Genomic DNA, 72089 nt, shown 5'->3' on the forward strand with positions numbered 1-72089 from the left:
TTATTCAACAAAGTCACTCGCGACTTCGCAAATAACTAACTGCAGCTTATCGGAGCCCATACATTCGAATACTGTATGGAGGTGGATCTGAGTACAGTATTAATCCGAAGTTTTGAATGAAGCAAAATCAGATGTAACATCTAAAGCTCGCTTTGCTCATCACTAGACCCCAATTTTTCACTTTCACAAGGGGTTGAAAGAAAAAATGCACCCCAGTATTTGTTCACCATTTTCTCCCCATTTTGCGAACACCCCATATGTGCTCGTAGCCTGCTGTATTGGCGCATAGCAGGCCTCTAGAGGCAAACAGGAGTCTCACAGAGGCAGAATTACTTGAGAGAAGCATTTCAAAGCACACATTTGTAAAAAGGAAAAATTACTAGCAGACCCTAATTTTTCACTTTCACAATGGGTTGAAGGAGAAAATGCACCCCAGTATATGTTCCCCATTTTGCGAACACCCCATATGTGCTCGTAGCCTGCTGTATTGGCGCACAGCAGGCCTCTAGAGGCAAAGGGCAAAATATGGTTTTTGCAGGCCTGAATTGGCAGACATGGATTTTAGTTGCCATATCTCAATAAAAAAAAATCCTGAGGTCCCCAGAAATGAAAAACCCCAAGAAGTGACCCCATTTCGGAAAGAGCACCCCCGTACGAACATTTTAAGTGGTGGAAAGGGTACATTTTTAGAAAACAGGAGTCTCACAGAAGGCAGAATTACTTGAGAGAAGTATTTCAAAGCACACATTTGTAAAAATGAAAAATTACTAGCAGACCCCAATTTTTCACTTTCACAAGGGGTTGAAAGAAAAAATGCACCCCAGTATATGTTCACCATTTTCTCCCAATTTTGCGAACACCCCAAATGTAAAAATGACTAGCAGACCCCAATTTTTCACTTTCACATAGGGGTTGAAGGAGAAAATGCACCCCAGTATATGTTCCCAATTTTCTCCCCATTTTGCAAACACCCCATATGTGCTCGTAGCCTGCTGTATTGGCGCACAGCAGGCCTCTAGAGGCAAAGTGCAAAATATGGTTTTTGCAGGCCTGAATTGGCAGACATGGATTTTAGTTGCCATATCTCATTAAAAAAAATTCCTGAGGTCCCCAGAAATGAAAAACCCCAAGAAGTGACCCCATTTCAGAAAGAGCACCCCCGTACGAACATTGTAAGTGGTGGAAAGGGTACTTTTTAGCAAACAGGTGTCTCACAGAAGGCAGAATTACTTGAGAGAAGCATTTCAAAGCACACATTTGTAAAAATGAAAAATGACTAGCAGACCCCAATTTTTCACTTTCACAAAGGGGTTGAAGGAGAAAATGCACCCCAGTATATGTTCCCAATTTTCTCCCCATTTTGCAAACACCCCATATGTGCTCATAGCCTGCTGTATTGGCGCACAGCAGGCCTCTAGATGCAAAGTGCAAAATATGGTTTTTGCAGGCCTGAATTGGCAGACATGGATTTTAGTTGCCATGTCGCATTTAAAAAATTTCCTGAGGTCCCCAGAAATGAAAAACCCCAAGAAGTGACCCCATTTCAGAAAGAGCACCCCCGTACGAACATTTTAAGTGGTGGAAAGGGTACTTTTTAGCAAACAGGAGTCTCACAGAAGGCAGAATTACTTGAGAGAAGCATTTCAAAGCACACATTTGTAAAAATGACTAGCAGACCCCAATTTTTCACTTTCACAAAGGGGTTGAAGGAGAAAATGCACCCCAGTATATGTTCCCAATTTTCTCCCCATTTTGCAAACACCCCATATGTGCTCATAGCCTGCTGTATTGGCGCGCAGCAGGCCTCTAGATGCAAAGTGCAAAATATGGTTTTTGCAGGCCTGAATTGGCAGACATGGATTTTAGTTGCCATATCTCATTAAAAAAATTTCCTGAGGTCCCCAGAAATGAAAAACCCCAAGAAGTGACCCCATTTCTGAAAGAGCACCCCCATACGAACATTTTAAGTGGTGGAAAGGGTACTTTTTAGCAAACAGGAGTCTCACAGAAGGCAGAATTACTTGAGAGAAGCATTTCAAAGCACACATTTGTAAAAATTAAAAATTACTAGCAGACCCCAATTTTTCACTTTCACAAGGGGTTGAAAGAAAAAATGCACCCCAGTATATGTTCACCATTTTCTCCCAATTTTGCGAACACCCCAAATGGGCTTGTAGCCTGCTGTACTGGCGCATAGCAGGCCTCTAGAGGCAAAGTGCAAAATATGTTTTTTGCAGGCCTGAATTGGCAGACATGGATTTTAGTTGCCATGTCGCATTTAAAAAATTTCCTGAGGTCCCCAGAAATGAAAAACCCCAAGAAGTGACCCCATTTCAGAAAGAGCACCCCCGTACGAACATTTTAAGTGGTGGAAAGGGTACTTTTTAGCAAACAGGAGTCTCACAGAAGGCAGAATTACTTGAGAGAAGCATTTCAAAGCACACATTTGTAAAAATTAAAAATTACTAGCAGACCCCAATTTTTCACTTTCACAAGGGGTTGAAGGAGAAAATGCACCCCAGTATATGTTCCCCATTTTGCGAACACCCCATATGTGCTCGTAGCCTGCTGTATTGGCGCACAGCAGGCCTCTAGAGGCAAAGTGCAAAATATGGTTTTTGCAGGCCTGAATTGGCAGACATGGATTTTAGTTGCCATATCTCATTAAAAAAATTTCCTGAGGTCCCCAGAAATGAAAAACCCCAAGAAGTGACCCCATTTCAGAAAGAGCACCCCCGTACGAACATTTTAAGTGGTGGAAAGGGTACTTTTTAGCAAACAGGTGTCTCACAGAAGGCAGAATTACTTGAGAGAAGCATTTCAAAGCACACATTTGTAAAAATGAAAAATGACTAGCAGACCCCAATTTTTTACTTTCACAAAGGGGTTGAAGGAGAAAATGCACCCCAGTATATGTTCCCAATTTTCTCCCCATTTTGCAAACACCCCATATGTGCTCAAAGCCTGCTGTATTGGCCCACAGCAGGCCTCTAGAGGCAAAGTGCAAAATATGGTTTTTGAAGGCCTAAATTGGCAGACATGGATTTTAGCTGCCATGTCGCATTTAAAAAATTTCCTCAGGTCCCCAGAAATGAAAAACCCCAAGAAGTGAACCCATTTCAGAAAGATCACCCCCGTACGAACATTTTAAGTGGTGAAAAGGATACTTTTTAGCAAACAGGTGTCTCACAGAAAAGAATATGTAGTGGTTGTTAGAAAGTGGATATGCAAGCGAGGTGGAGTAAATCAGATATAAAGTCCATATATTTCAGGGAGCATAAAGGATGAAATTAAATTAATATTCCATGGAAGAACGGTAGATTCTGAAGCAGTCCTGTATGCACAGGCCAGGTTTCGCATTGGTAAATGGTGTTTTTCCTTATACCTCTTTTGTGACACACCCTGAATCTTTTTTGGGTCCTTCCCTTCCTTGCTGTCTGGGGAACTAGACTTGGAAAATGTTTCTCTGGTACGACAAGTGCACCATGACTTCCAGAAGTACTGGGACCCTCCCCGACCTGGGTTTGATAAATTAGGGCCTTGATAACCACCTCTTGGAACTGAAGGAACGTTCCTCTGTGGCCTGAAGATTGAAATAGGATGTACGCATTGCACATTGCCATCTGTACAGTGTGTACGGCCAGCTTTTTGTACCACACTTTTGTTTTTCGTGTGGCACTCTAGGGCTTCATAAGTTGATCTGCAAGATCTATCTCTCCTATGTGCCTGTTGTAATCAAAAATGCAGTCTGGCTGTTGACAGTGGTAGTGGTGCCTCGTACAGCGGCAGGGGAGCTGGCGCTAGTGTGAATGGTGGTCAGTACAAGGACGTCCCTCTTGTCCTTGTACTTAACGACCAGCATATTCTCATTGCGGAGAGCCCTACTTTCGTCCATTCTCAGTGGTTCCTATCAGGGATCTAGGGAGGCCTCTCTGACCCTAACTGCCAGTGGTTCCTGGCAGTTAGGGACCCGAATAGGGAGATACTGGTATAATAGTTATCCACATAGAGGTGGTAACCCTTATCCAGCAGTGGGTGCAGAAATTCCCACACAATCTTCCCACTAACTCCTAGGACGGGGGGCATTCTGGGGGTTCTATCCTGGAATCTTTCTCTTCGTAAAAATGCGGAACTTGTGGGTGTACCCAGAGCAACTCTCACAGAGTTTGTATATTTTTATGCCATACCTTGCCTGTTTGCTAGGCAGGTATTGGCTGAATCTAACCCTCCCTTTGAACAATAATAGGGACTCATCTACACTGACATTTTTCTCTGGGTTGTACACCTCAGCAAACTTGTTACTGAAGTGGTCAATCACAGGCCTAACCTTGAACAGTCGGTCAAATGTTGGGTCATTTTGGGGTGGGCACTGTGAATTCTCATTGTACTGTAGGAATTTTCAGATTTATTCAAATCGCTTCCAGGTCATGGTTTGACTGTAAATTGGGAGTCTGGTAGAAAATGTCAGAACTCCAATATTGCCTAATGTTTTTTTTTTATTACGCCCATATGCAGCACGAGTCCCCAAAACTTCATCATCTCTGCTGCATCTACTGGGGTCCAACCTAGGGGTCTAGTGTATGGCCAACTAGGGTTCTGAGCAATGAATTGTTGGGCGTACAAATTGGTTTGGGCCACCATTAAATTTACAAAATCTTCAGAGAAGAAGATTTTGAAAAAATCTAGCTCAGTGAAGCCCGCACAATCTATCAGAATTCCTGAGTTGCCCACAAACTCAGGAATTTGGGGCTGATAATCGTCAGGGGGTGTGGTCCATATGGGCTCACTCTGGGGGCTGCCTCCTCTGCTACCCTGGGGCGCCTTCTAGAGGGTCCCTCATCAGCAGATGATGATGAGGGGGGGTAGAGGAGTAGAGGAAAGTGGCATCTTCTCCCTCACTGGCAGACTCAGTATCGGAGGCAAGCATGGCGTATGCCTCTTCAGCTGAGTATAGTCATTGGGATGGACGGGCCATTTTTATTTTATTGGGGTGTGACGTGTGAAATGTGGAAACCTTTATTTAGTGTGAGGGGTGGGTATGTAGTGTTTTCACACGTGAAGGGGCTTGTAGAAAATTTTAAATAAAATTTAGAAGAAAAGTTGTAATAAAAAGAAAGTCTTTTCTGAAAAAAAAATGTCTTTTCTGCACAAAAACAAACTTTCAGTGCAAATTGAGCAGACGCGATCAGTAATGGACACTACTGATCGGTGCTCACCGGTATGCTCCCTGAGATACTAATTGAATTTGATATATATATATATATATATATAAAACTAATTACCACTAACTGCAGTTATTTGTTCACACAAAAAATGTGAAATATATATTTTTTTTAAATGTGCAGATGCTACTGAGCACGCACGCACACAGATCGTGTGTGCAAAAACTGTAGTATAAAACTTTACTACAGTGAACACTGGCTAAAAATTTTACTTACCCGTATTTTTCGCCCTATAAGACACATCGGCCCATAAGACGCACCTAGGTTTTTGGGGAGGAAAATAAGAAAAAACATTTTTTAACAAAAGGTGTGCTTTTGGTGGGTTTGGAAGTAATGGTGGTCTGTGGATGGCACTATTACTGGGGATCTGTGGATGGCACTATTATGGGGGATCTGTGGATGTCACTGTTATGGGGGATCTGGGGATGGCACTGTTATGGGGGATCTGTGGATGACGCACTGTTATGGGGGGATCTGTGACGGACACTGTTATTGGGGGGGGTTCTGTGATGGACACTGTTATGGGGGGGGTTTCTGTGATGGACACTGTTATGGGCGGGATCTGTGAAGGACACTGTTACAGGGGGATCTGTGGCTGACACTGTTATGGGGGATCTGTGGATGGTACTGTTATGGGGGATCTGTGGATGGTACTGTTATGGGGGATCTGTGGATGGCACTGTTATATATGTGTCATCCACAGACCCCCCCACCCCATAACAGTGCCATCCACAGATCCCCCACCCCATAACAATGCCATCCACAGACCCCCCACCCCTTAACTATGCCATCCACAGATGTCCCCCCATAAAACTCATCCACTGATTACCCCCCCCCACTATACAAATATAAAAGGTCTCATTCAATTAAAAGTGATTAAACATGCCCCCTCACTTCTAATATTACTGTACACCCTAACAGCTTCTGTACAACGCAGGCCGGGCGGGCGGCAGCATGACTCACTGACGTCACAAGTGCCTGCGCCGCCTGCTTCATTCATAAAGTAGGCTGCGCAGGCACGTGACATCAGGGAGTTACGCTGCCGTCCGCCCAGCCTGCCTGCCTGCATTCTACAGAAGCTGTTAGGGTGTACGGTAATATTAGAAGTGAGGGGGCATGTTTAATGATTTTTAATTTAATGAGACATTTTATATTTGTATACTGCAGCACTGGAGCGGCGGGGCCGGAGTACAGTGACTGCACCGGCCCCGCCGCAATTGCCGGCCCCCAACTCCTCCTCCCAGTCCCTCCCCGCTCATACATCGCAGCCTGGGGAAAAAAGTGCGTCTTATGGGGCGAAAAATACGGTATATCTATATATATAGAAATATAGAACTCTCTATATATTTATATAAAGCCCTAGCTACCAGTTCTTTTTTAACAAAAAGATATGAAAAATTGGCAAAGAAATCAGCACAAATAATCCCAGTTGCTGATCAGGCAGATACGCACTGAAAAGCACTTGGCGGTCACAGCTCACACGCAGAAAAAGTGATACAGAGCTGGAAAATGGTAAAAAAAAAAAAAAAAAAAGACCTAAAAAAGTGCACAGACCAAATGGCGTCCGTAAGAAAAGGATGGGGGGGGGGGATGGGAAGGGACAGGGACGGAGGGATCTGGAACAGGTGCAAATTAAAAGAAAAATCGGTGCAGCTATTCCAGATGTTCTTTTTTCCAGCAGCAAAAGGGTTACATTCCCAGCAAACCACAGCTGCACAGAACCTCTCTGCATGCTGTCACGAGCTAGAATGGCTGCATGCAGGGAAGTTCTGCCTCTTCCTGTGCAGCTATAGCGCTGCCATTGGCTGGAGCGTTGTTCCAGCCAATCGTAGTGCTGGCAGGGGACCCAAAACACTGGTGTTCCCTGCCTCACCTCGGAGGTGACCGGTGCTGACCAGTTCAGCACCGGCCCCTGACCTTCTTCCGCCCCGCAGCTTCTGACAACTCTCTGCGCTGTGCCGGTCTCATCTATTGGCCAATCGCAGCGCTTGGAGCTGCAGGGGGCGGATCGGCACCATGCTGCCCTTACCTGGCATGGCTGCCTGCCGGTAAGAGCAGCCATGGTGCCGCGATTCCATCCCGATCTTCCCCCAGAGCTCCGCAGACCTCATGAAGTACATGTACGTCATGGGTCCTTAAGGGGTTAAACTTTTTATATAACTACTGAATTATTCAATAAAATGGATCTGCATAGTACCACCTACTCTTTGTTCTTTCTGTTATTTCTTTGACCTGCTCACTGAGAAGGCCGCACATGCTCAGTTTCATCCTTCCACTGCCTCCTGAGCTGTGATAGGGAGACCATGGACACGCCCCCCCTAGCTGCAGCAGGAAAGACACTCCCCTTGAGCTGTGATAGGAAGATCATAAACACGCCCCTTGAGCTGTGATAGGGAGAGCTGAGACACGCCCCCTGAGCTGCAGCAGAAAGGACACTCCCCTGAGCTGTCAGCTTGATATAAATCTAGCAGAGCAATGAATGGGGAGATCTCTGGATCCATGTGAAGTACAGGGCTGGATCTAACTTTGTTAGAAAGATGTTTTCATGTACTATATTTTGTCTGATTTTCATTTTTTACAATATGCTGAGATAACCCCCTAATATTATTGGGAGCCACAGTATGACAGCGACTTAACACCATGTATTAAGCTACGCCTCCTTTGGAATGTGGCTTAACTTGGCTGGTATTTTTTGGGGGAAAGGTGGCGACCCTAGGTGTTGTAGATATGCCACCTGAAACAAATTTTGTTGCAAGTGGCATTTAAAAGTCACAAACATGGTGGATATATAAATATACATACAGTGGGGGAGATGTATCAAAACTGCTGTAAAGGAGAACTGGCCCATAACCAATCAGATTCCTCCTTTCGTTTTCTAAAGGAGCTCTGAAAAATGAAAGGTAGAATCTGATTGGTTGCTATGGGCCAGTTTTCCCTCATCTCCCCCAATGTGCCTACTACAAGTGGATTTTATACCATCAGATTTAAAGGCATTTGTTAGCGCTGGAAATCCATTTTAAAATATAACTGGAGCCTGAAAGGTGACAGAGCCGGGTGCAACACGTGAAAACCCTTCTTTTGGTATCCAGGGCTACTGCACTACATGCCGTTTGCTCTCTGGACTGATAAGGTTGTAATACGAATATGCATATGTCAGCATATACTGAGAGTTGTGGAGTAAAACAGCAGGCGGAGAGCCAGGCCACCGACCGCTCCGCAGTCCGCACTACGCTATAACCTAGGCTTCCCTCAGTTTCCCGCTTTCATCCCGCTTCGCTGACAGCCGCACAGCCAATCACAGCTCCGCATGTTATCACGTGTCTCTGCGGCCTTGAGGCAGGCGAGGCTGTGTAACCTCTACTACATGTAGTCACCTGACAGGGTCACCCTGCCCTAGCGGTCACATGACAGATTGTAATTCCCTAAGAGGCGGCGCTCGACACACCGCGTGACACAGTAGTAACACTCCGACATTTAAAGCGTTACTAATAACCAAGGAACACGTCAGGTCAGCCGTGACCTGGAGCTCATAAGATGGAGCCGATATCCGCCTACTCCCAGCCTCTGCGCATGTGTCATTTCGCTAGTGGGAAGGGACGAGGAAAGGTCAGAATGCTGCCTCTCGTAAGATGGCGGCCATACGTTTGCGTGCCGACGGTCGTGACGTCATTAGACAGGAGGCGTGGCTTGAATCCTCCTTTTCAACCTTGTCCCGGCTACGGCCTTCCAGGCGCCTTCAGCTTTGCCGGTTTAAGTAAGACGCTGCAAAGTTCTCCGGGCCCCGTCACGGCCTCCGCCTCCTTGTGGTCAGACACCGAACTCCAGCCGCCCTCACAATGTCTCTCATCACCGCCGGACGCCTGTGCGCTCGTATTCTCGGGGCTAAGGTGAGTTTTCGGATTGGACTATGAGCGGCCATAGGCGGACGCTTCCTTCTCATTACCAAGGTGCTGAGTAACCCCTGCCCGGTGTGAGGGGAGCCCCGTAGCTGCGGCTTTTTCTGGGTTCTGCACATGGGGTACGAGCCGCTCCTTCAGCCGTGGCTCCAGCGGCCATACTGCTGCCCGTCTTCTGCATAGTGTCACAGCAGGGAGCTGCCATTGGGATGGGTGACAGCCATTGATTGACTGTAAGGTCAGTGGACTCCTATTGGAGGACTGTCACCCATCTCTTGTATTTGGGGTGAAGCACCCTTGATGTGCCAAACAACCCCCTGACCTTCCAGGCTGGGGGAGGGGGGGCAGGTAAGGTTACTCTATAGAATAAAGTAAATGCACCCACTTTCCATGTTGGGGTACCTTATTATGTCTTACCCCCAGTGAAAGGTAACACCTCTGCATGCTGCGGAGCGGATGGCAGGGCACACGCTGGCGTTTCAGGGGCAGCTCCATGTGATTCCGGCCGCTCAGTAGGTCAGAGGTCAGCGGATAAACTTGGGAGGTCATTTATCAAACTGGTGTAAATTAGAACTGGCTTAGCTGCCCGTAGCAAATGGAAAATGAAAGGTGGAGTCTGGTTGCTATGGGCAACTAAGCCAGTTCTAATTTACCCCAGTTTGATAAATGATCCCATTGGTCTATAGATTGCAGTTTGGTGGTGCACTGCCCACCCTTGTCATTGTGAAAACCCTATATACTTTTGTGATGCACGTCATGGAAGGTTAAAAAGAACGCGCTAGCGTGCCCATGTTCTGGAAGGAGTACTTTAAAAAAAAAAAATTTTTGTCAATTGTCTCACATCTCCTTGTTTGCAACATTTTAACCGCCGGTGTGACAGTATCTGTTGCGTGGGTGCTTTTGCGCCACATTCGACACCTAGGAGTATCAAGGGCGTGGTATCCCAGTCCTGACGACTTTACTAATTTGTTGCCAGGAAAAAGCTGTAAAAGTTGCGCTGATTTTCTGGCAGAAGCGAGGACAACAAAAGATGCACATCGTTTACGAGGATCGCGCCCCATCGTAAATTAGGCGCTTCTTCTGACCGGTGTAAAAGGAACACACACAAAAAAAAAGTTGCTTAAAATAACGGTGTTGATAAATGACCCCCGTTGTGTTCCAGGACAGGGGCTGCGGCTCCATCACTCTGTGGCACGGCTCTGGATGACGACATGTCACGCGACACCTAGGGCGCGATTGCACAGCGACACTTTTTATAACGATCGTCGCGCTGCGACTGTGACACGACAGCAGATTTCTGCGACACTATAGACTATCATTATAAAAATTGTCGTGTGACAAAATGTCGCAGTGTAGTTGTGCCCTATGTGTCGTGTAGCCCTAGCCTAAGAGTCTTCAATGACTGGCACCAGGCATTCATACAGAGGCGTGCCCCCCCCCCCCCCCCCCCGCTACGTCTGTCAGACCCCCCCTACTAATGCAGAGCTCTGGGGGGGAGGGGGCTGGGACATATCTTTCTTATTTCCCTCCCCTTTGTGCCTGTCTTCACCCATTCTGTGGAGCCCGGAGAGGTCACTTGACACTTTTCTGCTGCCATGACAGGAAGAGTCCATTTAATTTAGGTTTGGTGGTGGGGGATGGGCAGTGCCAGGTTCAAGGCCTAATCCAGGGGTCTTCAACCTTTTTGTCAGATGCATTCATTGGAAAAAAAAAAAAAGTGAGAAATCCTAAACGTGGAGAAATAAATTCCAAAAGATAAATTTATAAAGGAATCTGCAGATTATTTTAGTGTAAGATTTGACTTTCTTGAGATTTTAGGATTTGATATTCTTCCATCCACGTCGACGCCATTTAGGGCTAGGATACGTGTACCGTATTGTCCTTGTGGATGTTCTGTAGTCGCCAGTGCTTGTGGGCGTCCGAGCCACTGACCCAGTCTGTGGAATATGTAGCTGACGAGAGGCGTACTTGTTACGTTGTGACCTATAGAAAGGGACGCCATAAGGCTCGGAGACCTACAGGCTGCGAGGACCCTTAGAACAGGCGCCTGATGATCTTTTTGGCATGTCAGGTATGGGGGGGGGGGGGGGGTGAGCTAGGACCTTTGCCAATGAAAGCAACAAAGTAAACCCTTTGGCACTAGCCAAACACAATGGATCGAGAACCGCTATGGGAACTCGTGACAGCCCCTGAGAATTTTACAGACCTCTTCATTTGGGGAGGCCACGAGCTGTGTGATACGTTTACAAATCCTAGATTATTTGGCTTCTGGAACGGAATTCTCCCAAATCTTCGTATTACTGTTTCCCTATTTGATATTTGCAGTATATATGAGTTAGAATTGTCTCCGTTCAGAAAATGGCGTTTATCATGTAGAGAAAGTTAAATGTATTGTGATTGTCCATATTGCCTCCTTTGCCGGCTGGATTCGTTTTTCCAATACAATATATGCTTCTTGTTTCCAGGGGTTACGACCAACCTGCAATCCAGCAGTGGTGGTTGTGCGGAGTCTATAGGAAAAATGCTGGCCTCTAGTGTCCAGGACCATGGCATCGCACATAGGCACGCATGCGCAGCAGCTCCCATCTTGGCCACCTTGTATCTGCGCTGCAGCGGTGGTGATAACCCCTGGATACAAGCGGTGTATAATGTAGGGTTGTTGCGGGTATCGAAATTTCGATACCCAATCAATACTTTTGTCCCGGTATCGATACGATATCGGGATTTCCATTTTTTCCGATACTGGGCGGCGCTACTGCGCAGCCTAGCATAACAGAACATGAGTGCGCTTCCCTCAGCAGCACAGGGGAGAAGGAGTTACTCTCTCCCTCTTCCCTGTGCCGTGCTGCCAATTAAGATAGAGGGGCGGAGGAGGGCGGGTGCACTGCGCCACCAATGATAGAAGGACCTTTCATGGGTCCGGACTTTAAGTAGCAGGCTACACAGAGCGGTGCCCAGGGATCTCCCTGCACTTACTATTATTCCTGGGCGTCGCTCCGTTCGCCCGCTGTGGCCCCCGTTACCGTCTCCTGCTCCGTATGATAATTACTACTATCGGAGCAATGGGAGACATCAGCTTCTCTCCTGGGCGATCCTTCTCCCTGGCTGTGATGTTCTGCGTTGGGATTGGACAGCGCTACAGTAGGGAGAAGGATCGCCCAGTAGAGAAGCTGATGTCTCCCATTGCTCCGATAGTAGTAATTGGCATACGGAGCGGGAGATGGTAACGGGGGCCACAGCGGGCGAACGGAGCGACGCCCAGGATTAATAGTAGGTGCAGGTAGATCCCTGGGCGCCGCTCTGTGTAGTCTGCTACTTAACAAAGTCCGGACCCATGAAAGGTCATCTTTAACTTTTAATACAGGAGGCACCCTGCCTCTGACAGGGAGCTGCGATCAGCGGCAGTTAACCCCTCAGGTGCGGCACCTGAGGGGTTGACTTCCGCTGATCTGCTGCCGGCGCCCGCCTCCTGTATTAAAGGTTAATTAATTTCTCCCCCCCCCCCCCCCCCCCGTATTAAAATCATTGGTGGCGCAGTGTGCCCAACCCCCTCAACCCCCCCAGTATTGAAATCATTGGTGGCAGTGGCCAGAGTCCCCTTACCTCCTCTCATTGGTGGTTGTGATCGGTTACCACGGCAGCCAGGACGCTACTGAAGCCCTGACTGCCATGGTAACATCCCTGATGCTGTGTGCACAGGGCAGCAGGGACAGTGTGAAGTCCTATTCACCCTGATCGAGCTCTATTAGGGTGAATAGGACAAGGGATTAAAAGATCCCAGGTTCTAGCCCCTAAGGGGGGAAATAGTTATTAAATAAAAAGTATAAATCACCTCCTTTCCCAATTTTACATATAAAATATATAAACAATAAATAAACATATCGCCACGTCCGAAAAGTCCAAACTATTAAAATATTTTTAAAAAATGTGGTGAACAGAAAAAATGAATCTAAACTGCGTGATTCACAATTTTTTAAAAATGCGGAATGCACGTGGCTTTTTTGGTGTTATCGTGGTATCGAGTATAGCAATACTTTTTTATGGTATCGAAATCGACAAAAAAAAAATTGGTATTGCAACAACTCTAGTATAATGTGATAGAAAGATGAATCGTAACATCAAAGGATGCGGTATGGACAATCGCAATAAATTAGTAAGTGCCTGGTATGAGAAATGCCATTTGCTGAAGTGAGATGACCCCTTTAAGTATTGCTCATGAGGCAGGAGTTCCCCCACATTTGTAGAACCTCCAGTCACAGTTACTGGCAGAACGTAGCCTTAGGCTAGTTTCACACTTGCGGCAGGACGGATCCGACAGGCTGTTCACCATGTCGGATCCGTCCTGCGGCTATTTCGCCGGGCCGCCGCTCCGTCCCCATTGACTATAATGGGGGCGGAGCTCCGGCGGTGTACGGAGAAAGCCGCCGGACTAAAAAACCTGACATGCAGTAATTTTAGTCCAGCGGCTTTCGCCGTGCTGCGCCGAAGCTCCGCCCCCGTCCTCATTATAGTCAATGGGGACGGAGCGGGGGCACGGCGAAATAGCTGCAGGACGGATCCGACATGGTGAACAGCATGTCGGATCCGTCCTGCCGCAAGTGTGAAACTAGCCTAAGACACAGAGATGTCTTGTGTTATAATGTTCTAGTTTTTTTTTATATAAAGTATCTGCTACAGAATATACAGAGGTGGGGGGTTGTCCAGTGGTGTAACTAGAACTGACTGAGCCCCACAGCCAATTTCTGAACACCCCCCGGCCCCTTAGGGCCTCATTCAGGCAACACACGGGCTCCAGCCGTGTGAACTCCATGTTGCAGTGGGAACCCATTGACTTGAATGAGTCCGCGATCCACAAGGTACAGCAAAAGATAGGACATGTCCTATCTTTTGGGGTGCGGGGGCATGGATCAGAAGCTCACAGAATTGTAAGCCAGAGTATTTCTGTGGTCTTCTATTTTTTGCGGTGCGGAAGCATGGATCAGATGTCCTATATTGTGCCGTATGGTTTCAGTCTGAATGGGGCCTAAATCAGACCACAGATTGGACCCAATAAACCTCTTCTATAGGCGATTCCGCTCTTCATGCAGCACTGTGACCTGAAGTCGATCAGCATCAGGTCATAGCACGCTCCTATGCACACTTCGCTGTGTCTTGAGGCTGTGCGCTGCCAGGACTTAGTACAGCGCAGGCGCCTGGAAAGACCAGGTAGCAGTGAGTAATACCAGTGCTAGGACTAGGAGCCCCGTACTCATAGCTCTATGGGCCCTAAAAATACATCTATCATGTTGAGAAACTAAGTTAATACAAGGCACTTACTAATGTATTGTTACTATCCATATTGCCTTCTTTGCTGGCTGGATTCATTTTCCCTCACGTTATACACTGCTCGTTTCCATGGTTACGGCCACTGCTGCAGCACATATGAGGTCACCTGGGCGGAAGCTTCTGCGCATGCATGTCTGTGTGTTCTCTTGGTCCTGGCCACCAGAGAGGCTGGCGCTTTTTCCTGTAGTGTGCGAGCACGGCCACCGCTGCTGGATTGCATGGTGGTCGTAACCATGGAAACAAGCAGTCTATAATGTGACGGAATCTCCATCTTAAAAAGCTAAAGCTGGCCTTATAATTCACATGCATCCAAAGATATCCCCATTCATTGCTCTCCTGGATTTATTTCAAGTTGGCAAACAGCAGGTGGCGCTATACAGATTTCATTAAATAACTGAAATCTTGCCCATTTTAGAGGACAAGAATAGGCAGTTCTAAAGTAAAATTGTGGCATGCGGACCGCAAAATACATGCTGACCTAAACATGTCATGAGACCTAAACGTATTAAGAGTTCCACCAGAAGGGTGTGACTGTGCTCCATACTGTCCTCCACCTGGAGCAGATCAGCTGCACTAAGCAGTCCATGCCCGCAGCGTCCTTGGCCCTCAAGGTCAGTTTTTAGCTCAATCGATGAGGTCGTAGATAAGGTAGTCATGTGTCAGTCATATGTTATGTAACAAGGGGGCAATGTCAGCAGCTCTCAAATGAAGTCTCAGCGCTTGCAGGTGTCCATATGTCCCACAGCTCCAGGTTTCAGGAATGCAGCAGTCCTGTGGGCCTCACCTAGCTGGAATATATACTGTACTGATCAGGTGATACTGCTGCACTATAGGTCTTAGAATGTGAACATTCGCCTGTTCATAGGATACTGGCCATTAACCTAACTTCAGTCAAGTATTGACAGGGTATGGACTTATGTTCAGGTTTTTTGTGCAGTTTTTGAAGCCTCAGGGAGCCTTCACACACCGCAGATTTTGTGGCAGAAAATTTGGCTACTGAACATCCGTTCCATTCCCCTTAAAGGGGTTATCCCATCTTTGACAATGGGGGAAAATCGCTAGGATATGCCCCCATTGTCTGATAGGTGCGGGTCCCACATCTGGGACCTGCACCTACAATGAGAACAGAGCCAGAGAGAGTTGTGGCTGGAAGACACTGGATTTCCTGGGGTCCGTCCACGGTCCACCACCAGGCGCCTCTCCCATAGAAATGAATGGGAGCGCACTGCGCATGCACGGCCACCGCTCCCATTCATTTCTATGGGGCCGACGGAAATAGCTGAGCCAGCGCTCGGCTATTTTCGGCGGCTCCATACAAATGAATGGAGGACGGTTGCGCATGCGTAGTGCGCCCTCCTCAACTTTATCTGCTCCGTTTTCCTTTTAGGTGCGGGTCCCAGAGGTGGGACCCGCACCTATCAGACAATGGGGGCAAGTCCTAGCGATATGCCCCCATTGTCTAAGATGGGATAACCCCTTTAATGGAGATTTCAGAAATCCATGTGCCGGCCATCCCAATCAAATGAATGGAACTGATTTTAGTTGTGGAATTTTCTGCCACAAAATCTGCCGCTTGTGAAAGCGCCCCAATTTAGGTGTGGCCCATAAGAGGGAGCATTAAAGGGGTTGTCCCATGTGAGACGCTGATGGCATATCGCTAGTATATGCTATCAGTGTTGGGGCTCATTCAGACGGCCGTAGTGTTTTGCGGTCTTCAAATTGTGGATCTGCAAAACACTGATACCGGCCGTGTGCGTTCCACATTTTGCGGACTGCACATGGCTGGCACACAGATCCGTCAATGCTTTTAGGGTACAATCACACGATTGCGGTCCGGCAGTGTGAATCCTGTGCGGCGCGGACCCGTCCACAATATAGGCAAAAGATAGGACATTTCCTATCTTTTATGGTGTGGTGTCTTGATTGTAGACCCATGGGTCCATGATACAGAATTCACGGTGCCGATATATTGTGGAAACGCCATTTGCGGTCCACAATAGGGCACAGACGGCCTTCAAAAACTTCATGAAAAAACCTGAACGTGTGTCCGTACCATCAGACTTTTACTTACTGTATCAAGTTTCATATAACTGAAGTTGAAAGAAGTTCTGAACGCCCACCCCACCACTGAAAGAGACATGTCTGTGTGGTCATGCCAGTTTTGTGGATGCTGGATTATTGGACCTAAATGTCCTGTTTGTGCTGGGGATGGATGACCTGAAGGTTGAGGGAAGCGGTTCGGACTAGACATGAAGTGAGATATTCTAGTTTGGGCCTGTCAGTTCTAGAGAGAATCGTTGGAAATGTCTTTCCTTCTCTGTATCGTTTCTTTCCTATGAGAGTGTGAATGAGGGCTAAACCAGTTAGGGTCCATTCACACGTCTGTTTTTTCTTTCCTGATCTGTTCCGTTTTTTCAGGAACAGATCTGGACCAGATCTGGACCCATTCATTTTCAACGGGTCCTGGAAAAAAATCAGACATTGAGCTGTCCGTTTTTTTCCAGGACCCATTGAAAATGAATGGGTTCAGATCTGGTCCAGATCTGTTTAGCAAAAAACGGAACAGATCAGGAAAGAAAAAACGGACGTGTGAAGGGACCCTTAGTCTGTGCATTGTGCCTGGAGGGGTGTTGTCTTGTGCCTCTCCGGTTTCTAGGAGGGTGTGAGACTCGTGCTGCAATTGCCAACACTTTGGGGAAACTTTAGCACCCATAGGAAGTGACTGTTCTGCTCTGTTGCATAACTGAACATTTAGCAGTTTTTATTTTTTTTTATTCTCTAAAATTTCTATTGAACACATTAATTTCAGATGGTGGTTGGACCACATGATCTACATCAAACTTCGTTGTCAGTCACATCCTGATATGCTGGTGTTGTGTTCCTCTATAGCAGTGATGGCGAACCTTTTAGAGACCGAGTGCCCAAACCGCAAGCCACAACCCACTTATTTATCGCAACGTGCCTACATGGCAATTTAACCTGAATACTACAGGGTGCGGGTGCCCACAGAGAGGGCTCTAAGTGCCATAGGTTCGCCCCCACTGCTCTGTGGCATGTGTCAGCAATCTTCGGCACTCCAGCTGTGGAGAAACTACAATTCCCAACATGCTCCTTTCATTTCTATAGGAGTTCTGAGAAAAGCAGAGCAAATATGCATGCTGGGAGTTGGTTTCACAACAGCTGGAGGTTGCCTTCCCCTCTAAGGGTATGTTCACACAGGACGTGTAAAAAGCAACAGAAACTTCATGAGTTAGATGCAGATTTTGTTGCTTGTTTGCCTTGGATTCAGCCTCTTTGCTGCAAATGGTGAAATTCACAGTAGAAACCTGCAGTATTAAAGGGGCTGTGTGTTTCAGGAGGAAAGGGATCAGCCCAAAATAAAGCATTCATGTGCACTGACCTGGCAGATACAGCGCCACTGCTCGGATTTAACTGACTGCCGCCAATGGTGACAGGATGTCACCGCTGCAGCCAGCAAACAGAGCCTGGCTAAGGGTACTTTCACACTAGCATTTTTCTTTTCCGGCACTGAGTTCCGTCAAAAGGGCTCAATGAACTGATCTGTTTTATCCCCATACATTCTGAATGGAGAGTAATCCGTTCAGGACGCATCAGGATGTCTTCAGTTCAGTCTTTTTGACTGATCAGGCAAAAGATAAAACCGCAGCATGCTACGGTTTTACCTCCGACCAAAAAAACTAAAGACTTGCCTGAATGCCGGATCCAGCATTTTTTTTCCATAGGAATGTATTAGTGCTGGATATGGCATTTAGAATACCGGAATGCCGGATCTGTCCTTCTGCGCAGACCGAAAAAAAGGTGAGAAAAATAAATGGCGGATGACACCAGAGAGACGGATCCGGATTTCAATGCATTTCAGACAGATTAGTCTTATCAATGCCATCAGTTGGCATACGTTTTGCCGGATCCGTCTGGCAGTTCCCGCGACGGAACTGCCTGCCAGAATCCTCTGCTGCAAGTGTGAAAGTAGCCTAAGAGAACCAAAGCCCACAGCATGGGATCTGCCAGGTAAGTACTAGGGATCGACCGATATTGATTTTTTAGGGCCGATACCGATAATTTGTCAACTTTCAGGCCGATAGCCGATAATTTATACCGATATTCTGGGTCTTTTTATTTTTGAGGAAAAAAAAAAAATTCCTACACAAATCTGCTGAAAATTAATGTTTATTGTTAACGTGTATTATTTTATTTTTTTTGTAAATCTTTTTCATTTATACTTAATATTTTTGTGTTTTTTCTTTTTTTTTTTTTTTTTTACTAACTTTTAGCCCCCTTAGGGACTAGAACCCTTGTCCCATTCACCCTGATAGATCTCTATCAGGGTGAATAGGAGCTCACACTGTCCCTGCTGCTCTGTGCTTTGTGCACACAGCAGCATGGAGCTGACTATGGCAGCCAGGGCTTCAATAGCGTCCTGGCTGCCATGGTAACCGATCGGAGCCCCAGGCTTACACTGCTGGGGCTCCGATCGGAGGAGCAGGGGAGAGGGGATACTGTGGCCACTGCCACCAACGATAAATACTTGGGGGGGGGGGGGGGGGGCGCCGCACCGCACCGCACCGCACCGCACCGCACCGCACTGCACTGCGCCACCAATGTTTTTACTATTGGGATGGGGGTGGGGGGCGCACTGCGCCACCAATGATTAATACTAGGGGGCTTGAGGGGGGGGGGGGTGCGCACTGCGACACCAATGAAGATACCTCTCTTTTCCCTACGCCTCCACAACGGCAGTAAACATGGAGATTATCCCGCCTTCTCAGGGACAGGAAAACAGCTTTGTGGACCAGCCCATATAAGGCCCCCTCCCTCTTACCTCTCCAGTTGTTTTCCTGTCCCTCAGAAGGTCAGGACTTGCCGGAATGGATCAGTCACGCTCCCAGCCTTTTCGGTTTGTATCCCGACTCTGGCCGGAGGGCTGAGGCAGGGGATAGGGTCGCGGAACTCTATAAAAGTTCCTCCTTCCCTGAGGTTTAAGCCCAGCGTTGCTGGCCACCCCGGGCTTTGGACCCGCGTCCAGTGCGGACCGGCCCTGTTCTGCGAGCCGGGGGAGCGTTCCTGGGCCTGGGATCGCTCCCCACTTCTTCCCCTATGCGCGCGCGCCGGCAGTTGGATTCTATGTGACGTCGGAAGGCCGGCGCGTGACGCGAGGGGGGGGCGGGGCATATGTCGTCATCAGTGGGAACCAGGAAGTAAAAGAGCGCGGCTGCCGGCGTCCAGATGCAGCTCCTGCGCTCTTCTCCTGAGAAAGATGTCCCAGCAAGCTGACGATTCGCCCAGGCGGCCCACAGATACCTCCAGGCCCTCTAGCCCAGTAAGCCTCCTCCCATTACTAAAATAACAGGGTGCTTATCCTGTATGGGGGTCTCCTTGGTGGTGGTTCTTTACCCTTCTCTATTAGAGACTAAGGATAAAACTTTCCTCTCTAACTTTGTGTCTCTCAGGGTAAAGAATCCTCAAAAAAGGATCCGCCTTTGAAGAAAAAATGCGTAATGTGCAAGAAATCGCTGTCTGGTACATACAAGAAATCATTGTGCCAAAAGTGTTGTGACAAGGTTGTGTCAGAGGAGACCCCATCCTTAATTGAAAGTCTGAAAACCATAATCAGAGAAGAAGTGGGTGCAGCTGTAGAAGCTAAGTTATCTACATTGCCTCCCAGACCATCTACCTCAGGAGCCATAGTCTCTAATATGCAGGACTCTGACCTGGATGAAGGTGAAATTTCCTCTGGGTCTGACTCTGATACTTCAGATCAAGCAGGCGGTAAACCTCTCTGTTCAGTTGAGGAGACGGATTCCATTCTGAAAACTATTAGGACCAATTGTTTGCTGGATTAGGGGACAGGAAAAAACGAGTTTTTCCCGTCCACCCTAACATCCGAGCGTTAATACACTCAGAATGGAGAGACCCTGAGAAAAAACAATCCGCCTCTAAGTGGTTAAAGAGAAAATACCCTTTCGCGGAAGATGATTCTGTGGCCTGTGATAAGACCCCTAAAGTAGATGCCCCAGTAGCAAGAATCTCCAAAACTAACTGCCCTTCCATTTGAAGACCTCGGCCTTCTGAAAGATCCGATGGACAAAAGATGTGAAAGCCTCCTTAAAAAGATGTGGGAATCCTCTACGGCCACTCTAAGACCAGGGATCTCTGCAACTTATACAGCTAGAACCCTGGGCCTTTGGTTGGGACAGTTGGAGGAACATCTAGAGTCAGGCACTCCACGAGAAGACATCCTAGCTTCTATACCTATGCTAAAACAAGCCGCTAATTTTATGGCAGACGCGTCAGCAGACATAGTGAAGCTTTCAGCCAGATCTGCTGCCCTCTCTAACTCTGCTAGAAGAGCAGTATGGTTACGCACCTGGTCTGGTGACACAGCCTCTAAAAACAAGCTGTGCACTCTGCCATGTGAGGGAGATAGGGTGTTTGGTACGGACTTGGACGACATTCTAGAGAAAGCTTCAGATAGAAAGAAGGGCTTTCCTACAGAATCAAAATTTTTTCAACAAAGACGGTCCTTTCAGTCCCAGAAACGAGGTAGGCCGGACCAAAAAAGAAAGGACACTAGACCAACCTGGCAGTCCAATAGGGGTAAAGGCAGAGGGTTCCTGTTTAACCCTGACAAATCGGCCCACACCTCTACTCAATGACGCCAAAAGCGTAGTGGGAGGAAGACTGTCCCAGTTCTATCCAGCCTGGGTAAATATCCAGGCCTCTCCATGGGTGCTGTCAGTCATAAAAAATGGGTACAGTCTAGAGTTAAAAACCTGCCCACCAGACAGATATATGGAGAACCCTCGTCCAGGGGAGATAAGCCAACTAACTATGGATCATCAGTTGAGACTTCTGCTGGAGAAAGGGGCCATCATCCCAGTCCCAAAGCAAGAACAGAAGAAAGGGTTTTACTCCCCGATCTTCTTGATAAAGAAACCAAACGGATCGTTCAGATTAATAATAAACCTGAAGATGTTAAACAAATACATCATATACAAAAGGTTCAAGATGGAAACCATAAAAACAGTCATCAGCCTGATCCCAAAAAACGGCGCCATGGTAACATTAGATTTGGCAGATGCCTACTACCATATACCCATCAAGAAGGAGGATCAGAAATTTCTCAGACTGGCAACATGGTTCAAGGGAGAGCTGTGCCACTTCCAGTTCCGGGTACTTCCGTTTGGTCTCAGCTCAGCCCCAAGGCTTTTCACGAAGGTCATAACAGAAGTATCCAAGTTCTTTCACCTAAAGGAAATTCTATTTTTTCCGTACCTAGACGATTTCCTAATAGCAGCCCCATCATCCTATCTGTTACTCCTGCAGCTCCAGACAATCCGGACCACACTTACCAACCTGGGGTGGATAATCAATACGGAAAAATCCTGTCTCATACCCTCAACCCAGATAAACTTTCTAGGAGTACTGTTGGACTCGGAGAAAATGATCTCTTTTCTTCCTCTACAGAAACAAGATGGCCTGATCACGACAGTGAGAAGATTTCAGAAACAACACTTGGTCTCTTTCAGAGAGATGATGGTCATCCTGGGTCTAATGACATCCACTATCCCTTCAGTAAAATGGGCACAGTTCCACTCAAGAACCCTCCAATCATTTCTCTTAAGAACCTGGGACAAAAAACAAACATCCTTAAACAAGAAGGTAAAAATCCCTCATGCAGTAAAAACATCCTTGAATTGGTGGGCAGATCGGAAAAATCTTTTGAAAGGAGTACCCTGGAGACCATCGGATCAGGTAGTTATTACTACAGACGCCAGCCAACAAGGGTGGGGAGCCCACATGGAAGGGAAACTAGCTCAAGGCCAGTGGGGTCTCGTTCTGCAAAAAGCCTCCTCCAACAAGAGAGAATTGTCCGCGGTTTGGGAAGCCCTGAAGACATTTGCACCCTCCCTCCTACAGAGGAATGTAAAGATCTTGTCGGACAACTCTACAACAGTGGCATACCTGAACAAACAGGGCGGCACAAGAAGCCTGTCGCTAGCCCTGGTGGTGACAAAAATCTTCAGTTGGGCAGAAAAGAATATTCAGTCCCTTTCAGCAGCACATGTGAGAGGAAAAGAGAATCAGGTGGCGGACTTCCTCAGCCGGGACCAGCTAAACGCAGGAGAGTGGATGCTAAACCCTCAGGTATTCAAGCAGATCTGTTCCAGGTGGGGAACGCCGAAGATCGACCTGTTCGCCAGGAGAAAAAACAGACAGGTTCCGAATTTCTACTCTCTGGCGGTAGAAGATCAACCCTTAAAGGTGGATGCGCTCTCGGTACCCTGGCCGCCAATCCTGTTATATGCATTCCCACCATTCTCCCTCATACAGCGGGTCATAGCAAAGATTTTAGAAGAAAGAGTACGAATCATCCTGATCACTCCATTTTGGCCCCGCAGATCATGGTTTCCGATCCTTAAGATTCTGGCAGGAGAAGAATTCTGGATCCTCCCTCCTCGCCCAGACCTTCTACTTCAGGGTCCGGTCTCTCATCCTCAAGTCGCCCAACTCCGTCTGACGGCCTGGAGGCTGAAAGAAACATTCTGAGGAACAAAGGTTTCTCTAGGAAAGTGATCTCCACCTTACTTCTTAGTAGGAAACCAGTCACCTCGAAAATATATCTGAGGGCCTGGAAATCCTTTCTACTCTTCGGGGAAGATAAATACGACCCATCAGGAGAACCTCAGATGTCCCTCATACTGGACTTTCTCCAAGCAGGGTTGGATAAAGGCCTCGCAGTAAGTACTTTGAAGGTTCAGATAGCAGCCTTGAGTGTATTTATGGACTGTAAACTGGCTAACATGGAAATAATAAAAAGGTTTTTTAAGGCGGCCATCAGGATTCGTCCTAGGTTAAGATCCCTAGTGCCTCCCTGGGACTTAAGCTTGGTACTGTCCAAGCTTATGTACCCTCCATTTGAGCCTATTACAGATATACTCTTAAGAATTCTTACTCTTAAGACATCATTCCTGCTAGCCATCACTACGGCCAGAAGGGTAGGCGAAATACAAGCCTTTTCTATCCTGCCTCCATACCTTTCCGTTTCTGACGACAGGATCACACTAAAACATGCTCCTGAATTCCTCCCAAAAGTAGTCTCTAAATTCCACTGCCAACAGGAAATTATCCTTCCCTCCTTTTGTTCTCAGGCAAAGAACGAAAAAGAGAGACTTTTTCATAATCTGGACGTCAGGAGATGTGTCCTCCAATACCTGGAAGCCACTAAGGAGATTAGGAAGACTAATCAACTTCTAATTCAATACCTGGGCATGTTGAAGGGGAAAGCTGCCAGCAAAACTTCAATATCAAGATGGATCAAGTCCTGTATCTATCTAGCCTACCAGACAGAGGGTGTTCCTCCTCCACCGTTTCTCAAAGCTCACTCTACCAGGGCCCTAGCCACATCCTGGGCCGAGGGTGCTTCAGCTTCCTTAGAGGACATCTGCCGTGCAGCCACATGGTCCAATCCATGTACATTTTTTAGACATTACAAGTTAGATGTTTCTGCAAATAGGGATTTAGCCTTTGGGCGGAGAGTCCTATCTGCAGTTGTCCCACCCTAGGCTATTATCCTATGTTACTTCCTCCATGTTTACTGCCGTTGTGGAGGCGTAGGGAAAAGACTTACATTACTCTTACCGGTAATCGTTTTTTCCCTTTAGCCTCCACAACGGCAGGAGGAATTCCCCCCCCAAAAAAAAAAAAAAAAAAAAATCTACTATATTTAGATATACATTATTTAATACGTATTCATACTTATATATTCTATTGATGAAATATATATGTTCTTCTAAGTTAGAGCAGACTGGCTCTGATATTTGTTACTTTTGTTCTTTATTAAACCTTCCTTGCATTTATCTCTGAGTACTAGGTTACTAACTGGAGAGGTAAGAGGGAGGGGGCCTTATATGGGCTGGTCCACAAAGCTGTTTTCCTGTCCCTGAGAAGGCGGGATAATCTCCATGTTTACTGCCGTTGTGGAGGCTAAAGGGAAAAAACGATTACCGGTAAGAGTAATGTAAGTCTTTCATATACAGGAGGCGGGAGCTGGCTGCAGAGTCACATAGCCGGCTCCCGACCTCTATGAGCGGTAGCTGCGATCCGCGGCACCTAAGGGGTTAACTACCGCGGACCGCAGCTGCCGTTCATAGAGGTTGGGAGCCGGCTATGTGATTCTGCAGCCAGCTCCCGCCTCCTGTATATGAATTAATGAAAGACTCATCTTCATTGGTGGCGCAGCGGCCACAGCCCCTCCCCTCCTCTTGTCTCCTCTCCTGCCATTGGCGGCAGCAGCATCACAGGGGGAGGAGACACTGCTTCCTTCTCCCCTGTGCTGCGGAGGGAGCGCTGAGAGCAGCGCGTTCTGTGTTCCCCATACGTTATCGGTATATCGGCAAAATAGATGCCGATACCGATAACGTTCAAAATCCTCAATATCGGCCGATAATATCGGTAAAACCGATAATCGGTCGATCCCTAGTAAGTACTGATCGGTTCTTTATTTTACGCTGGTCCCTAAGTGTTGTCAGGTTTCCTGAAACTGGACAATTCCTTTATTTGAAAATTAATTGTTTAGCACTTTGGAGCAAGTTAAAATATCAGCTTTAGGCCTCATGCACACAACCGTATGTATTTTGAGGTCCGCTTAAAATACAGAAACATACGGACTCGCGGAGTAACTTCAGTGTGTGGTTTTATTTAAATTTTTTTTTTTTTCGCGGACCCATTGAAATGAATGGTTCCGTATATGTTCTTGCGAGAACTTTATCTCCTTCTCCCTGGCTAAGAGTGGGGCGCTCTGATTGGATGCTCGCATCCAGGGAGAAGATAACCGCGCCCAGGAGAACTTCAAGTCCACGCCTAGTATAACCAAGCTGCCTCATTAGCATATGATGTGCCAAAAGATACAGGGACCACAGCGGACGAACGGGGGGGGTTCTTTAGGAAAAAGTTTTTGCCAAGACATCACTGGGGGACGCACTATAAGGTAGTATAATAATTAGGTTATAGATATCCAGGTGAAAGGTCCTCTTTCACCCAGGCAGCCCCCCTGACTTGAGCATCGGAGCAGTTCATGCTCTCCAGGGCAAGGGCATTTTGTGGAGTACCGGTGACGTACTGGGCTCTCCTTAGGGCTACCAGGCAGAGGCTTCTGCCCTGCAGTGAGCCTGGTGACATCACCAGCACTGATGGGCAGGCTTTAGGGCAGTGCTAAAGCCCGTCCATCAGAGCCGAAGACGTCACCGAACAAACTGCTGGGCGTAAGCCTCTGCCTTCCACGCAATGCAGGTCCCATAGAAGTGAATGGGGCCGAGTGAAAATCGCAAGCATCCGCAAGCAAGTGCGGATGAGGTGCGATTTATTATTATTATTATTTTTTTTTTTATTATTATTTTTTTTCACGCATGGTTACTAAGGAGACTATCGGGATGGGGACCCGATCTTTATTATTTTCCCTTATAACCATGGTCCGTCACATGGTCATGGACCATGTGATGAGTGCAGTGACGTCATCAAAGGTCCCGAAGAAAGAAGAGGAGATCCGCTACGTGACCAAGTGGATGGGGTGAGTTAAAGTTGTTTATTATTTTTAACCCCTCAATGGAAATTTTACTAAGCATTCTTGTATGTGAAGAAGTTCGGGTCTGGGTACCAAACATGCCGATTTTTCTCACGCGCGTGAAAAACACATTAAAATGCTTTGCAGTCACGTGGAAAAATCGCACATCTTCCCCCGACCCACCCGCATCCTATCTGGCCCTCACACGCGACGCCCGTGTGAAAGAGGCCTTACAGTGCTGAACACTGTTTAACATTTTTAAAGAATTTTTGATAGTTTGTAATTTTTCATGTATTCCATATATTTAAACAAAAAAGATAAAATCCAACAGTTTCACACTGGCCACTATGTCTAATAATTGGCGCCACTTCTTGGTTTATACAGATCACTTTACTGCAGATAAATTTTCTTCTATTCCTGCCTCTAATGATATTACTAGAGATGAGCGAATTTCATATTTTGAAATCCGTTCATGCTTCGTTTACTGGTAAAAGGTGAATTGCGTTCTGGATTTTGTTACCACGGACCATAACACAATTCTATTATGAAATGCCTTTAGAGGCATTGCGTTATTCATTCCGTCATAATAGAAGTCTATGGGCTGCATAACTGATCCATCCGGTTTACATTATGCTGGAGTCCTCTCCTGCATAACTGAGACGGGACGGATCTGTTTTGCAGCCCATAGACTTCTATTGTGGCGGAATACCTCTAAAGGCATTCCGTTATGCATTCCATAATAAAATTGCGTTCTGGTCCGTGGTAGCGGAATCCATAACGCAATTCACCTTTTACCAGTAAACTAAGCGTGAACGAATTTCAAAATACCTTGCTGCGGATATGGACCAATTGATTTGTATGGGTCCATGATCCTCAAAAGGTAGGGCATGTCCTATCTTTTGCAGAGGCACCGATCGGTAGCTTTCAGGTCTGTGCTTCTACACCGCAAAAGATAGAACATGTCCAATCTTTTGCCGTATTTTCCGGATCGCGGACCTGTTTTAGTCAATGGGTCCACACCGCAATACGGGATTCACACAGCCGGTGCCCGTGCATTGCAGACCATACGGTCGTGTGAATGAACCTTTATGAAAAGACCTGCTGAATTGCATCAAAAATTGAGGTGAAATTTAGAAGAATGTGGAATATAGTCTATTTTCCGCACCATTTGGGATTTATGGGATGCAGTGCTATTTATCAGTGTCTAACACAAGCTTCTCCTACGTGGGTTTGCTTGCATTGATTTTTGCCTTGACTGTAGATAAGATTATTTGCCCTTGTATAGTATCATTGTGCTGTTGGTATGCTGTGTGACAAGGGTCAGGAGACGTTGCTGGTTTGGGTGTGTGATGAGCTATAGCGCTCCTGTCTATTGTAGATAAAACCAGACCTTTGCTAAGCCTGATGGTTGGGTTTTTGGAGAGCATGTGGTATTTCAGGTGCCTTTTACTGTCCACTCAGTACCATGTCCCTGCTAGGCGTAGGGCTCTAGGCAATGTGTCAGGGTTGCACCTGAAATTGGCTATATTCAAAAGGTGCAATCACGCAGGCGGGTATTTTGGGGCATGGTAAAAAAAACAAAAAAAAAAACACTTTTCACTGTTTTTCCAAGGGGTTGCAATGCAGCACGCTTCCAGCCATGGGAATACACCTTCATTGGTTTTCTAAATGTGAATGTTGCACCAGAATAACATGATTCCCAGCCATTGCAATGAGACGTTGGTTCGTATATTCTCCAAAATGACCTGATTAGTGTTAATCACATTGTGGAGAGGTTAAATCAGGGCGCCACACTAATGGTTTGCCATAGTGAAGGGTACAGGTCTAAAAATTCCTGCCTCCCACCTTTACAAATTAAGGGGTTCTCCAGCTTTTCCCTGCACTCCTTTTCACACTTGATCCCATGATTCGTTCAGTCAGCAGAGGTCTGATGCCCCCTCCACCACCAATCATGAAGTGATGGTATATTCTAGTGATATATCGTTATGTCATTATATGGGAAATTGGGAATGCCCCTTTAAACTTGACAAAATCCGATAAATTTTCTGGTTAGGGTTTGACCACACGCTGTGGCTGCACGAGCTGCAGCGGGCACTGTCTAATTGCTCTGTAGTGTTAATGAGCGCACTTTAGGGCCAGGTTCACATTTACAGCAACATCTGGCAGAGAGCAGCCTGGTGGATTCAGGCATTGCTGGATCCCATTGACTGTACTGAGGTCCAGTGGTGGTCCGGCCGCTTTTCGTCATAAATGCCAAGTTTCGGCCTGACAAAAACTGTTATATGCAACAGTTTTTGGCATTTGTGCCGGATCAGCTTGCTGCCTATGTGAACACAGCCTTTGGGCTGCCATTTTTGCGGTCCGCATATTGCAGATCTGCAAATCGTGGCTACAGGCCGAGAGCCTGCAGACATTTTTTTTTTCACTCCTACACAAATGTCCTATCCTTGTCCGCAAAACGAACAAGAATAGGACATGGTCTATATATTCCCCCCCCATGGCCGCTGAACGGGCATATGGATGACAACAACTACGGGCATGTGCATGAGCCCTTAACCTCAATACTGCACCGCCATTAACCAAATGGTCGTGCTCTTAGGGCTCCTTCACACAGGCGTCGCGTGTGAGGGCGGATAGGATGCAGATGCCATTGCGAAAATGTGCGGTTATTTTAATATTTTCATTTTTTAAATTTTTTATTTATTTCCCCCCCCCCCGTGCGAGTGCAAAGCGTTTTTAATGCGTTTTCTCGCGTGAGAAAAATCGACATGTTTGTTACCCAGACCCGCAGCCGGACTTCTTCACAGAAGTTTGGGATCGGTGTTGTGTAGATTTTATTATTTTCCCTTATAACATGGTTATAAGGGAAAATAATAGCATTCTTAATACAGAATGCTTAGTACAATAGGGCTGGAGGGGTTAAAAAATTTTTTTTAAATAAATTTAACTCGCCTGATACACTTGTTCGCACTGCCCGGCTAGTCTTCTGTCTTCTTTGACCTGGGAGGAAAAGGACCTTTGGTGATGTCACTGCGCTCATTACATGGTTCATCACATGATCCATCACCATGGTGACGTCACCAAATGTCCTTTTCCTCCCAGGTCATCAAAGACAGAAGAGAAGCCGGGCTGCGCGAACAAGTGGATCAGGTGAGTTAAATGTATAATATATTATTAATTTTTTTACCATGTTATAAGGGAAAATAATAAAGATCGGGTCCCCACCCCGATCATCTCCTAGCAACCATGCGTGAAAATCGCACCGCATCTGCACTTGCTTGCGGATGCTTGCGATTTTCACGTGGCCCCATTCACTTCTATGGGGCCTGCGTTGCGTGAAAAACGCACAATATAGAGCATGCTGCGGTTTTCACGCAACGCACAAGTGATGCGTGAAAATCACCGCTCATGTGCACAGCCCCATAGAAATTAATAGGTCCGGATTCAGTGCGGGTGCAATGCGTTCACCTCATGCATTGCACCTGTGTGGAAATCTCGCCCGTGTGAAAGGGGCCTTAGTCTTTTCAATACTTACCCTGTGCTAGTCTGAGGCTATATAGGTCACACTACAAAAAAATTGCTGTGAACTCACTGTCCATAGGAAATGCTTTCCTTACAGCCAAATACACAGTGCAGATTACACGTGGGAAAACGTAATACGGTACCAGCAAAGTGTATGAGATCAGACAAATCTCATGTACACTCTGCCTTTTTTTTTCTCAGGCGCAGCAATTGACCTGCTGGGCGGATTTTGAAACCTGCAGCATGTCAATTGTTGCCTTTTCAATGGAATGGTGAGATCTGCGGAAAAATCCAACCAAGAAACGGCATAAAAACTCTCCAAAAGAACTTCTGCACGTGTGCAGCCACCCTAAGGGCTCTTTCACACGAGTGAGTTTTCCATCCAGATGCGTGTAGTGAACACATGTCATCCGGACTGAATCCTGATCCATTCATTTAGTTTTTCACACCTCATCTTTGCGTTCAGGAAAACTCGCAGCATCTAATGTATTCTGCGTTTTTCAAGCGGCTTTGGCTCCATAGAAGTGAATGGGGCTTGTGTGAAAAACCCAAGGCATCCGGATGCAGTGTGTTTTTCACGGATGGTTGGTAGATGAAGATTTAGTTTTTTCTTCACACACATGAAAAACGCATCCAGACAGAAAAAACGCGCGCACAGAATGCATTTGCAGAAAAAGCTGATTGAACTTGCATGTGAAACCATCAGTTTTTCCCCGGACAGATCCTGACACAATCCGTATCGCTCGTGTGAAAGAGGCCTTGGGGTTCTGCCGCACATCCCTGCTGTGCAGTGTTTTGTATGAAGCAAAAAAAAAGCGTCATAACACCGCATGCAATGTTTGCATCCACATATCTGCGTTTATGCTGCTTTTCCAGCGAAGGAAAACACAGCAGACTTGAATTTTATATCAATTTCAGCCTACATGTACACGAACGTTTGTTTTGCGGTCCGCAAAAAAAGGTTGACGTCCGTATGGCATTTTTAATTTTTTTTTGCTGATCTATTGTAACCATGCCTATCCTTGTCCGCAAAACAGACAAGAATAGGACATGTTCTTTTTTTTTTGCGGGGCTACGGAACGGAGCAACGGATGCGTCTAGCACACGGAGTGCTGTCCGCATCTTTTGCAGCCCCGTTGAAGTGAAATGCGGCTCGGATGCGAACCAAACCACGTTCGTGTGCATGTAGGCTAACTCAGTTTTGTAATTTTATTCAAGTTTGTAGTCTGTGATTTAGTTTTTTCCTTTAGTGGACAGGAATACAGCATAAGGGTCCATTCACACGTCCGTAGAATGGGTCCGCATCTGTTCTGCAAATTGTGGAACGGGTGTGGATCCATTTGTTCTCTACGGGGCAGGAATGGATGCGGACAGCACACTATGTGCTATCCGCATTTCCGGAGCTTGGCCCCGATCTTCCAGTCCGCGGCTCCTGAAAAAAATAGAACATGTCCTATTCTTGTCCGCAATTGCAGACAAGAATAGGCAGTTCTATGGGGGTGCCAGGCGGATGTATTGCGGATCCGCAATATACTACGGACATGTGAATGGACCCTTAACGCACATTTGTTTTTGCAAAAACTGCACTCTTTCGTTTTTACCACATCCAAAACGCAGCAATTTCAGAGCAACTTTTTTTTCTAAAATCCATACCTTTTATATCATAGTTTTCCTTGAGCAGATGCAGTTTTTTAAGAAATTGTTCCCTCCTTTGCGCTGTGCTGCGCTTCCCTCTTTTGCGCTGCGTGGCCCTCTATTCTTGAGTCTGATATGCTAATTACTAGCATCGGTACAGGGAGGAGGAGACCTCTGCTCTTCTCAGTGGGCGTCTCGTCCCTGGCCGTGACGCTGTCCAATCAGAAGGCGAGCTGTTCCTGTGAGATTTGGTAAACGTAAGTGCTATACATGTAGAGGGGCCTTCATTTTTTTTTTTTTTTACTGTATACATTTATATGGAATAACATAGTCTACTAGGCTACCGTGTCTGTGCCTAGAATCTGCCTACAATTGCCCCCCCCCCCCCCCCCTCAATACTGTAAAAATGGGCTGTGGCTTCACTGTGAAGGGGTGTGGCCTAATTTGTAACTGGTGTAAAATTGTCTCAGTAAGCCAACCTATAGTTGGTCTAGCATTGGTATACAGGGACAGCCTGTTCTACACCAGCTATAGGATAAGTAAATCTGGTAACTAATTCCAGCCTGACGTATGCCAAAAGGGCACGGTTTAAACATGAGTCAGGGTCTATGGATACATTTGGCATGTGTTCACCATGAGTTTTCCTGGCGTACATGCCAAGCATAGGGCCAAAACAAGATTTGACAAGGGCTCAACTCGTCTACTGGTCTCATGTTATGTTTGCCTTGTGTGTGTGATGGAAGGTAAACCCTATACATATCTTCCTATGGTTACCTGCGTTGCCTCCAGCTTATGTTTCCTCCTATGAGCCCCAAAGCTGATCTTTGAAATCTGTATTGTTTGGTTGAAATTGGAGACTGGGAAATGCTGCAGCTGATCAGGTATTGCTAACCCCCAGAGAATCATTACATATCGGTGTGTGAGAGCCATTCCTTTCCCTCGGGTTTCCTAGACTGCTTTTTATATTCACATTGGCAGGCAACGGCAAGTTATTTTCCTTCTCTGCTGTCCAAACAACTGAATAATGGGCACAATCTCTTCTTTCTTCTCCAAACAGAACTCCCCTTGTGTGCTGATCGCGGCTCGCCATGCCAGCTCCTCCACGGTAAGCTCTGGCTCTTTTCTCTCCTTTTTGGAATGATTTTGGGCACGTTATTTATTGAGGATCTGCTGCCTAGTGTCTCCTAACTTTTTTTTTTTTTTTTGTCTTGTAAAGAACCTAAAAGATGTCCTGTCAGACCTCATTCCCAAAGAACAGGCAAGAATCAAGAACTTTAAACAACAGCATGGGAAGACTGTTATTGGCCAAATCACCGTTGATATGGTAAGAGAGGGCAGAAAAATATCTGCATTGCCTTAAAGGGGTTTTTCATAACCTATTTAGGATAGGTTAATCGTTATCGGATCGTCGAGGGGTCCGACTCCCAACTCGGTCAGCTGTTTTTACTAGTTCCAGTGTGAGAAACGGGTATCGGAGCTACACAGCTCTGTAAAGTGGCCATGGCGGGTTTCTGCATCCATTTGAGTGACACATACTACCGCTCCTTCTGTTCTTGGATCACTCTGGGTCCTAGCAGTCAGATCTCCAGCAATCCAATATTTTTCACCCGTCCTGTGGATAGTCGATAAATACTTTCCGCTGGTAACGCCTTTAATTTTAGGCTAATGGATGCCTTGTAGTAAAACATATTGCACAGAGCAGTCACCTGGGACAGCATCATTCTTAGAAACCCTTTAAAAGTTTTGAAACACTTCTATCACTTCGTTTGACATATTTAGGTGTCAGACACTAGCGATCCGCTAGTGTCTGCTCTAACAAACCATCCTAATATGATAGGTTTTGGGGCAGCCGTTTTGCTAAAATAACAACTTATATCTATGCTAATGAGCCTCTAGGTGCTATGGGGGCATCATTAGCACCTAGAGGCTCCGTCTACCTTCCTAAACTGTCGCCGCCCAGCGCGTCCCTCCAGCCCGCCCATCTCCTGCTGAATGCGATCCTCTCCGTGCGCGTCTCTGTTTTGCGCATGCGCAGTGAATGTCTGACCGCTTCCCTGGTCAGACATCTCCACTGCGCCTGCGCCGATGACATCATAGTGCTTCGAGGAACAGGCGCAGTGGAGATGTCTGAGCAGGGAAGCGGTCAGACATTCACTGCGCATGCGCAGAACAGAGACGCGCACAGAGAGGATCGCATTCAGCAGGAGATGGGCGGGCTGGAGGGACGCGCTGGGCGGCGGCAGTTTAGGAAGGTAGACGGAGCCTCTAGGTGCTAATGACGCCCCCATAGCACCTAGAGGCTCATTAGCATATAGATATAAGTTGTTATTTTAGCAAAACGGCTGCCCCAAAACCTATCATATTAGGATGGTTTGTTAGAGCAGACACTAGCGGATCGCTAGTGTCTGACACCTAAATATGTGAAACCAAGTGATAGAAACCCTTTAAAGGAGTTTTCCAAAATCAGAAAATTCAGCCAAGGTTGAAATGCCATAAAACGGTAAAAAACCCTAATATATGCATTAACGTGTCTATCTAAACAAATCCTTGTGAGTAACGCTGAAACGGCAGGGCGTATAATGAGAATAAGATAACATTAATGATTTCACGTGTATAAGGGGTTTTACATTTTTCTGCATTTCCTGCCTGTGGCCAATTTTTTCCAGACCTTTGAAAACCCCTTTAACACATACGTTTGGCATATACATTGTGGATCTTTTACATTTTATAGTTTTGCTGAATTGAATAGTAAAAAGAAACCTGTCCACCCTCTTAAGAGTCATGCTGTATCTCTTCTCTAGGTATATGGAGGCATGAGGGGCATGAAAGGATTAGTCTATGAAACATCTGTGCTTGATCCTGATGAGGTAAGTTTATGGACAACGCAGGTAACATGCTTGTTTTACTATAACTTTAACTAACTACTTTTGTATTTGTTTCCAGGGCATCCGCTTCCGTGGTTACAGCATCCCTGAATGCCAGAAGCTGCTGCCCAAGGCACCAGGAGGTGAAGAGCCACTACCTGAAGGACTTTTCTGGCTCTTGGTCACAGGGGAGGTTCCCTCACAAGAACAGGTAAGCTTCCAGGAGAAACCTCATCTGCTGACACCATGCCATGAATGGGAACTCCATCTGGCCGTCACACTAGTACTGCTGCAGTTTGTCTTGTGAACATGGTTAGACAGGATCATTGGTTCAGGTTTATAGTTAAAGCGGTATTCACATCTGGTTACTTGTAACCATAAATGTCCAATAGGTTTGGGTCCCACCTCAGAGGCCATCGTGAATGGAGAGCTCGCTGCACTTGTGCAGCTCTCTCCAATCATTTCTATGGTAGTTCCACAAATAACCATTAGGCCTCATGCACACGACCGTTGTTGTGGTCCGCATCCGAGCCGCATTTTTTGCGGCTCGGGTGCAGACCCATTCACTTCAATGGGGCCGCAAAAGATGCGGACAGCACTCCTTTGCTCCGTTCCGTGGCCCCGCAAAAAAAATATAGCATGTCCTATTCTTGTCCGTTTTGCGGACAAGAATTGGCATTTCTACAATGGGCCTTCCGTTCCGCAAATTGCGGAAGGCACACGGGCAGCTTCCGTATTTTTTGCAGACAGCAAAATACCTATGGTCGTGTACATAAGCCCTAAACCTGAAAGATTACCATTTTCATCTTTTTGAAATAGGAATATATTATACAAGTTTTATTTATTTTCATGTCTCTATTGCTTCTGCTCTGTTTGACAGGTTAACTGGCTTTCTAAAGAGTGGGCAAAGCGAGCTGCTCTACCTTCCCACGTTGTAACAATGCTTGACAACTTTCCCACCAATCTGCATCCCATGTCTCAGTTCAGTGCAGCAATCACGGCCCTAAACAGCGAGAGCAACTTTGCTCGGGCTTATGCTGAAGGCGTTAACAAGACCAAGTACTGGGAGGTAAGAATGCTGCCGGACCTGTTATATGCAAATATGAGGTATTATATGCAGAAAAGATAAAAGGTTGTAGAGTGCAAAAGCCACTCCTAGCAATGATGTGTAGTATCGTGACATCCCGGCGTACGAGCTTCTCATGCTTATCCATATGGCATTATTTTAATATGAATGACCACACTTTTTTAAATGATATATCATGACATTTACTTGGGACACTGCTGTATTTTCTCCCCATCAGTGCATTATCACCTTAAGGTTCTTTTCAGACAGGTGTATTCACTCTGGGAAATGCACTCCATGTGGGATAATTTCCCAGCCTGAACTCTGCTCCTGTGAAATGAACTCGAAACCTTATAATACTGTTGTGAATTCTAGTCTTATTGCTGATCTGCGGAACTGTTATCACATAATGCATTGACTACAGTTCAGTAGATCGTCAGTGAGACTGGAATACACAACATCATAAATCATTATAATGTTGCGCATTCACATCACAAGATCAGCACTCAGGCCAGGAAATGCTACTCGCACATGGAGCGTGTTTCCCGGAATGAATACGCTTGTCTGAAACTAGCTTAAAACACAGATTTAACCCTTAACATTTCTACACTGTACAAATAAACTTTTCCCTAAAAACATTGTATTCGTAGCTGTATCCAGAGGTCGGACCCCAGCTATCAGCTAGTTAAAAACTATGCACAACCTCTTTAATATATCGACCCATTATTTGAGAATGTATGCAAAATAAATATATAGTTTTACTCAGCCAGGCAATATGCCTGGTTTAATATCGTTGATCATGCTCACCAGAGCTTTTTAAACTTTTTAAAGAATTTTTGGTTAATTTTCCATGTCACTATATCTATATTATAATAAATTATAATAGTGCTCACTTTTTACCTCTTTTGTCACTTTAATGTTCCTTTACACGGGGCTGTTAACTGGCAGATTATCGGGAACAAACTCTACTTCATCAGATGAAATAATAGTTTTTGCTGAAACCAGAATCTTAGTCTATGGGCAGCAGATCGTGCTGTTACCAGGCATCCTCTTGCCAGAAACAATGAATCCGTATGGGATGAGCGATTGCAGTGGCGATCGCTCGTACAGTGGAGGCGATTCCTGCATGTAAATACAGATCTCGCCACCTCTGAACAGTATCTACTATTCACAATAGGCGATTGTCAAAGTTTAAATGATCTTTCCTTGAACAATGACCTCTGCACAGGTCAAAGAGCATGTCTAGAAAACTCACATAGAAGTAACTATTGTTTCTGGCCTATGGTGGCTGTTGGTAAGCATATCCCTAATTGCTGTTAAAGAGGAACTATCGCCAGTAAATACAATGAAATCTGCAGGCAGCATGTTGTATAGATCTGGCGGCGCTGAGCTGATAGATACATAGTGTTGTGAGGAAAGTATTCAGTATAACATCAGTTGATTGTAACAGCACGTTATCACTTACTAAGGCCTCACGCACACGGCCGTGCTGTTTTTTTGCGGTCCGCAAACCGCGGATCTGCAAAAAACTGAAGCCTCCCTTGTTGCCTTCTGCAATTTGCAGAACGGGCGCCGGCAATATAAATGCCTATTCTTGTCCGAAAAAGCGCGGACAAGAATAGGACATGTTATATTTTTTTAGCGGAGCCACAGATGCGGACAGCACACTGAGTGCTGTCCGCATCTTTTGCGGCCCGATTGAAGTGAATGTGTCCTCATCCGAGCCGCCAAAACTGTGGCTCAGATGCGGACCCAAACAACGGTCGTGTGCATGAGGCCTAATAGTAATTTATCTGTAATGCTTTGTTTTCCTGTACTCCATCATGGTCACATGCCATTTTAGCCTGTCTTGGTTCCCTATCCCGATGACCTCACTTCTACATCTGAGGTGTAGCAAGGCTTGTAAAGGGTACATTAGACACCCTGATCACACAGTCAGGAGGGAACGGTTCCCTCCCGACAATCACCTATCTCCTGCTTGCTTGCTGAGGAGACTGTTGCATGTAATAGCAGCGATCTCCTCAGCAACATGGGGAGTAACGATCGCTATGCCATCGCTTGTCCTCACGCTCTTTCAGCTGTTTTAGAAGGCACCGGTGCTGCTATGAGTGCTGCTTCCTTCTCGCAGCTTAGCAAGCACAACGCTGTACATTGTATAGCGACTGTGCTTGGTATCACAGCTCAGCCCCATTCACATCTATGGGGCTGAGCTGTGTTTAGGCCATGTGACCAATGAAAGTGTCATCACTGGCCTAGGGAAAGCAGTGAGAAGGCCACGGCTCTACTGTGAGCGCCACTCCCTTCTCGAACAGCTGATCAGTGGGGTTCCCAGGTGTTGGACCCCCACCGATCAGGTACTGATGACCTATTCAGTGGATAGGTAATCGGTATTAATCTCGGAAAACTCCTTTAAAAAAAACAGTAATGCTATAAGACACAAAAAAAATCCCTTCTCCCACAGCAGAGGTTTTCTATAGAGGAGTGGGTAAGGCAGCTGGCAACTGCACAGAAGGTCTAAGGTTCAAATATCACTGATACCTGTAAAATCTTAATAGTAAAAGTGTACAGTAAAACTTACCTATTAGTTAGTTTATAGTAGACATTATTGCAGAAAAAATAGAATGTTTCTTTTCCAGCTTTTTTTCTTTTTATGGTCACACATTTCTAAAAATACCCATACAAAAAACATTAAAGTTCTTGTAACATACTTGGTATACTATTTATTTAGCATTACGCCTTAAAGAGAATAGCTTTTTAAGCACAGAAAATTCAACCCTTTCAAAAGGGCAGGTCTGTAATGTAATGGTAACTCTTCTGCCTGCCATACAAAAGGTATGTGGTTGAAAGACCTGGTAAGTAGTTTCTTTAGTAAAAGTCTATGTGCTGGAAGAGGACCCCAACCCATATCCCACACAGCTTAATTAGTATTCTCTGCACGGAAGTGAATAATAGGCTGCCAGCTTGCTTGGATCTGTGATGTTCCAGCTGGAAGGAGAGGCAGAGACCTGATGCTATAAACACTTCCCATGAGTCTCGCCCTTGGATGTAAACACATGGTGTGGGTCACAGTTGCGCTGGATGAGTCAAAATGCACTCTGAACTTAATGAACTGATTTCTATAATGCAGTGAAGTTCAAAGCTGGAATTTATTATTTTTGTAACTGGAAAACCCCTTTAACCCTTTCCTGACCAGCGCCATAATAGTACGGCTTTAAAGATGGCGCCCGCTCCTGAGCGTAGCGGGTGCCATAGCCGCGGGTGGCCTGCTTTCTTATAGCAGACACCCGCGGCTAATGTCCACAATCGGCAGCAATGCTGATCGTGGACATTTAAAGGGGTTCTGCACTTAGTTTTAACTGATGATCTATCCTCTGGATAGATCAGCTTCTGATCGGCGGGGGCCCGACACCCGGGACCCCCGCCCATCAGCTGTTTGAGAAGGCAGCGGCGCTCCAGTAGCACCGCGGCCTTCTCACTGTTTACCGCCGACTGACGTCACGACTAGTATTAACTAGCATGGGCGGGGCTAAGCTCTGTTCACTTGAATGGAGCTTAGCCGCGCCCACGCTAGTTTATACTAGTCGTGACGTCAGTGGGCCGGTGGTAAACAGTGAGAAGGCAGGGGCGCTAAAGGAGCGCCGCTGCCTTCTCAAACAGCTGATCGGCGGGGGTCCCGGGTGTCTGACCCCCGCTGATCAGAAGCTGATTATCTATCTAGAGCAGGGGTGCACAACGTTTTCTGGTTGGGGGCCACATTGTCAGACTGAACCAACGTCAAGGGCCAAAAATAAAATTTAAAGAGGTATTAACTGAAATACTGTATTTATGGTATATTGAACATACAGTATATAACATTAATATCTAGTTACAGTTCCAGGACTCCCATCTAATGGAAGAATTCATGAAAAATACATTTAAGCAGTCACAAAACATAGACATACATGTCTGTTACCAGATGGTTGGGGGCCGCACAGAATGGTATCGAGGGCCGCATGTGGCCCCCGGGCCGCAGGTTGTGCACCCCTGATCTAGAGGATAGATCATCAGTTAAAACAAAGTGCAGAACCCCTTTAAATGTCCGCGATCAGCATTGCTGCCGGTTGTGGACATTAGCCGCGTGTGTCTGCCATAAGAAACAGCAGGCCACCTGCGGCTATGGCACCCGCTCCGCTCAGGAGGGGGCGCCATCTTTAAAGCCGTACTATTACGGCGCTAGATCATCAGTTAAAACAAAGTGCAGAACCCCTTTAACTCCTCAGATGCCGTGGTCAATCCTGACCACGGCATCTGAACAGGTGAAACACCGGAAGCGCATGCTTCCGTTGATGCTCCAGCTCCCCCATGCGGCGATCGGAGGAACTAAAAAAAGTGTAAAAAAAATACAAGAACTAAATTTTTTTTAAAAAATACACATCGTGGGTGTAGCCATGTGCGAAAACGCCCATAGTATAAAAATATATTCCCTATACGGCAAAATGGAAAAAAGCGTCAAAATGGCCGTTTTTGGTCGCTTCATTTTCTACGAAATTAAATAAAGTGATCAAAAAGTCATACACACCCCATAATTGTATCAATGAAAAGTTTTTAGATCGCCTCGCAAACAATGAGCCCCCACACAGCTTCGTACACATAATTACAAAAAAGTTATAGTGGTCAAAATATGGCGACGAAGAAATAAAACTTCACTATCAAAACGCAAGAAAAACTATACATATAAGGTATTGCCAGATTTGTACTGACCTGTAGAATAAAAGTAACTGGTCAGTTTTTATCAAACTTCGTAAATAAAATAAAAAATATACTTAAAACTGGTGTAATTTATTTATTATTATTATTATTATATTTTTTTATTTTTATTTTTGTAATTTCACCCCATTTGTAATTTTTTTCCCACTACATCATATGCAATATTAAATTATGGCGTTGGAAAGTACAACTTGTCCTGCAAAAAAATAAGCCCATGTGAACAGACAAATGAAAGTTATGGCTCAGGAGAGCAAAAAAAAAAAACCTCTGGGGTAGAAAGGGTTAAGACCACCCCCATGCATAGCTATTTGTGTATACACACTTATATAGTGAATGCTATTATTCACTAATGAGATCTCCCACGTGAACAACTGACCTCAGGAAGACCAGAGATTTAAATGTATAATTTACACTTTTTTTTTTCTGAATCTTTTCCCACTATATATCAATCTGCTCAGCTCCTCCTGCTCTATAACCTGCTGCCAGCAGATTGCAATGCATTTTGAGGGGGCAAATTCCCTTCAACAGCTCAGACAATATTGCAGCCCCCATAGTCCTGTTCAGGAAATAGACTTTAAAAATGTATAATCTGAAAATAAAAACGGTATGTGTCAGTTTCTGGTTTTAACACATGGCACATCTTGTGAATTTGTATGTGCAATTCTCTTGTGTTTAAAGGGAACCTGTCACCGGGATTTTGTGTATAGAGCTGAGGACATGGGTTGCTAGATGGCCGCTAGCACATCCGCAATACCCAGTCCCCATAGCTCTGTGTGCTTTTATTGTGTAACAAAAAAACTATTTGATCCATATGCAAATTAACCTGAGATGAGTCCTGTATGTGAGATGAGTAAGGGACAGGACTTATCTCAGGTTAATTTGCATATGGATGAAATCGTTTTTTTGACACAATAAAAGCACACAGAGCTATGGGGACTGGATATTGCGGATGTGCTAGCGGCCATCTAGCAACCCATGTCCTCAGCTCTATACACAAAATCCAGGTGACAGGTTCCCTTTAAAAGCATGTGGTATTAACAATATCCTTTAGGGGGCAGCCTGTTCCAAAATGCAGCCTTACATTCCAAGCCTTTTCTAATGAACTGTCCCACGATTCAATCCTACGACTAGATGAAGAGCAATTAGTAAAAATGAAAAGGTTAAATATACTGTAATTCTAAATGTGTCCTGTAATTGAGAATACTCATTGTAGGAGGGCTTTTTTTGGGAGCGAACTGTAGTTTGTATTGGTACCATTTTGGTACATATGACACTTGTTCGGGGTGTACAGCACACAGGAAAAATATTTTAATAGTTTTGACTCTTTTTGGATGTTGTGATACATCGGGGACAAGCGTTCATAGGAACTCTCATTCTCAACTATAGGCATATATAATTGAGCAGTCAATCAGCCGGTGAATGAGAACACACTTCATCGGGATGATTATCAGAGGCACACCTCCACGTGTAATCATGGATGTTCTGCCGACAATGAATAGATCCGAATGAGGGAGAATCGAGTTGTTCCTTCCGCATTATGTTTGCATCGGCCTGTGCAATCATTCTGGTGTAAGCGAGCGCCGATAGATGTCATCCATCACTGCTCACACTGCCGGTACATCAGGCAGTGTAATGCCACCCTTACTTTAACTTCAGCAGGGGCACCGGGGACATTTCCAACAAACGTATACATTTTTTATTTATTTTTTATTTGTGTAGAAACCTCATAATGCGAAAGCAGTGATGTTGCCCACTTTCAGCAACTTCTGTGTCAGAAAATGTGAAATAGATTCTTTATGAATGTGACGCTCGTTCTGAGCACCATCATTCTCAGGGTATTTCTTCACGGCGGCTGCAGCTAATTACCATGGATTTATGTTGGAAAGCAGAATTGGTTGTAAATTGCATGGTCCTCCCCCATGGTAACCTGACCACTGCGGTGCAATGATTGTGAGAAGGTGGTGGCTATAACCAAGATACATTCAGAACCTGTAAGGAGACCAGCGGCTCTGGTAATGTCTAGATGCTTGTTATAGTCCAGCTGTTTACCTCTCCTTTTCTCCTATGGTACATGTGCTATGAGATTTCCCCCACAAGGTCGCACTTCTGTGTCCTTGCATTACCTTCTACAACACTGTAGTCTGTGACGTGTGTTTATGAAGGAGTGGCTAGGAGTTTCCATGAGTGTCTCCCCTCCACCCATCAATGTCCTTGGCTTTGTGACAGGTCGCTCACACGTACACTGAAAGCTGTGAGGTTTTCGGCATTGGCACATGTGATCTTAGAACAAGTGGCGAGTCCTGTACGGAGCTTGTTCTATAAATGCACACTAGAGCTGAAGCCATTGTATGTTAATGTGACCCAGCCATTGACTTTTTCAATGTCATCCATCCCTCCCATCAGCTTGTATGTACACGCTCAGTACATGGCATGCAGAGCATTTAATGTTTGATCTGGTCACAAGGGTTGACGTACTTCGCTGTGACTCCTTGACGCTGCTCTGCAAAGGACATATGGAAAGTACTGGGGACATCTGTAATAAATAGGCTGCCAGTCTGCAGACCGCTTCTCCTACAAGCAGTGCCTTAGGGTACTTTCACACTAGCGTTATTCTTTTCCGGCATAGAGTTCCGTCACAGGGGCTCTATACCGGAAAATAACTGATCAGTTTTATCCTAATGCATTCTGAATGGAGAGCAATCTGATCAGGATGTCTTCAGTTCAGTCTTTTTGCCTTTTTCAGGACGGAGATAATACCACAGCATTGCTGCGGGTTTTATCTCCGTCCAAAATTCCGGAACACTTGCCGGAATGCCAGATCCGGCATTTTTCCCATTGAAATGCATTAATGCCGCATTCTGGCAAAACGGATCCAGCATTGCGGCTTGCGCATGCTCAGACAGCAAAAAATTTGAAAAATAAATAAATGCCAGACCCGTTTTTCCGGATGACACTGGAGAGACGGATCCGGCATTTCAATGGATTTGTCAGACTGATCAGGATCCTGATCCATCTGACAAATGCCATCAGTTTGTATATGTTTTGATGGATCCGGCAGGTAGTTCCGGCGACGGAACTTCCTGCCGGAATCCTCTGCCGCAAGTGTGAAAGTACTCTTACACTTCTCCTTTCTCAAATGCTGTCTGGTTTCTATTTCATAGCCAACAATATTTTTTTATGTAATATTATTTGCAGCAATGGGAAAGCAAACCTAGCAATAAAAGGTAGCAGAACGTCCATGAAGATATGTGGAACATGTGCAAGTCTGGTAAATTGTCACCTATTCCTGACCAAGTCATTGTGTGTCCCAAAACTGCAATACACATGAAATCATAGATTGCTGGTTTGCCCTCCAGTCCTCCTCGCTGCTGTTTTCCTGACTGCAGCGCTGATGTACCATGCCCTCGGGTCACCACTTCACCAGTCACTAACCTCGGCAAGGATGTCCGGTATATTGGCTGCATGGTGATGGTGACCTGTGTAAACGAAATGTCGCAGCCAGGAAGATGATGGAAGTGTTGTGAAAGTATGGCTCCCCCTTGTAGCATTTTGTGCCACCAATCGCATTATGAACGAGCAAATACTTGTTCACTGGGTGGAAGCATTGCTGGTGCGGTCACGTACAGAATCACTTCTGAGCAGCAGCTCATGTTGTCTAAATAGTGACCTGCTGCTGCCCAGAAACAATGATCGCAGCAGAGATCGCTCATCCCCATGCAGCAGAGGTGATTGCTGCATGTAAATGCAGCTGTCACCACCTCTGAGCAGTCAGTTATCAAGAACAAATGGTTTGTTCCTGATAATTGCCTGCTGTGTCATCCTATGTAAGGGTGTATAAAAAGGTAGCTGGTGCCTGCAGATTGCACTGCTTTTAGTTGGTGATAAGTTCTCTTTAACCCCTTAAGGACACAGCCCTATTTCACCTTAAGGACCAGGCCATTTTTTGCAAATCTGACCACTGTCACTTTAAGTGCTGATAACTTTAAAACGCTTTGACTTACCCAGGCCGTTCTGAGATTGTTTTTTCGTCACATATTGTACTTCATGACACTGCTAAAATTGGGTCAAAAAAGTTAATTTTTTTGCATAAAAAAATACCATATTTACCAAAAATTTTGAAAAATTAGCAAATTTCAAAGTTTCAGTTTCTCTACTTCTGTAATACATAGTAATACCCCCAAAAATTGTGATGACTTTACATTCCCCATATGTCTACTTCATGTTTGTAGCATTTTGGGAATGATATTTTATTTTTTGGGGATGTTACAAGGCTTAGAAGTTTAGAAGCAAATTTTGAAATTTTCAGAAATCTTCAAAATTCCACTTTTTATGGACCAGTTCAGGTTTGAAGTCACTTTGTGAGGCTTACATAATAGAAACCACCCAAAAATGACCCCATTCTAGAAACTACACCCCTCAAGGTATTCAAAACTGTTTTTACAAACTTTGTTAACCCTTTAGGTCTTCCACAACACTTCATGGCAAATGGACATACATTTTTAGATTTTTTGGAAAATTTTCCAATATAATCAATTTTTTCCAGGAAAAAAAACAAGGGTTAACTGCCAAACAAAACTCAAAATGTGTTGCCCTGATTCTGTACTTTGCAGAAACACCCCATATGTGGTCGTAAACTACTGTTTGGCCAAACGGGAGGACATAGAAGGAGGGGAACGCCATATAGGTTTTGGAAGGCAGATTTTGCAGGACTGGTTTTGTTTATACCATGTCCCATTTGAAGCCCCCCCTTGCACCCCTAGAATAGAAATTTCAAAAAAGTGACTCCATCTAAGAAAGTACACCCCTCAAGGTATTCAAAACTGGGTTTACAAACTTTGTTAACCCTTTAGGTGTTCCACAAGAGTTAATGGCAGATGGAGAAACAATTTAGAAATTTCTATTTTTTGGAAAATTTTCCATTTTAACTCTTACTTTATTACTGAAAAAAATGGGTTAACAGCCAAACAAAACTCAAAATGGGTTGCCCTGATTCTGTAGTTTGCAGAAACACCCCAAATGTGGTCGTAAACTACTATTTGGCTAAACGGCAGGACATAGAAGAAGGGGAACGCCATACGGTTTTTGGAAGGCAGATTTTGCTGGACTGGTTTATTTACACCATGTACCCTTTCAAGCCCCCTGATGCACCCCTAGAGTAGAAACTCCATAAAAGTGACCCCATCTAGGAAACTATGGGATAAGGTGGTTGTTGTTTTGGGACTATTTTAGGGGTAAATATGATTTTTGGTTGCTCTATATTACACTTTTTTGAGGCAAGGTAACAAAAAAATAAAATTCAAAAAATTTTCTACATTTGCTATTTAGTTTTGTGGAACACCTAAAGGGTTAACAAAGTTTATAAAGTAACTTTTGAATACCTTGAGGGGTGTAGTTTCTTAGATGGGGTCACTTTTTTGGAGTTTCTAGTCTAGGCTACATCAGGGGGGGCTTCTAATGGGACATGGTGTCAAAAAAAAAAACTGTCCATCAAAATCTGCCTTCCAGAAACCATATGGAGTTCCCTTCGTTCTATGCCCTGCCGTGCGGCTATATAGCCATTTACGACCACATATGGGGTGTTTCTGCAAACTACAGAATCAGGGCCATAAATATTGAGTTTTTTTTGGCTGTTAACCCTTGCTTTATTACTGGAAAAAAAGGATTCAAATGGAAATTTTGCCCAAAAATGGGTGTTTTGGCACCGTTTTTATTTTAGATTTTTAACGCTGTTCATCCGAGAGGTTTGGTCAAATGTTATTTTTATAGCGACGACTTTTACGCACGCGACGATGCCCAATATGTATGGCTCTCAGACTTTGGAGACACTAAGCAGGCACCCTAAAACTGCGGCCCTCCAGATGTTGTAAAACTATAATTCCCACCATGCCCTGCTGATGGCTGTAGGTTGTCTGGGTATGCTGGGAGTTATAGTTTTACAACATCTGGAGGGCCGCAGTTTGAGGATGCCTGCACTAAAACGAATATTTTTTTGGGGGAAAAAAATTGTTTGTGTCTCCAAAGTCTGAGAGACATAGTTTTTTATGTTCTCTAGGGGACTGTTGGAGATTATAAAAATTGAGTACTCCATGGAAGTGTGATACTCCCTGAAGCAATTGATAATGCAGAGGCCCGGATGATCGGGGCAAGTGTCACATTGAGTGGTGGTGTCCTTCCGTATCCCCCTCCTGCGACACACTCTGCATCTTTTTTGGGTTCGTCCCTTCTTTCCAGTATGGGGGACCACACCTGGAAAGTGTTGGCCAGGGACGATCCGGGCGCCTCCAGTTCCCGAGGTACTCCGGCCTGCTCTTTCCCGGTCCGAAAAGATCAGGTCTTTGAGGACTGCCTCATAGAACTGGAGGAATGTCCCTGTGCTGCCAGCGCTTCGGGATAGTACAAAAGAGTTGTACATGGCAACCTGTACCAAGTAGACCGCAACTTTTTTGTACCATGCCCGGGTTTTGCGCATGGCATTATATGGCTTGAGGACTTGATCAGAGAGATCAACTCCTCCCATATACCGATTGTAGGCGACGATACAATCGGGCTTGAGGACCGTTGCGCGGTACCTCGCACAGAGACGGGGGTGGTGCTGTTACCGTGGATTATGGACAGCATAAGGACATCCCTCTTGTCCTTATACCTGACCAGCAACAGGCTTCCACTGGTAAGGGCACGGGTCTCACCCCTGGGGATAGGTACCTGGAGGGGGTGGGCAGGGAGGCCGCGTTGATTTTTCCGCACGGTCCCACAAGCGAACGTGGATCTGGCGGCAAGGGACCTGAACAAGGGAATGCTGGTATAAAAGTTGTCCACGTACAAGTGGTAACCCTTATCCAGCAGTGGGTACATAAGGTCCCACACGAGTTTCCCGGTAACACCCAGAGTGGGGGGACATTCTGGTGGTTGAATCCGGGAATCTCGCCCCTCGTACACACGAAATTTTTAAGTGTACCCTGAGGTACTCTCACAAATTTTGTATAGCTTCACGCCATACCTCGCCCGCTTTGTGGGAATGTATTGGCGGAAACTGAGTCTCCCCTTGAACGCAACGAGAGACTCATCAACCGCGACCTCCCTTCCAGGTACGTAGGCCTGCTGAAATGTGGCCCCAAAGTGATCGATGACCGGCCGTATCTTGTACAGCCGGTCATAGGCAGGATCACTTCGGGGGGGACATGCTGCATTATCGGAATAATGCAGACATTTCCGGATGGCCTCAAACCGGGAGCGTGTCATGGCCGTACTGTACAGTGGGGTCTGGTAGAGTATGTCCCCACTCCAGTATTGCCTGACACTGGGTTTTTGCACTAGACCCATATGCAGCACGAGGCCCCAAAATGTCCTCATCTCGGCTGCACTGACCGGCGTCCAGCCACCGGGTCTAGCCAAAAATGAGCCCGGGTTTTGAGCGACGAACTGTTGGGCGTACAGATTCGTCTGCTCCACCATCAGATTCACCAGTGGGTTACTGAAAAAAAAATAAAAAAGTCAATTTCAGTAAACCCCACTGTGGGAATCTGGATTCCTGGATTGCCAGCAAAATCCGGAATCTCGGGCTCAAAGTCCACTGGGGGACACCAGCTAAGTTCATCGGCAGGGGGCTCCGGTGGGCTTATTTGGTGGGCCGGGAAACCAGTACGAACCCCAGGGCGGCTCGTACTGGGGTGGGCCACAGGATCCCTAGCATGTGGGGCCCCTGGCTCCGCCTGGCGGCGTCTCCGCTGCCTTGGTGGCTCATCGTCATCCGATGATGATGAGGAGGATGCGGATGACAAAAGGAACGTGGGGTCATCCTCATCCTCACTGGGGCTCTCTGAGTCGGAGGCAATCTGGGCGTATGCCTCCTCCACCGAGAACATCCGGCGGGCCATGGGTGTGTGTGTGTGCGTGTGTATGTGCGTGCGTGTAAACCTTTATTCTATGTGCGTGTGTGTGGGGGCACGGGTGTTCACGTACTAAACAGTCCAGGCAAAAAAAATGGGCAAGTGTTAGGGAAAAAAAAAAAAAAAAAAGTTCAAACTTGCTGATCAGCGGTTCAACGCTGATCAGCGGTCAGTGGGGTGGTGGGGCGGGCGATGCGCTAACAGTGGCCGGACGCTAAGAGTGCCGGACAGTCAGCGCACGCAGGGGGGTGCTGGTGGGGGGGGGGGGATGCGGGGGGGGGGGCAAGTGGCAGGGGGGGTCTGGGGTCTGAAAGCTGAAACAAAAAAGTTTAGAATAAATGTGCTTTTTTTTTTTTTTTTTAACTTTTCCCTTCTATCCCTGCCTAAAGGTGCCTCTCCCTCACTGACCCTAACCTACCTGGGTGGCGATGGGTGCAGGAGGGTGATGGATGGCGATTAGGGGGACACAGGAGCTGGTGCTGGACGATGCTGCACGGTCAGGGTGCTGGACAGGAAGAGGAGGGGAGAGAGGAGCACAGGAAGTTTGAATCTCGCGCCTCTCTCCCCTGCACCAATCAGCACCCTGGACAGCGGCATTCAGCACCAGGGCCAGCACCGCCTCTCCAAATCCTCGGACTGCGATAGGTGGTGTATAATTACGCCACCGATCGCAGTCTTTTTCCGGTTCATCGGGTCACAGGACACCCGAATGGACCGGGAAAGCAGAAAACCGCAGGTCTGAATTGACCTGCGGTTTTCTGCGATCGTCGATGCGGGGGGGTCAAATGACCCCCCCCCTGCATTGTTACAGGATGCCGGCTGAATGATTTCAGCCGGCATCCCGTTCCGATTAACCCCCGCGGCGCCGGCATCGCTTTTTAAAGCCATGACGTACCGGTACGTCATGTGTCCTTAAGGACTCGGGAAACATGCCGTACCGGTACGTCATGTGTCCTTAAGGGGTTAAGCAAGACTGTGTGCCACTGCCTTCCCAAAATCCCAAACAAAGAGGAAGTTAGAGCTATTACGGGAAGTAGAATACATGGTGTGACTTCAAGAGTTCTATCCAGAAACCATCTGCCTGTCCAAGCATCCCAAAAATTACATAAAATATTCACACTTAGGCTTTTAATATGTGATAAAAATGTTTTGATGGAGATGTCCCTTTAAACAAATGCAGATGATTATTTTGCATGGTGATAGGGACTGTTTACTAAAGGTAAACTGAGGTGCAGTTCTCCCAAAACAAGACTGGGCATGATCCACACATAACAGTGATGCCAGTGACAACAGCCCAGCATAAACTGGAGCACCACCGTTCTAAAACCCCATCAAAATCATTTCCTGCTATGTCTCACTTACACAAAGGTGTACATGCCCTATAAACATTTGATCCTGTTCCAGGGAATACTTGGTGACAACAAACACTTCTGCAAACGCCACCACCCTTAAGATTTATTTTTTATATCGGAGTCTGATGGAAAGTCACATGCCCTTGTGTCTGAATTAGTGTCCAGTTTTTCATCAAAGGTCAACTTGGACTATAACTATTATCAATCGTCCCCAAGTAGGGTAAAATTTATGAAATTGTGCAGAACCAAAGAGTTCAATGTCTGTGCTGTTTGAAAATCTGCCCCTTTGACCTTCAAGCTGGTACACGTGATTTGTAGAATGTGGTCATATATTGTACACACTGGACTTTAAGCTGGCCATCCACATGAGATACATTTTGACCAAAGGTTCTTTCACTTGACTCCATCATGAACGTGCACGTTTAACTACCGGTATATGGTGAGAATGGAGTAAACAGCTGCTAGACCCCTCTATCAGCACCTTCTGTCCTGCAGAAACAAAGGATTGTGCACTTTAGGCTACTTTCACACTAGCGTTTTTTGCAGATCCGTCATGGATCTGCAAAAATGCTTCCGTTACAATAATACAACCGCATGCATCAGTCATGAACAGATCCGATTTGTATTATGTCTTCCATAGCCAAGACGGATCCGTCTTCAACACCATTGAAAGTCAATAGGGGACGGATCCATTTTCTATTGTGTCAGAGAAAACAGCTGGCTCCGTTTAGTCAGGCGGACAGCAAAACGCTGCAGGCAGTGGTTTGGTGTCGGCCTCCAGAGCGGAATGGTGACTGAACGGAGGCAAACTGATACATTCTGAGCGGATCCTTTTCCATTCAGAATGCATTATGGCAAAACTGATCCGTTTTGCACCGCTTGTGAGAACCCTGAACGGACCTCACAAACGGAAAGCCAAAACACTAGTGTGAAAGTAGACTAGACTAAAACTCCAAAATGTCAGTCCTTGCTTCACCCTGGACGATGTGGGGAAAGAAGAGAAAGCTTAGATTATCCATCAGTCCTGCTGGAATCGGTGGAGTTAGCAGCTTTCTCTCGCGTGTATGGCCGGCTTTATGCTAAGCACAGTCTAGTACATTTCTGTATTGTATTGTATTAACAGTCATTACATAATTTATATATATATTTTTTTTTCTTTAAAGTTGATCTATGAAGACTCCATGGATCTGATTGCAAAACTCCCATGCGTTGCAGCAAAGATCTACCGTAACCTTTACCGTGAGGGAAGCAGTATTGGAGCCATAGATTCTAACTTGGACTGGTCCTACAATTTCAGCAACATGCTGGGATACACCGATGCCCAGTTCACAGAGCTCATGAGACTCTATCTCACCATCCACAGGTACTTGAGATTTCTATGGGAACAGATATAGTTCTGGCGGAGATTCATTGCAACAGAGTACTTTTTAATTTGGTCTAATGGTCCATTATCGGGCAGATTATTGGAAATGAACCTTCGCATGCATGCTCGTTCCCTAGAAGTGGCCTGTGTAAATGGTCTGCCAATCACCCAAAGAAACAGGCATTTAAGCTGACTTCAAAATAATTGTTTCTGGGCAGCAGTTTGTTTCTGGGAATCAGATCACTGTTTAAACAGCACAATGAATTTGCATGGGGATGAGCGCTTGCAGTTATAACCACTCGTAAATGCAGCTCTCACCTACCCTGATAAGCAGGCAATTATTGGGAAGGATCAGGTCCTTCCTGATTATTGCCTACCCAGTTGGTCAATGTAAATGCGTCATAACTTCCAGAGAACTGCAGAATGATCCAATCTTATAATGCACGGGATAAACTAATAAAATGCCAATCAGCACTGCTTTTCTGTGCTTTAACCTCTGTCTGATTGTATGTACAATAGCTTCTATTAAGCTGAGATGTCCATATTGATCAGAAAGGATAAGACTTTACAGAGCAGTTTAAATGTGGTCATAGTACAAGTAAAGGCCCCTTTACATTTCAGGATTTGGAGTGGACTCCCTTTGTCTGTTCCGGGGCGAATTAACCTGATCAAACTGATTATTTTGCCTAAGTGGTTATATGTTTTGGAGCATGCTCCTTGCATAGTGCCTAAAAAAATATTTCAACGCTTCAGGTCTCTTCTATCTCCATTCATATGGGGTAATAATAGACGTAAATTGTCCATTGATGTGTTGTGCAGGCCTAGAGGTGAAGGAGGTATGTCCTTGCCTGATCTATATCTGTATTATCTGGCGGGGCAAATGAGGCAGTTAAAGTCATGGATTTCCTCCGAAGGTGCTCTAACCAGAGCGGAAAAGCAGTTAGCGGTGTTCTTAGATATTCCATCATTATGGCCAGTGCTGGAACAACCAAAACTGTTTGGTCGACTGCTCCTACCTATACACAAGCTAGCCGCCTAAGTCTGGGAAGCCGGCAAGAAACTGCATTCTCACACAGGACTGACACCTGAGGTACCTTTATGGGATAACCCTATGTTTCCTTCCCTTCGCACAGGAATAGATGGACGGTTCTGGAGGGGTCATGGGATTGGTGTACTGGGAGATTTATACACCAGTAATGTGTTTAATTCCTTTGAGCAATTGAAGGAACGCCATGATCTCCCTAGAACATCCTTTTTTAAATATCTTCAGGTACGACATGCAATGAGCACTCACTTTGGAAATACTATAATATCTATTTCTGATTACCCACTGATTGGTGTCATACGCTCCCAAGGGATTCATCTCTGCTCTCTATACCCACCTGCTGAATACTAAAATGCATGGAACCCCCCTCTTGGTGCTATCTAAATGGGAAGCACTAATACCAGGTATTACTAATGAGGAAATCAATGATATATTAGAATCCTCTGTATTGGTTTCCCCATCTATCAACAATAAATTCATACAGTTATGTATTGTTCATCAAAGTTATCTATCACCCGTGCGGCTACAAAGGATAGGCAAATTGACACATTCCAGATGTCACAGATGTGACGCAGAAGGGGCAAATTTCTGGCACCTTATATGGGAATGTCCATATATACAAAACTTCTGGTCTGACATTATAAGTTTCCTTAATACACTCACGCATCCTTCTGTGGCATTGACTCCACAGGTATGTTTGTTTGGTATTCTGGATGAGGAAGTATATCCCCACCATTGTAGAATATTCTTAAGAGAAACATTATTTCTCGCACGAAAGGCTATTGCGATTCGCTGGATGGGTGATAGACGACCTTCTATTAACCAATGGAAAGTACTTGTGAACAACGTGGTGTCCTATGAGAATATTGTATTTAAGAACCGAGGTTGTCCCCAGAAGTTCAATAAAGTGTGGGGATCTTGGTGTTCATCCATGCATACGATGTATTCAGCTCCCAGATTTTCAGATAACCTTAATGCAGTGTTAGGGTAAAATGCTTGTGTACACACTGTAGACATGTGTCCTGCCCGTCACGATTGCTCTGTACATTCATTATAACTGTGAAGTGTAACTTATTGAAACTGATGTTAGTATGACTATGGTACTGTTTTTGTTTTACTCTGCATTTGAATGTCTCATTGACCTTCATGTATACCATGATCTGTATTTTTCTAATGATTCGTTCAATAAAACGAGTTTAAAAAAAAAAAGGCCCCTTTACATAGGCCAAGGATTGGGGCAATTATCAGGGATGAAGGTTTATACGAAGGGTCATTCCCAATAATTGCTCTGGGTACATGTGCCACCGATCACCATATGTTCTAGCATCTGATAATGGCACCTTTTCATGCAGCACACACAATCATTTGCAGGCAGCAGATTTGCCTTTGTAAATGGGGAACTGCTCCCATCAAACAATGAATCTGTATAGGGATGAGCGATCACAGTAGCAATTGTTCAGTTGTTATAACTGCCTATCAAGTCGATATTATCAGGAATGAATGTTGTGTTTTATAATTGCCTGTCAGGCGGTCGGTGTGAAAGGGCCTTCAGGCCACATGCACGTGGTGCATATTACATGCAGGTTTATATGGAAAATCCACAGCGTAATAAAGTACTAGCTAAATTAGATGAGATTTTCAAAATTTCATCTACACAATGTAGAAATTGACCCATGGTGTGGATTTTAAATATCTGCTGCACGTCAATTGCTTGTGTGGATTTCTAGTGCAGGTTTGACCTTCTGCAATGCAAAAGGGGGAAATCTGGGGCAAACCAGTGTCAAGTAACGTGGGTTTTGGTGCGAAAACGCATTAAAATCAGCATAAACTACACTGCTGTGTAAATCTACCGTTACTGTATGTTCACACGTTTTGTTTTTGGGAGGGGAGGGGAGGGGGGGGGGGGGGGGGGGGGGGGGGTTTGTGTGCATTCTTATTGACTCCAGGCAGTGTGGCACCGCCTGATCTGTGGGCTGACAGCAAGGTATCGTAGATCTTGGTTAGAAAATCTGTGCAGACAAGGCTCTTGACAGTTGTCTTCTAGTTGGTTACTGTCTGAGAGGTAGTTTCACTTTCTTCCCTGTTCACTGCATGGCTGTTGTGAATTTGGGAACTGAAATGGTGTGCAACTAGTGTTGAGCGAACTTGTGTTTTAAGTTCTGCTTCCAAAGTTCGGGTTATCGAAGAATCCCGTTATGGATTCCAAATTCCGTTATGGTCCGTGGTAGCGGAATCCATAACTGGATTCTTCGATAACCCGAACTTTGGACGCAGAACTTAAAACACAAGTTTGCTCAACACTATGTGCAACTTTCACCTGTCACCTCTGGTCTGTTATTCCCTATGGAGAGCAACTTTTTCTTTTCCCACCTAGTCTTCCTTGACTGACAGACATGTTTTCTTTAAATTCCAGTGACCATGAAGGCGGAAATGTAAGTGCACACACCAGTCATCTGGTTGGCAGTGCCCTCTCTGACCCTTACCTATCTTTTGCTGCTGCCATGAATGGACTTGCTGGTCCTCTCCACGGATTGGCCAATCAGGTACGTATATTATCCGGTCTGTGAGTGAACTCTGTATCCTGTACCATTTAAATATTTTATTTAAAACCTTTTATTTACAGGAGGTGCTAGTCTGGTTAACAAGTCTGCAGAAGGATTTGGGTGGAGAAGTATCAGATGAGCAGCTCAGAGACTACATCTGGAACACACTGAATTCTGGCAGGGTACGTGCAGGCGCTATTTTCCTTTATATATTCATTGTAGTATTATTGTTGAGGTTAATTACACAACTAATATTGTTCATGACAGGTGGTACCTGGGTACGGCCATGCTGTCCTCAGAAAGACTGATCCTCGCTACACATGTCAAAGAGAATTTGCCCTAAAGCATCTTCCCAACGATCCTATGTTCAAGCTGGTGGCTCAGCTCTACAAGATTGTACCCAATGTATTACTTGAGCAAGGAAAAGCCCAGAACCCCTGGCCCAATGTAGATGCTCATAGTGGTGTCCTCTTACAGGTAGGAACATGGCAAACCTACGGTTGTTCTACTGTGCTACGTTTTGCTGCAGTCTTCACCCTTGTCCTGTATATTGCAAGAAATTTTATATAGGAGGGAATGGTTATAATGGGTGGACTGTATAGTTGTGCCTACATTTTGTTTATCTACAGTGGTAAATACTGTTGCTAAAGATAATTCTCATAATCTGACATCTAGAATTACTAGAATACTTGTGCAAATGTCCAAGGCTACGGACATCTTTTTAGATCAATATTTTTTATTTAATTGCAAGTATCTTGGGCTAACAATTTTCTAATAGCTTTTTACTAAAAAATATTGTGGACTTTGTTAGCTTCTGCAGCCTGCCTGTGTTCTAATACATAGTAGGCTGCAGAAACCTGTCATGCTGTCTCTAAGGCCTCTTTTACACGAGTAATACAAATTGTCAAGATCTGTTCAAGGAAAAACTGATGTTATAGCAAATATGATGTAAGGCTACTTTCACACAGTGTGATCCAGCGGGCAGTTCCGTCGTCGGAACTGCCCGCCAGATCCGCCGATTTGGATGTGACTGAAAGCATTTGTGAGACTGATCCGGAGGCTGGTCATGCGGACAGACGGATCAGTTTTGTATTTATTTATTTATTTATTTATTTTCACATTTTTACCGGTCTGCGCAGGCCGGATCCAGCATTCAGGCAAGTCTTCAGTTTTTTTCGCCGGAGATAAAACCGTAGCATGCTACGGTTTTATCTTTTGCCTGATCAGTCAAAACGACTGAACTGAAGACATCCTGAACGGATTACTCTCCATTCAGAATGCATGGGGATATGCCTGATCAGTTCTTTTCCGGTATAGAGCCCCTGTGACGGAACTGTATGCCGGAAAAGTAAAACGCAAGTGTGAAAGTACCCTAAGGCAAGGATTGCATAGTACCGTGTTAGCCCACAAAAACAATGCGATGTTGAATACTTTTGTGTTAATACATAAGTATGAAGGGAGTGATACCTTTTATAGGCTAACCAGAAAAAAACATATATTGCAAGCTTTCACTGCACAAAGGCTCCTTCAGGCAAGATTACAAAAGAGACTGAAATAGGCCCAACACTTATAGGATGTTACAGAAAAACATGTACATGGGGGGATGCATAATTAAGATAAAGCTGATTAACAAGTGAACATGGTCAGCAGAGACAATGTAGATTAGGGATTGGGAGTCGAATTGAGGAAGGTGTGAATTTTGTCTAAATAGTGAGTCCTAAAACCAGGGGCGAGATTCAGTCCACTACTTATTGATTGGAATGTAGTCATCATTTTAAATTCCCAAGTTTTTCTGTCTATCATTCTTAAAGTTCCCTTTGAGAATTAAAACCTTTAAGTCATTCATGGGGTGTCCTAGTCCAGAGAAATGGATTCCTACTGTTGTATCGGCTTTGTGGTTTATGTTAAATCTGTGCAGGTTCATTCTGGATCGCAGTTTCTGTACCATTGTGGTGTACATTATACTCTGTACTAGGTGTCCTAATGGAGGAATTGATATCGGGGATACTGTACAGAAACTGTGATCCAGAATGAACCTGCACAGATTTGAGATAAACCACAAAGCCGATCCAACAGTAGGAATCCATTTCTCTGGACCAGGACACCCCATGAATGACTTAAAGGTTTTAATTCTTAAAGGGGTTCTGCACTTTGTTTAAACTGATGATTTATCCTCTGGATAGATCATCGACATCTGATCGGCGGGGATCCGACACTCGGGACCCCCGCCGATCAGCTGTTTGAGAAGGCAACGGTGCTGTAGCAGCACCGTGGCCTTCTCGCTGTTTACCGCAGGCCCAGTGATGTCATGACTAGTATCAACTTGCCTGGGCGGGGCTAAGCTCTGTACACTTGAATGGAGCTTAGCCCCGCCCAGGCAAGTTGATACTAGTAGTGACGTCACTGGGCCAGCGGTAAACAGTGAGAAGGCCACGGCGCTGCTATAGCACCGCTGCCTTCTCAAACAGCTGATCGGCGGGGGTCCCGAGTGTCGGACCCTCGCCGATCAGATGCTGATCTATCCAGAGGATAGATCATCCGTTTAAACAAAGTGCAGAACCCCTTTAAGAATGATAGACAGAAAAACTTGGGAATTTAAAATGATGACTAATTCCAATCAATAAGTAGTGGACTGAATCTCACCCCTGGTTTTACAACCCACTATTTAGACAAAATTCACACCTCCCTCAGTTCGACTCCCAATCCCTAATCTACATAGTCTCCGCCATGTCCACTTGTTGATCAGCTTTATCTTAATTATGCATCCCCCCCCCCCCCCCCCCCCCCCCCCCCCGTGTACATGTTTTTCTGTAACATCCTGTAAGTGTTGGGCCTATTTCTCAGTCTTTCTTTTGTAATCTTCCCTGAAGGAGCCTTTGTGCTGTGAAAGCTTGCAATATGTTTTCTTTCTGGTTAGCCTATAAAGATATCACTCCCTTAATACTTCTGTATTACCACAAAAGTATTCAACATTGCAAATACGATGTAAGATACATACAGTCCAGGTTTAGAAGATGCATTGTGCATTTGAACTCAAGCTAAATTGGTTTTGTCTCTGATTGCGTTCAGTGTTCAAGTTTTTCCCCTGCAGACACCACAATCTGTTTTCCCTGCATTTTTCATGCTTGTGAAGAAAAACCGAAGAATAACACTCAACATCTCCTAGCGTCCATCAGTGAAAAACACATTGCATCCGAATGTTTTCCAATTTTCACGCAAGCCCTATTCATTTTTATGGAGACAGGGCTGCATGAACAACGGACAATATAGAAGATGCTACGGTTTTTCCTGAATGCAGAGATGTTGTGTGAAAAACAACGCTCATGTGCACAGACCCATTTAGATGAATGGGTCGGGATTCAGTCCGGATGTTGTTGGGTTTGTTGCAAGCATCGCATCCAGACAGAAAACTTGCTTGTGTGAGATCAGCCTTGTGGCTTAGTTTCCAGTCGCTCTCCTCTCCTGAATGATCTTCAGAACTTTCATTATGGTCATAAATCATATATGGAGTGGGGTGACCGTGGGACTGAAGACAGAGATTTGCTAGGGAACAGCATTCATTCTACAGATTGGAAAAGCCAAACCGCTCCAAACCTATATAAAATATTAGCCCAAAATGCATGGAATTAAATTTAAAAAAATATAATAAATCTATAGCCCAGTGAGAGGCACTACACAAAGCCCAATTGAGGTGGATCAACAATGTGACAACAGATGTAAGATGGGTTTAGAAGCTGCATTTTGCCTATAATTGATTATTTTGTGTTTTTCCTGCAGTATTATGGCATGAAGGAGATGAATTACTATACAGTCCTCTTTGGTGTGTCAAGAGCATTGGGAGTCCTTTCTCAGCTTATCTGGAGCCGTGCACTTGGGTTCCCTCTGGAGAGGCCTAAATCCATGAGCACAGATGGCCTCATGCAGCTAGTCAAAGCAAAATCTGGTTAAATAAAAACGGAACGCCGAAGGCTTCACTCATTCTGGGTGAAGGGCCAAGTAAAAGACAGTACACCTTTCGTTTCAACAGACTGCTTTGCACCCCATTGTCTTCTGAGCGCTGACAAGAAAACACTTTTTTGGTTATTTATGCTGAAATATGTTCTGTTCACAACATATCCTGTTCATCTACCTTCCCTGCTGGAGCGCTTCAGTTCTCCACCAGGAAAGGGTTCATGTGCTGCCGATAGGGATCAGACTTGTTGTTCACTGGTTACCTATAACCTTCCTTTTACTTATTTATAAACCAGCCTGCAAGACTTGCTGTACACCTTTGTCTGCTCCAGCTATACTGCGGCAAAAAAAAAGCTGTGACTTTTGCAATTGCTCTAGCAAAGGGTCATATCTTTATAGAAGATTTTTGGTAAACACTATATATATGTTAGTGTTGCATTCTAAAATTTACATGGTTCTTCTGTTAAAGGGGTTATGCAATGGCCTGATTTTGAACCCCACGATCAGCTGTTGGCGCTCATGCAAGCACTGCTTCTTTTTCAAAAGGAGACGACGCGCAGGTAAACTACAATTGAGCCATCCCTATCAAATGAGTGGGCCGAAAAGTTGTAAGTACCCTGCGCTGCCGCTGTAACAGAACAGCGCACAGGTAATTTTGAGGAAGCAGCGCTCGCACCAGCACAGCTAACCCTTCAAGCAGCTGATCGGCGGAGGTGCAGGGAGTTGGGCCCCTGCTGATCTGACTAGATCACCATCATTATTAAGACGCTGCACAACCTCTTTATCCATGAAACCTTTTCTCATGGGGCTTGGGGGGAAAAACCCAAAAGCTTGATAGTGCTGTCACACTAGTGGTGTGGTCAGTTGTGAAGCTATCCGTTCCTTGCATGTCTGATACATGTATGGGCGACACATTTGTCCTGGAAAATGGACTCTCTGCCTGGCTGCTTTTCTAGGATTTTTTTATGGTTGTTTTTATATCGGAGAATGTTCCCTTCTGAGTTCACAGAGAACCAAGAACGGTCTCGCAGCAGTGCTTCCTGTGATGATGTGCAGCTTTTATTCCTGGTTCTGGTCATATCTTAAGTGAAGCTTTTATTTTTCAGATTTTTATGTCTAGATTCCTGCCATCCCCTGGTTATCTGTCATGAATGTATGAACAATTATTTTTATTTTTTTCTTGTGTGTGATAAAAAGGTAAAGCCACTGTGATGGAGACGGTTCAGGTGTTTAAAACGTATGTTTCTTCTTAAAAGCTGCTTTTTAGCCTGTTTCCTTTCCTGTTTCCTCCAGCAGTGTGTAGTGAGCAATATCTAACCACGGTTTGAGATTGCACAAGCTGCTGAATTATTTTTTTGGTAAACCGCTTCTATACCATATTTTTGGCTATATTTGGAAGCTATAAGAAAGCAGAAACCGTAAATAAAACGGATTAAACCAATACAATAGTCATTTGGCCCTATTTGGCATTACTTAAGCTGCTACCATCTCTTTCAAGTAATTGCTCCCAACTTGGTAAAACTAGTCTGGTAAAGCTAACTTCCTCGGCAGTACTGGAAATCGCCCATTAGCCTCTAGAAAGAAAGGGAATCCTATATAATACACTCCTACACCTCTAACTGTGTGACATACTTGCCCCCTCTTGTCTGTGCAGGCAGAACATGCCAGCAAACGCTGTGCAAATTACAGATGGATGTTCAGATTCACAATAGACTTAAGGTTGTTCTGTATAAATGCAAAATAAATGTTTTTATTAACTACATCATGTCTGTGTTTTCTTGACTTTTTGAAGCGGTTTCCCTAGCTTGTATTGTATTAGTTGCTCTTGTCTTCCATTGTTTCTTTAAAGGGAAACTCACTGGTGACTGAGGCTACTTTCACACTAGCGTTCGGGTGTCCGCTCGTGCGCTCCGTTTGAAGGGGCTCACGAGCGGTCCCGAACGCATCCGTCTGGCCCCAATGCATTCTCAGTGGAGACGGATCCACTGAGAATGCATCCGCCTGCCAGCGTTCAGCCTCCGCTCCGCTCAGTGAGCGGACACCTGAACGCTGCTTGCAGCGTTCGGGTGTCCGCCTGGCCGTGCGGAGGCGAGCGGATCCGTCCAGACTTACAATGTAAGTCAATGGGGGCGGATCCGCTTGAAGATGACACCATATGGCTCAATCTTCAAGCGGATCCGTTCCCCATTGACTTACAATGTAAAGTCTGAACGGATCCGCTCAGACAACTTTCACACTTAGAAAATTTTCTAAGTTTTAATGCAGACGCATCCGTTCTGAACGGATGCGAACGTCTGCATTATCGGAGCGGATCCGTCTGATGAAACATCAGACGGATCCGCTCCGAACGCTAGTGTGAAAGTAGCCTTACACTACTCAAAAAAAGTTAGGCATAGTTGGTGGATGAGCGAATTTCTTATTTTGAAGTTCGTGTGCGGGTTTGTGTTGTGGTATTTACGGAATTGCGTTATGGATTCTTTTACCACGGACCATAACGGAATTCCATAACGGAATGCATAACTGACTGACTAAGGCTACTTTCACACTTGGGTTCGGGGTTCTGCTTGTGAGCTCCGTTTGAAGGCTCTCACAAGCGGCCCCGAACGCATCCGTCCAGCCCTAATGCATTCTGAGTGGATGCGGATCAGCCTTGCTCCGCTTGGCCTCCATTCCGCTCAGCAGCAGGTGGACACCCGAACACAGCTTGCAGCGTTCGGGTGTCCGCCTGGCCGTGCGGAGCCAAACGGATCCGTTCCGACTTACAATGTAAGTCAATGGGGACGGATCTGTTTGAAGTTGACACAATATGGTGCAATTTTCAAACGGATCCGTCCCCCATTGACTTTCAATGCAAAGTCTGGACGGATCTGTCTGACTAACTTTCACACTTAGATTTTTTTGTGAAATATAATGCAGACGGATCCGTTCTGAACGGATACCATCATTTGCATTAGAGGAGCGGATCCGTCTGTGCAGACACCAGACGGATCCGCTCCGAACGCAAGTGTGAAAGTAGCCTTAGAGGCATTCTGTTGTTCATTCCATCATAATAGAAGTTTATGGCCTGCATAACGGATTAGTCCGGTTTACATTATGCTGGAGTCAAAAGTAAAATAATAAAAATAAAATGGAAACGTATATATCACAATACAGTAAGTATAATTAGTATTGCCTTAGTGTAAAACTGTAACAATCTGCAATATACAATATCTGAAGCAGATATTCAGGAAAAAAAAAAATCTTTTACCTCTTGAAAGTTTTCTATAAAATTTCTTTATAGACAACATTTCTTGTAGATATTCTGACTGAATTTGGAAACAGTTTGCCTTGTTCAGGACCATTTACAACCACATCTGAAAAAGTTCTAACTCTTGATAATGCAACATATAACTGACCGTGACTGAATACTGGTTCTGGCAAGTAAATGCCAACTTTTTATAAGGTTTGCCCCCTGAGCCGTGACTGGTGGCAAGTTCGTAAATAAGTCAGCCACTTAACTCCTGTCCACTATTTGGAAAAGTGGCAAGGATGTCGGAAATAACTAAAGTCACACATTTTGTCACAAAACGCTTAAGACAAGGCAACAAAGAATGCAGGTGCTAAAAACGATAAGAGAAATCCAGCACTGCGTCTTGATAAAACAATTTTTTATTGGTCACTTCTTAAAAAGATCCATAGTGCAAATTCAAATGTTACGCATTTCAGACGAACGAATGTCGTCCTTCATGGCATAAACTTACAATGTGCAAACAGGACAACAGAATATGGGAGGGTCCAATTACATGGTAAAACAAAACATGCCTCCAAGGTCTAATTGTACTGAACACCTATGTTACCCCTTGAAAGCCTGAAGGACAAATATCACTAATAAAGTACACCTCTCAGAAATCAGGATATAAGCAGTAGAAAATACAGTATGATAAAAGATTATCATAATTGTTTATAATAGTTTTCTCGCCCATATTCATTGGGGGACACAGAGACCATGGGTATAGCTATGTCCTCTAGGAGGCGTTGACACTAGTAAAAGCTGTTAGCTCCTCCCCTGGCAGCTATACCCCCTCCAGCCTGGAGAGAGCGCTTCAGTTTTTTCTAGTTTCAATAGATCTCCTGAAGATTTTTTATTTTAGTTTATTTTTTCCCCCTTCTTTTTCAGATGGGCAAACAGGGACGCTTTGCCTCCCTGTTCTCCCGGGGTCGAGTTGTGCCAGTGCAGGTGTACCGCACTGCTGCCTTCCCCACAGAAGACAAGGTGGACCAGGGCAGCCTCACTCCCCTGCATCCCGCCAGCCAAGGGGTCACCCATCCAGGGGCGAGATTCTGAAGGGTAGCTCTATGCGCAAGCGAACCGCAGCAGTACAATTTTCTCCTCTAATATTTCCGCTCCCCTACTCTTCCTCCCTAAAAATCATGCTCAGACACACCCTCCCTCACTGGGGCGGATCCGTCCAGAAAGAGGGGAGAATCTCAGATTTGGATCCTGATATGGGTCCGAAGCAATCTTCCAGAGATTGCGTCTAGGTGGCCAGCAGTACTGTCTTATGCATTACCCACTTCCTTTGGTGTAACTGCACTACTTCAGGATACAGTGCCTGCTTTATACATTGTCCCCTGCCATAGGTGGGCTAAGTACAATAACTTGGGGTTCGGGACCTGCCATATGCAGATCCATTGGTGGTGCAATGACATTGTCACTGGTTACATTATGTGCTGTATGCATTACCCCCTTAGGTGCACTATTGCACTCCACGGGGTACAGGACTCGCCATATGCGCTAGTTCGCTGTGGGCATTCGCCCCCCTTTTTAGGTGGGGTATGCTCCCTACCACTGACCAGTATTTGCTGTATGCTCACACCTTCCTTAGGTAGCTAATTACTCTACCATTGAATACGGTTCCGACTGTCCGCTATTCTTCCATAGGCGGAGTGTTGCACATCACCGTGCTTTCGTCGCATTTCCCCCTTCCGCTAGTGAGCCACTAGCGGGGAGTAACTAAACATCTTCTGCGGCACTACGGCTCTAGGTGCCTTTGCTTATTTCGAAGAGGGCGTGGCTACAGTAGGGTCTTACCCTAGTGTTATATGGGTGCCACCAGTGGATACAGTGGCTATTCATCATTACATCCTTCTTCTGGTGCTGGTTTCGCACCTGATTATGACATCCTCTGTCTTCCAGGGGGTTCCTAGCATCACTTGTGGTCTTACAGACCCCCCCCCCTCCCCATCTCCATTGACCTCTGTTGCTCCGGTCGGTCCTGATATTGTCCGCATCGATACGTAATACATACTCCGTTGTACTTACCTAGTGAGTGTGTTCCAGCGGGTTGACTCTTTTCGCTGACTCCGTATTCTCTATCCACCACTCCCCATTCTCTGGGGAAGTGGTTATGCTGGCGACTCTGATTTAGCTCCTACAGCTTGTTTTCCTCCACAGGTGCGGCTTGTCGCTAATGTTCGAGTTCATGGTCGCTGCGGTGGGACATCCCCCTCTGGTAGGGGTCCTACCCTGGAGCTAGCTTGGCAGTTGCGCCTGTTCAGCGCCCTTCCAGGTAGAATTTTTAGGGTTAGCTCTTGTTTCCTTGATGGGTCAGGTGTTGGCGCTTCCATCTTGAGCAGCCTTCCAGGTTTCCTGGTGCCCGTGGGAATTTTCTTTCAAGGAGCGGCACATATGGTTCCTCTGTATCGTCCTTACAGCCTTGGGATCTGAATATGGTTTTCTCAGCATTCCTTCTTCTCCCGAAGGTAGTCTCTGACTTCCATAGCACGTTCCTTTCCTTTGCGCCCTACAGAAGGGAGTTACATTATGGACGTTGTCAGTGCTCTACTTATTAGCAGCCTCCAGTCCCCCTCAGCATACTGACCCCCGTTTTTCTCTCAGGAGGGTCATCGCTGGGGATTGGCGGCCCCCAAAGGGCAATTGCACGTTTGATTCGGTCTGGCAGTGCTGCAGCTTACCGCGCTCGGAGCGGGGTTCCACCCTTAGGTGTCACGGCTCACTCCCCCCAAAGTGGTGGGCGCTTCTTGGGCTACGAGGAATCGTGCTTTGGCTGCACAGTAATGTAAGGTGGCTCCGGTCCTCCTTGCACATGTTCGCAAGAAGTTGCCAGGTGCATACTTATGCATCGATGGTCGCTGCGTGGTCTTGCAGGCGACAGTTCTTGGTTGACTGCACGGGCGCTTGCTTCATGGGTCTGTGGTTTTTTCCCTCCCTGTTGGACTGCTCTCGGACGTCCCATGGTTTGTGTCCCCCAATGACTATGGGCGAGAAAACAAGATTTTTGTAAAACTTACCAGTAAAATCTTTCTCGCTCTTCATTGGGGGACACAGCACCCACAGTTGTGGCCGTTGCTGGTTAGAACCTGGTTCGGTTCTTGGCATTGTTGATGTTCCACATTGTTTCGTTGGTTTACTTGCTTCTCTTACTGCTTCTCACAAACTGATTCTGAAGCTCTCTCCAGGCTGGAGCGCGTGTGGCATATGCCATAAGAAGCGGCGCTCTCAGCCCAATGTGATAATTATCTAGGTTGGAAGGAGGGATAGACAGGAAAAGCCCTGGGGGTTGCGCAGACCTGATTAGACTGATGTAGTCCAAATCAGCCCAGATACCTGTAAATGGTGAATGACAGAAAATAATCAGTTCAGGAACTGTGCCTAGCAACAACCCTCACAGATATGGCATAAGGATGGTTGGTTTACTTACAATTTCCAGCATGGGGCGCGTGTGGCGAGTACCATGTGAAGCAGCAGTGCAGATTGGCTTGCCGCCTGTGTATCGGCGTCTGTCAGCGCTGCTGTGGGCGCCAATCGGTTTAAATAAATGGAGCAGGCTGGCTGTGCGCCTGCGTGAGGAGTGCGACCGGCGTCATGTGACTATGCGTATGTCAGATGACGCGACGGTCCCACGCATGCGCAGTCGTCCAGTAAACAGCCCAGCTGCCGCGCCGCTTCAGTGACGTGATAATAGGCGTCATGGCCTGGAAGCGTCATCCTAAAAGGGGCGCGGCATCGGCTGTGAGGTGAGGATAGCGGCGGTGGGAGGAGTCGCTTAATAAATACAGCCAACTCCTACTACTACACCTATGCTCGTGTTGGTGACATTGAAATCACCGACAACGTGGGACCTCAAAGAGGGGCATCAAATGGCAGGCAGCCCCCTTAGACCTAGGCAGGGTGCGATTGCCACATGAAGGCAATAAGACAATATAGAACTGTAAATAGGAACTTTAGACCATTGAATAGTAGTGACATCTGGGTGGTGCTGTCACCATATAGATAGGTCCAGATGGAGTATAGTGGCCAATAAAAGATATTTAGACCATGTAGAACTCTAAATGATTGAGACCATTAGAGGATGTTAACCTCTGGTGGTACAGTCATACAGTTAGCGTATGTATAGTGCGATCATAAGGCCAGACTGCCCCTGCTACACAGAGACAGGAGCAAAGTCCTAAGGTCGAAAAAGCCACGACCACACCAAGGGCAATAACAAAAAACGCAGATGGCAGATGACTGTACCACCAGAGGTTAACATCCTCTAATGGTCTCAATCATTTAGAGACGGATCCGTCTTCAAATGCTTTCAGTTCACTTGCGTTGTTACGGATCCGGCGGGCACCTCCGGCAAATGGAGTACACGACGGATCCGAACAACGCAAGTGCGAAAGAGGCCTTAGCTAGGTGGTGAAATTTTGCAGTATCTGGAGAGCCACATGTTTGGGAACATTGCCCTAATGCATGTGCTTACATTTCCCATTATGTCTTTTGCTCCCCAGCATGAAGAGTCATATCAAACTTGAAATCCTATCTAAGGGCAGCAAGTGATCGACTTAGGAATACTCTTCCCCTAACCCACACTGGATACGAAAGGAATTCTGCACACAGCACTCACAGATGGCAATGAAAGGCAGTGTGAGTCTAGGGATCTTTACAACTGCATCTAATCATCATATTGACTTTCCTAGTAGATCACTGCTCTCCTGCTTATTAGATGAGCCAGTGACGTGATAATAGGCGTCATGGCCTGGAAGCGTCATCCTAAAAGGGGCGCGGCGTCGGCTGTGAGGTGAGGATAGCGGCGGTGGGAGGAGTCGCTTAATAAATACAGCCAACTCCTACTACTACACCTATGCTCGTGTTGGTGACATTGAAATCACCGACAACGTGGGACCTCAAAGAGGGGCATTAAATGGCAGGCAGCCCCCTTAGACCTAGGCAGGGTGCGATTGCCACATGAAGGCAATAAGACAATATAGAACTGTAAATAGTTTAGACCATTGAATAGTAGTGACATCTGGGTGGTGCCGTCACCATATAGATAGGTCCAGATGGAGTATAGTGGCCAATAAAAGATATTTAGACCATGTAGAACTCTAAATGATTGAGACCATTAGAGGATGTTAACCTCTGGTGGTACAGTCATCTGCCATCTGCGTTTTTTGTTATTGCCCTTGGTGTGGTCGTGGCTTTTTCGACCTTAGGACTTTGCTCCTGTCTCTGTGTAGCAGGGGCAGTCTGGCCTTATGATCGCACTATTCATACGCTAACTGTATGACTGTACCACCAGAGGTTAACATCCTCTAATGGTCTCAGTCATTTAGAGTTTTACATGGTCTAAATATCTTTTATTGGCCACTATACTCCATCTGGATCTATCTATATGGTGACGGCACCACCCAGATGTCACTACTATTCAATGGTCTAAACTATTTACAGTTCTATATTGTCTTATTGCCTTCATGTGGCAATCGCACCCTGCCTAGGTCACGTCATCCATGCGCATGGGGCGCTCTGACGTCATTCTGGAGCGCCCCGGGAGCCGCACGGACAATAAGTATACTGCTCCCCCGCTCCCCACTACTACTATGGCAGCCAGGACTTTAATAGCGTCCTGGGTGCCATAGTAACACTGAACGCATTTTGAAGACGGATCCGTCTTCAAATGCTTTCAGTTCACTTGCGTTGTTACGGATCCGGCGGGCACCTCCTGCAAATGGAGTACACGACGGATCCGGACAACGCAAGTGCGAAAGAGGCCTTAGCTAGGTGGTGAAATTTTGCAGTATCTGCAAAGCCACATGTTTGGGAACATTGCCCTAATGCATGTGCTTACATTTCCCATTATGTCTTTTGCTCCCCAGCATGAAGAGTCATATCAAACTTGAAATCCTATCTAAGGGCAGCAAGTGATCGACTTAGGAATACTCTTCCCCTAACCCACACTGGATACGAAAGGAATTCTGCACACAGCACTCACAGATGGCAATGAAAGGCAGTGTGAGTCTAGGGATCTTTACAACTGCATCTAATCATCATATTGACTTTCCTAGTAGATCACTGCTCTCCTGCTTATTAGATGAGCCAGAAATTATATCTTCAGCAGCACTCTATAGGGGAGGCTGGACTTGGAGGGAAGGTGTCAAAGAGCTTCCAGGAGGGATTTGATAGATTCTCATGTAAAGCCTCATCCACACTTCAGTGTTCTGTAAGTGTTCTCCACGGACAGCACATGTACCCATTCATTTTAGGCCTCATGCACACGACTGTTGTTTTGGTCCGCATCCGAGCCGCAGTTTTTGCGGCTTGGATGCGGACCCATTCACTTCAATGGGGCCGCAAAAGATGCGGACAGCACTCTGTGTGCTGTCCACATCCGTTGCTCTGTTCCGTGGTCCGCAAAAAATATATAACCTGTCCTATTTTTGTCCATTTTGCGGACAAGAATAGGCAGTTATATAAAGGGCTGTCCTTGCCTTTCCGCAAATTGCGGAACGCACACTGACGCCATCCGTGTTTTGCAGATCTGCAATTTGCGGACTGTAAAATGCACAACGGTTGTGTGCATGAGGCCTTAGTGTGTGTATTCACACATCAGTTTTTTACCACGGTCCGTGTTTGGCCTCATGCACACGGCCGCCGTTTTGTGTGGCTCGGATGCGGACCCATTCACTTCAATAGGGCTGCAAAAGATGTGGACAGCACTCTGTGTGCTGTCCGCATCCATTGCCGCGCTAAAATAAACCTAACATGTTTTATTCTTGTCCGCGCTTTGCGGACAAGTATAGGCATTTATATTAAAGGCTGTCTGTGCGGTTCCGCAAATTGCGGAAAAAGCACGGACGCCATCTGTGTTTTGCGGACCGCAAAACACACCACGGTCGTGTGCATGCGGCCTTTATAGGATGGATTTTTTATTTATTTTTTGTTTAAACTTGTTTTATTGAGAATAACAAGTGAAAATTGGTACATTAATACATATGTCAACATTTCAATGGATAATTGTATAGTCTCATACATTGCAATAAGATCTTCCGGTACTGGCAGATATGAGGTACATTTTCCCATATGGGACAACGGTAACATCCTTATATAGCATTATCTAGTGGTGAATAGCTCACTTCCTATCCCAATATTACCCACAGTAATACAACAACAAGAAAAAAAAGAAACTGTGTTATGCATTTTGAGCAGAGTGCATATGAGATGGCAGCGCCGTGATTGGAGAGGAGCACCAAGAACCCCATATGTTCTCGAATGTCTGAGGGCACTTCCTATTACCATACATTATTCTGTCAAAGGGTAGTATCTGATTTACCAACGCTTTCAATTGACTTGTGGTCGGCGGCCTGTCCCCCATCCAACGGAGTGCTATTGCTTTCCTGGCCAGGAATAGGGTCTCTCTCAGAAATGTACAGACAAAGTTCGGTTATCACTTTCCACTATTCCCAAAAGTCAAATCTTAGGACAACAGGATATTACCTCTGTGATCAAAGAAGACAGAATATCCACTACCTTTTTCTTAAAGGATTGTACATACTGACATTCCCATATAAGATGCCAGAAATCTGCATTATTTTGAGCGCATCTATGGCATCTACTGTGATCTATCCTACCCATTTTGTACAACCTGGTGGGTGTTAAGTAGCTCCTGTGGAGTATGAATAGCTGAATCAGCCTATTATTAAGAGAGGGTGATACATTGGACGGTGTACTCAGAGCCTCTGACCATTCCTCATCAGTAAGTTGTGGCATCCTCTCTTTCCACCTAGTCTCCACTATCAGAGGTTTGGAACGTATTTTAAGATCAAGGAGGTGTGTATTCAAGGTCAAGATCATACCTTTTGGCCCCTGGGTCTTAAGTATGCCTATCAATGGGTATTTGGAAATGGCTCATGTGTCCTTATGAAATTGAGATTGTAGGGCATGTCTCATCTGCAGAAACCTATAAAAATGAGATCGCAGAACCCCTATCTTCTCCTGAAGCTGAGTGAAAGAGTATAAAATACCTTTCTCATATAAATCCCCCAAAGTGAGTACACCATAGTTTTCCCAAACAATTCTACCCTCACAGTGCATCAAGTGTGGGAACATAGGGTTATCCCATAGTGCAACAGCATCAGGAAGGTCCTGGTATTGTTGAAGCTTTGCAGCTCTCCAAACCTGATGAGCTAACCTGTGTATGGGCAATATTCGGCCGCCTATAGAATGTATGTTTTCTAGAACTGGCCACAAGGTTGAGAGTCTCAGATGGTGTCTCAAGTAGAATTCTGAGTTCGGTATAGGTGTTTGTGTAACCCAAGTAGTCAGAAATCTCAGCTGTCCTGCTAAAAAGTATAAAAATAGATCGGGCATAGCTGCTCCTCCCTGCTGCCATTCTCTCTGTAAATTAACCAAAGCCAGCTTCCTCCTTTCTTTTCCCCATACAAAGTTTGTAATTGCAGAGTGCAATCGCTCAAAAAAACTCCTCGGAACTGGGGTACAGGCGTGCTCTAATAAGTATAATGCCTTGGGTAGGAGGACCATTTTGACAAGATTCAATCTGCCCATTACGGATAGAGGCAATGTAATCCAAGATTTGAATTTGTCTACAGCGTAAGATTCAATGGGAACAATGTTAAGCTGGTGGGACATTGCTGGGTCTTTGGTAATAATGATCCACCACCATAAAATTGTGATATACAGGGGGCCAACTCGGGGACCATAAGAGTTGATTTGGACCAGTTGATGCGCAAACCCAAAAAAATACCAAAACAAGCAACAAACTCAGTTGCCCTCGGTAGGGATGTATCTACTGAATCCATAAATAGAATAAGGTCGTCTGCATACAACCCCAGTCTGTCCTCCCTACCTCCCAATGACACCCCCTTAAAGATGGCATCCTGACGTACTCTAATGGCTAGATGGTCAATTGCCACTGCAAACAGCAGGGGGGGGGATAAAGGACACCCTTGCCGGGTTCCCCGGTTTAATGGGAAGGTAGAGGATAAAGAGCCATTGATCAGAATATTAGCTGTGGGGCGATGGTAAAGTACTCTTATCCAATTGACAAAGGTGGGACCGAAGCCAAAGCATTACAGGACCTGCAACAGGAATGGCCATTCAATTGAATCAAACGCCTTGGCCGTATCTAGAGAGGCCAAAGCCCACTGTCTGCCATCTGCCCAGCCCATCTGTGCCACTACCTGGGTTCTCCTGATATTACTAGAGGTGGAGCGACCTGGTATGAAGCCAGATTGATCCTCATGAACAATGGAGGTAATCACCTTATTCAACCTATTTGCTAAAATCTTGGTTAGAATTTTATAGTCTAGGTTTAATAGTGATATTGGGCGATAGGATCCACATTCCAAGTTTTTTTTTAATCAGGCTTCAGGAGTATTACAATAGAGGCATCATATAATGAATCAGGGAGATGACCTCTTTCCAGGGAGGCAGCGTACATCTTAAGCAATTGAGGTCCTAGAAAATCTTCATATTTAGAGTATACTTCAAGAGGAATGTCGTCTGGGCCTGGGGACTTCCCTAAATTCAAACCCTTGATGGCTGCAACTACCTTCTTCCAACATGATCTCTTCGTCAAGAAGCCCCCTGTCCAAGGGGGATAATTGAGGATGAGTCACCTCATTAAGATATGTTCGGAGTTCAGATGGGGTATAATGAGTCCGTGAGGTATACAGTTTATTCTAAAAATTTTTGAATCTATTCAAAATCCTGCTAGGGTCCTCCACCACAGTACCTTCTGTATTCTGAATGCGGATAATAGGGGGAGCCATAGTGTTACGTCTGATAACCTGGGCCAGGACCTTCCCCGTTTTGCTACCATGTTCAAATGCTTGTTGTTTAAGGAAGAAGAGCTTACGGTCACTCTTTTCTTGTAAACATATCATATACTGTCTGCCTTTTAGCATCCAATCTAATCTGTTCTCCTCAGAAGGATTAGAAACATATGTATGCTCGGATGTCTTACAAAGTGCACATAGCTCCTCCTCCTTAAGCCTCGCGGCCTTTTTGATGTACGAGATGGACGATTTTACGCATCCTCTCAAAAAAGCTTTCAGGGTATCCCAGAGGATAAGGATATCACTATCCCCTTCTTTGTTCAGATCTAAAAACATTTTCAATTGATCCGGTATGCGATCATTTATGGTCATCAGGGATAGCCAGAACGGGTGAATGCGAAGACTGTGGCCTCGTGTCTCCCCGCCAGGTGGGATCAACGTCCCCACAATAGGCGCATGATCAGACGGTCCCTGAGGCACATACTTTACATCAGAGATTGTGGGATAAGCCTGCGTGTCACATAACAAATAATCAATGCGGGACAGCGCCCCCCTAGAAGGTGTGAAACAGGAGAACTCCCTATTAGAAGGATTCCTTTCCCTCCACATGTCTAGCCACCCCAGCTCCGAGGTAAAGCGCCTAAGCCTCGAATCACTTGTACGGATAGTGCCTTCACGGGGATTAGCCTGAAACCTATCCATTGCCTCATCCCCCACTAAATTAAAGTCCCCCATGCACAATACCTTAGAAAACGGAAATTGAGCCGCAAAACCCGCCGCAGCTTGTAGGACAGAGAGGTTGGCAGGAGGAGGTATATATAGATTGAGTATAACATAGGGTACACCATTCAAATGTGCAAACACAAAAATATACTTGCCCTCAGGATCAGCCATTTCTTGATGTACCTCCCACCTAACCGAGCTGTGAACCAGCATGGACACCCCTCTAGAATAAGAAGTACCATATGCACTTCCTGCCCATTGCACCCATGGCTTATGCAATCTACCCTCCGTTTCGACTGTGATATGAGTTTCC

The 72089-nt window shown here is 45.6% G+C and overlaps 1 protein-coding gene across 1 annotated transcript; it reads left to right on the plus strand.

The window, feature by feature from the left end:
- Positions 1-8886: 8886 nt before the first annotated feature.
- CS (citrate synthase) lies at positions 8887-59757 on the plus strand. Its single transcript, XM_040425553.1, has 11 exons — positions 8887-9109; positions 32239-32286; positions 32398-32505; positions 33983-34048; positions 34125-34256; positions 34926-35114; positions 50259-50458; positions 53917-54046; positions 54127-54228; positions 54314-54523; positions 57824-59757. The coding sequence occupies exons 1-11, from the start codon at positions 9059-9061 to the stop codon at positions 57992-57994; spliced, it is 1407 nt and encodes a 468-aa protein (XP_040281487.1). The 5' UTR covers positions 8887-9058; the 3' UTR covers positions 57995-59757.
- The last annotated feature ends 12332 nt before the right edge of the window (positions 59758-72089 follow it).

Source organism: Bufo bufo, chromosome 3, assembly GCF_905171765.1.
Source record: "Bufo bufo chromosome 3, aBufBuf1.1, whole genome shotgun sequence".
NCBI classification, from domain to species: domain Eukaryota; kingdom Metazoa; phylum Chordata; class Amphibia; order Anura; family Bufonidae; genus Bufo; species Bufo bufo.

Excerpts from the sequence above, each read along its gene's own strand:
- CS (XM_040425553.1), top strand. The coding sequence starts at position 9,059 with ATGTCTCTCATCACCGCCGGACGCCTGTGCGCTCGTATTCTCGGGGCT. Across the intron at positions 9,110-32,238 it reads CTCGTATTCTCGGGGCTAAG|AACTCCCCTTGTGTGCTGAT; the intron begins GTGAGTTTTCGG and ends TTCTCCAAACAG. Across the intron at positions 35,115-50,258 it reads ACAAGACCAAGTACTGGGAG|TTGATCTATGAAGACTCCAT; the intron begins GTAAGAATGCTG and ends TTTTCTTTAAAG.